At 37.6% G+C, this 72089-nt stretch overlaps 4 protein-coding genes and 1 pseudogene across 4 annotated transcripts; 3 read left to right on the top strand and 2 right to left on the bottom strand.

Annotated features, from left to right (window-relative positions):
* Nucleotides 1-20070: 20070 nt before the first annotated feature.
* On the bottom strand, nt 20071-24002 carry LOC113281152 (signal recognition particle subunit SRP68-like). Its single transcript, XM_026529809.1, has 13 exons — nt 23835-24002; nt 23684-23750; nt 23452-23562; nt 22729-22924; nt 22538-22623; nt 22214-22409; nt 21978-22089; nt 21781-21902; nt 21476-21682; nt 21176-21285; nt 20876-21005; nt 20618-20767; nt 20071-20523 (listed from the first exon to the last, which is right to left on the bottom strand). Exons 1-13 carry the CDS (start codon nt 23914-23916, stop codon nt 20302-20304), a joined length of 1791 nt encoding a protein of 596 aa, XP_026385594.1. The 5' UTR covers nt 23917-24002; the 3' UTR covers nt 20071-20301.
* A 208-nt stretch (nt 24003-24210) lies between these two features.
* Nucleotides 24211-28091, top strand: LOC113281151 (ras-related protein RABE1c-like). The gene is made up of 8 exons (XM_026529808.1): nt 24211-24366; nt 26162-26234; nt 26354-26454; nt 26561-26626; nt 26907-27004; nt 27338-27400; nt 27489-27581; nt 27696-28091. The coding sequence occupies exons 1-8, from the start codon at nt 24294-24296 to the stop codon at nt 27765-27767; spliced, it is 639 nt and encodes a 212-aa protein (XP_026385593.1). The 5' UTR covers nt 24211-24293; the 3' UTR covers nt 27768-28091.
* Nucleotides 28092-28475: 384 nt separating this feature from the next.
* On the top strand, nt 28476-30790 carry LOC113277327. Its single transcript, XM_026526458.1, has 2 exons — nt 28476-28577; nt 28737-30790. Exon 2 carries the CDS (start codon nt 28747-28749, stop codon nt 30676-30678), a length of 1932 nt encoding a protein of 643 aa, XP_026382243.1. The 5' UTR covers nt 28476-28577; nt 28737-28746; the 3' UTR covers nt 30679-30790.
* A 4383-nt stretch (nt 30791-35173) lies between these two features.
* On the top strand, nt 35174-37877 carry LOC113278840 (annotated as a pseudogene).
* A 4-nt stretch (nt 37878-37881) lies between these two features.
* LOC113281149 (probable sucrose-phosphate synthase 4) lies at nt 37882-44134 on the bottom strand. The gene is made up of 13 exons (XM_026529807.1): nt 43573-44134; nt 43170-43259; nt 42827-43068; nt 40911-41670; nt 40521-40652; nt 40257-40388; nt 39990-40166; nt 39845-39898; nt 39695-39757; nt 39190-39586; nt 38673-39118; nt 38431-38558; nt 37882-38333 (listed from the first exon to the last, which is right to left on the bottom strand). The coding sequence occupies exons 1-13, from the start codon at nt 43846-43848 to the stop codon at nt 38054-38056; spliced, it is 3177 nt and encodes a 1058-aa protein (XP_026385592.1). The 5' UTR covers nt 43849-44134; the 3' UTR covers nt 37882-38053.
* Between the last annotated feature and the right edge of the window lie 27955 nt (nt 44135-72089).

The following is a 72089-nucleotide window of genomic DNA, read 5'->3' as shown; positions in this document are numbered from 1 at the left end:
TCCGAGTTGTTCAACTGTAAGTCTCTCAAGCCAAGATCCGTCTACACACCATAGACTAGTTGATACTATGCATCTTCTTAGCATTTAAATCCCCACCCCAAAGAAATTTTCTCTTAAATTTATCAAAAAATTTCAACAAACTCTTAGACAAATTCAACATAGACATAACATGATTAGAAACATTGTCAAGCACGGATTTTATAAAAACACTCCTGCCATCTATGTTTAAGGATTTCGATTTCCAACCAACCATTTTGTCACTCAAATTTCCTATAACTCACAAAACATTTTCCGAAATTGTACCCATTGTAAGGAATGCCTAGATATTTACGTGGAGACTTAGACACCTGAATATTAAGAGCTCTATCCATATCCATAGAAAATATTCTACTGAGATTGCTAGAAAAAAATAAAGTGGGCTTAACATCATTGATAGTCTTCCCAGACCATCCGACTTGACTTATCGAGTATCAACCTCAGATTGCAGGCATTCTAATAGTTGACCTAAAGGAAAATTATTCTATCATTTGTATAGAGAGAATGAGTTATCATAGGAATACCCTTCGCAATAGTAGCCTGCAGACATTTGGAATCAATACCTTGTTGCACTAATCTAGAGAGGGCTTCAAGAAATAAAATGAAAATGAATAGAAATAGCGAATCTCCTTGTCGAACCCCATTATATGGATATGTAAAAGGCATACTAGGAGTACCACTAATCATGATTTCAAAGAAAACAGTACAAATGCACATAATCCAATTCAGAATTCTAGTTAAGAAAATAGTATACGCAAGAATATTAGTTATTAATGGCTAACCGATCGTATCATATGCCTTATCAGAATCCAAATTAAGTGTCTTCCAACCTTTGGTTCTCTTCTTAGAATAAAAAGAGTGAATAATTTCATTACAAATAATAATAGAATAAAAAATAGACCTACATGCAATGAAGGCATGTTGAGACTTTAACATAGTTTTACTCATTAAAATCAAATTCTTTTTGTAAAACCAAATGATAATGGATTTGCATCTCATGTTTTGGCAATATGCTCCTCTTACACTGCTCTTTATTCATACAAAATATTAGTGAAAACACGGGGGTATAAAAACCACACCCAATATTTTGTTCGGCAATCTGTATGGACTAAACTCCAATATAATTCCGAGAGCACCAACTTAAAAGTGATACTTAATCAAGAAAGATATCAAAGAGATTTATCTCTTTCTCAATACAATCAGTAAATCAACTAGATAAAAATCCGTGAGACTGATTGATATGAGAATAAGTCGGATGGTGCCAAATACCAATGGACGAGTGTCAATCAAATTATATCCAACAATCAAGGTCGGATTTATCAACTGATTGAACTACGCACAACCTGTGATATTTCAATTATATAAATAAATATAATGCGGAAAACAAATAACACAGACACCAGAAATTTTGTTAACGAGGAAATCGTAAATGCAGAAAACCCCGGGACCTAGTCCAGATTGAACACCACACTATATTAAGCCGCTACAGACACTAGCCAACTACAAGTTAACTTAGGACTTGAATGTAGTTAAGCCCTAACCAAGTATCACACCGGTTAAGGTACAGTCGCGTTCCTTACGCCTCTTGAATCCCAGCAGGTCTCTGCCCACGTGATTTCCTTAGCTGATCTCACCCACAACTAAGAGTTGTCACGACCCAAAGTAGAAGACTTATAAACAAATCTGTCTCCCACAGATATGTCTATTCTGGTTTTGTTTCCGTCTTTAACTAAATAAAGGTGAACAGGAAACTCAACTAATAATCTGGTCTTATACTCCCAAAGAGCAGCCTAGAAATATTAGTCACCTCACAATAACCTAACTGATTAACATAAGAAGTTATTGCGGAATCACAAGAGTATGAGACGAAGAACTGTTGTGATTACTTTTGATATCTTACCTACCGGAGATGATTCTCGAGTAAATCTTAGAGAAGATAAAACTCAATAAGATAGAACTAGTAAGATCAGAATATGAAACTATGGAGAAAATAGTTGGATCTGGCTTCATAAATCCCAAATGAAGTCTTCAAGTCGTTAACCTAAGAATGGTTTTGGAAAAACCTAGGTTAAAGGAGAATGAACTCTAGTTTACAACAAGGACACACGGGCGTGTCGGGATTAGGTTTCCCAGCTGTTAGAGTTCTCCCTTATATAGTCTTTCAAATCAGGTTTGCTTATAATCAAAGCTAAGAAAGCTTAGTAACAAAGCAATTGATATTCACCGTTAGATGAACTCATGATTTAAGATTCAAGCTAAGTCTACTTAGAAACTAAGAAGTCAATCTCCACCGCTAGATGGTATTAGCTTGATACACACAAATGAAATATACTTATATTTAGATATGGATGAACCGTGCCCAAACATGTATACCTTGTTGGCTCAATAATAGTTAACCGAAATTATCTATAACACTTATAACTTAGCCATATTCATCTAACACTTCTAGATCAAATATGATGATCAATCAATTAGGATAGATAATCAATATGAATCTAAATGTGTTTCAAGATAGGTGTTCAAATATTCTTCATCTCATAGAAATATATATATATGAACCATTTGAAACAAAATCGTTTTGGTTTGTAATTGTACAAAGTACTTATACAAGAGCCAATTCATGAACATAATTCCATGGTTTGTAAAACTAGTTCACATACCTTATTCCGTTAAAGTTCCAAAGACTTTAGTTCGCAAACGAACCTGAGTTCATCGGTATGAAAATCCATACTTACCGATTTTAGAACTTGACCAGTGTGTTCGCAAACTGAGTACGCGAACACCAGTCATTTCGCAAACAGGGTACACGAACAACAGTTCCGGACTTGGCCTTGTCTAGCCGTTCGCAAACAGGATACGGGAACAATAGCTCCGGACCTTTTCATAGGTAAACCCGTTCACAAATATATTTCACAAACAAGAGTTCCGGACCTGAATTAGAACTTCACATTGCACATACAAAGTATACATACGGTGATATATCCAGGCATTGGTAGCCGTTATAAACTCTCATTTAATCATTGAAACATCCTTAGAAGACGACAATAATAATCTTACACATACCACTAGCTTCAAGTAATTTTCAAGTGATTAATCAATCAATTCGAAACTTCCCAAGTTAACATCAAATGGCTGTCTCACACAAATCATGTAAGATGTTCAAGGTAATTTTCACATGATCATCTTTGACTTAATATTTAGTTTCCAACAAATAAGTTGTCTCCAACTAAACTCGTCAAGTATACGATGAACTTAGCTAGATCTAAAAGCTTCCAACACATATTTCGAGAAATAGATAAACGAGATAAACTCGGTTCGGAATATCAAATGTGTATAATGTAAAAGATATAGATATATGACTAAGTCTCTTTAGAAGATATAATAGAATAGACTTCTTAGTGATAGATAAGTTTGTTTCTCCACATACCTTTTGTTGATGAAGTTCCTCCAAGATCTTCAGTAGATCTTCTTCTTCAATTGGTGAACGTCGTGAAGTCTAAAGCTCAACTACACACTTTTATCTTAATCCGAGACATAGCTATAAGTAGAGTAGAAATCAAGTATATAGTTTTGATCAACTAAACTTGACAAACAAGCTTGAGATAGCACCACTTGCGAGTTCGACCGAGCAGTGCTCTAACAATCTCCCCCTTTGTCAATTTTAGTGACAAATCTATCAATACATATGAATTACAAAATAAATAAACTTTGTAACTTCTGATCCATCATGCTTGATTTCCTTGGCTCTTCAACTTCCTTGAATTCTTCGTTACTTCAAGTTCTCCATCTATTCTGAATGTGTTCAACTCAGCATCATTGTTGTTGAAGATCTGTATCAATAACAATACGAAAACAAAAGTTCTCAATCATTGTTATTCAATGTCATAGTATTATTATATAGAATCAAAGCCAATTATGTAGTGTGAACTACTAAATAATTCTCTCACTTTTTGTCAATATAAATTGGCAAAGGTACGAAAACTATGGGATCATAATGAATTCTCAAAAGATAATTCATGACTAAAAGAGAACATATCAACTTTGTTTCGATGATTTCACATAGTTGAAAATTGGTGTATTCATCAAGGAATTTATTAAGATACAAGTTAACTCGTACAAAATTCCACAACCGCTCTCCCCACAAAGATATGACAATCAAGCACAAGTTCATTTAAGAACTCTCCCCCATTTGATATCATTCCCAAGAAAACAACATGAACGACCTTACTTTTACGAGAAAAGAAGGATTTCTTTGGACATTAACAAATCAGATGGATTTGTATCCAGTAAACTCGAATAAATTAACCACAAGAAGATCTTATTGATTAATTTAGCCAGAAATAAATCAACATAAGAAAACTTACGGAGCACATACAGTACTTTCACATAAAAGTGGATCAGGGAAAGATCAATACTGCGGAATTTTCTCAACAAGTTCATTCTATCTTTTACCAATATTTGCATAAAGACATAATAGACTTAACTTTTGAGAGATAAACACAGTTCACGAACGTAAACACATAAATATCTCATAAGACGTTTGCAATATATAAAACCAATAAGATTAAATACTGCAAGATCATCTTCCAAGTAACTTATAATAATCACACCCAATATTTCGTTCGGCAATCTATATGGACTAAACTCCAATATAATTCCAAGAGCGCCAACTTAAAAGTGAGACTCAATCAAGAAAGATATCAAAAAGCTTTATCTCTTTCTCAATACAATCAGTAAATCAACTAGATAGAAACTCGTGAGACTGATTGTTATGAGAATAACTTGGATGGTACCAAAGACCAATGGCCGAGTGTCAATCAAATTCTATCTAACAATCAAGGTCGGATTTATCAACCGACTGAACTATGCATAACCTGTGATATTTCAATTATACAAATATAATGCGGAAAATAACTAACACAGACACCAGAAATTTTGTTAACGAGGAAACCGCAAATGCAGAAAACCCCCAAGACCTAGTTCAGATTTGAACACCACACTGTATTAAGCCGCTACAGACTCTATCCTACTACAAGTTAACTTCAGATTGGAATGTAGTTGATCCCTAACCAAGTCTCATACCGATTAAGGTGCAGTCGCGTTCCTTACGCCTCTTGAATCTCAGCAGGACTCTGCGCACGTGATTCCCTTAGATGATCTCACCCACAACTAAGAGTTGCTACGACCCAAAGTAGAAGACTTATGAACAAATCTGTCTCCCACAGATATGTCTATTCTGGTTTCGTTTTCGTGTTCAGATAAATCAAGGAGAACATGAAACTCAACTAATAATTTGGTCTTATACTCCTGAGAGCAACCTAGAAATATTAGTCACGTCAAAATAACCTAAATGATTAACAGAAGAAGTTATTGTGGAATCACAAGAGTCTGAGATGAAGAACTATTGTGATTACTTTTTATATATTACATATCGGAGATGATTCTCGAGTAAATCTTAGAGAATATAAAACTCAATATGATAGAACTGGTAAGATCAGAATACGCAACTACAGAGAAAATAGTTGGGTCTTGCTTCACGAATCTCAAATGAAGTCTTCAAGTCGTTAACCTAATAATAGTTTTGGAGAAACCTAGATTAAAGTAGAATCGAATCTAGTTTACAATTAGGACACACGAGCGTGTCGGGATTAGGTTTCCCAGCTGCTAGAGTTCTCACTTATATAGTCTTTCAAATCAGGGTTGCTTACAATCAAACCTAAGAAATCTTAGTAACAAAGCAATTGCTATTCACCATTAGATGAACTCCTGATTTAAGATTCAAGCTAAGTCTGCTTAAAAACTAAGCAATCAATCTCCACCGCTAGATGATATTAGCCTGATACACACAAATGAAATATACCTATATTTAGATATGGATGAACCGTACCCAAACGTGTATACCTTGTTGGCTCAGTAATAGTTAACCGAAATTAGACATATTAACATTTATAACTTAGCCATATTCATCTAAGACTTCTAGATCAAATATGATGATCAATCAATCATGATAGATAATCAATATGAATCTAAATGTTTTCCAAGAGAGTTGTTCAAATGTTCATCATCTCATAGAAATATATATATGAACAATTTGAAACAAAATCGGTTTGGTTTTTAATTGTACAAAGTACTCATACAAGAACCAATTCATGAACATAATGCCACAGTTTGTAAAACTAGTTCACTTACCTTATTATGTTAAAGTTCCTGAGACTTCCGTTTGCAAACGAACCTGAGTTCATGAGTATGAAAATCCCATACTTACCAATTTTAGAACTTGTCCACTGTGTTCGCAAACTGAGTACGCGAACAACAGTTTCAGACTTTGGCTTTGTCCAGCCGTTCGCAAACAGGGTACACGAACAACAGTTCCGGACTTTTCCTTGTCTATCCGTTCGGAAACTGGGTACCGAACAATAGCTCCGGACCTTTTCACAGGTAACCCGTTCGCAAACATAGTTCGCAAACAAGAGTTCCGTACCTGAACTAGAACTTCACGGTGCACATAAAAAGTATATATACTATGATATATCCATGCATTGCTAGTCGTTATAAACTCCCATTTAATCATTGAAACATCCTCAGAAGACGACAATGGTAATCTTACACATACCACTAGCTTCAAGTAATTTTCAAGTGATTAATCAATCAATACGAAAATTCCCAAGTTACCATCAAATGACTGTCTCACACAAATCATGTAACATGTTCAAGAAATTTTCACATGATCATCTTTGACTTAATATTTGGTTTCCAGCAAATAGATTGTCTTCAACTAAACTTGTCAAGTATACGATGAACTTAGCTAAAGCTAAAAGCTTCCAACACATATTTCGATAAATATATAAACGAGATAAACTCGGTTCGAAATATCAAATGTGTATAATTTAAAAGTATATATATGTATACGACTTAGTCTCTTTAGAAGATATAATAGAATATACTTCTGAGTGATAGATAAGTTTCAGTCTCCACATACCTTTTGTTGATGAAGTTCCTCCAAACTCTTCAGTAGATCTTCTTCTTCAATTGGTGAATGCCGTAAAGTCTAAAGCTCAACTAAACACTTCTATCCTAATCCGAGACATAGCTATAAGTAGACTAGAAATCAAGTATATAGTTTTGATCAACTAAACTTGACAAATTAACAACGCTTGCGAGTTCGACCGAGCAGTGCTCTAACAATTAGTCCATCTCAAGATACCAAAATTTACCCATCTACTAATACTAATATGAAACGATTGATATTCAAAGTTGTAGATGTTGGATATTTTCATAAATGTTTGCTGCTAAGAAATGGGGGTCTAGGGGTGGAGCTCCCTTGGCTGTGTCAAACCTCCCAGGCAGAGTGCGAGACAACGTCTATAAGAAATTTTGAGAAGATTAGGGTTTACCTTCGATTGCAATTTTAATAATGTTTTTAAAATATGAAATCTGTGTGCAAGCAAAAATACATAAAATATCAAATCTGTAGTAAGAAATTCTTCCTTGCTTGAATTAGTACACAGTTATGTTACTGATCTTAAAAATCATATGACTCTTGGTGGAAACAGATACTATGTCACTTTTATTGATGATTGTACTAGGTATGCTTATGCCTACTTGATGAAATCTAAGGATGATATTTTTTGATATTGTTAAAATACACAAAGCAGAAGTAGAGACACAATTAGGACAGAAAATTAGAATATGCGTTTTGATCATGGTGGTGAATATTATCCTAACGAATTTAAATTCTTTTATCAAGAGCATGGTTTAATTCATCAATTTACTGCACCTTATACACCTCAACAAAATGGTATTGCTGAAAAGCAAAATAGAACTTCAAGTGAGATGATTAATCCTATGTGTATTAGCTATAATTTGCCTAATTCTTTATGGGGTGAAGCTATGTTATCTGCAAGCAATATTTTGAATAGTGTTCCTTTGAAAAAGAAGAATATTTCTCCTTATGAATCGTGGTTTACATTTGAGAAGACTTAATGTCTGGGGATGTTAAATCTCGATCCTAAAACACTCAAGTTAGGAAATAGGGCTTATAAATGTGCCTTTGTAGGTTACAATCTTAACAATATCACTTACAATTTTTTAATCCTTGGAAATTTTGAGATTATAGAATCTGAAGATGTTGAATTTTTTGAGAACTTAAAAAGGAATAGTTCCCAAATTCAACCCATAGAACACCCATTGTTACCCAGTCTAGAATCTGTGGAGACTAATGATAATGATGAACATTCTGCTCCCACTTAAGACATAGAAGATAATTCAATACATATTAAACATACCGAACCTAGAAGGAGTAAGATAACAAGAATAGAGAAAGACCATGGTCCAGATTTTATAACATATCTTATAGAAGGTATTAAGAATGAAATTCTTAGTATAACTAAGTATGTTATGCATGTCGATGATGATCCTAAAACTTACGCTGAGGCTATGAGTTCCAGAAATACAAATTTCTGGAAAAAATCCATCACTGATGAAAAGAATTCACTTTTATCTAACGGTATTTGGATACATTGTGATTACCTTCAGGCTCCAAGCCTATTGGATGTAAATGGATATTCAAGAGAAAGTTGAATACTGATAGTTCCACTGAAAAGTTTAAAGCCAGATAATTGCTAAGGTTTATAAGCAAAGATATGGAATTGATTACCACATATACTCCCGTTGCTCCCATCTATTCATTGTTTAATTGCACTTGCATCTATTCACAAGTTTATTATATATCAAATTGATGTCACAACTGCTTTTCAAAATAGTGATTTAGAAGAAGAGATATATATGGAACAACCTGAAGGTTTCATATTACTAGGTCAAGAAAAGAAGGTTCGTAAGTTGGTAAAATCCCTCTATGGCTTGAAGCAAGCTCCCATGAAATGGCATGAGAAGTTTGACAAAGTAACTTTGTCATATGGTTTTGTTGTTAATGATGCTGATAAATATATAGTAAGCATGATAATTCTGGATATGTAATTATCTGCTTGTATGTTGATGATATGCTTATTTTTGGATCTGACATATCTCGTGTAGAAGCACAAAGAAGTTTTTTAGTTTTAACTTTAATATATAGGACTTAAGAGAGGTTAGAGTGATCTTAATTAGGAATTAAAATCCTAAGATAAGGGGATGAGTTGGCTTTAAACCAATCTCGTTACATTGAGAATTTCTCAAGAAGTATGGTCATTTTGATGACATCCCGGCCATCACTCCTTTAGACCCTAATATAAAGTTAATGAAAAAAATTGGTCACGCTCATGAGCAACTTGAGTATTCCAGTATTTTAGAAGTCTTATTTATGTTATGAACTGCACAAGACTGGACATAGCTTAAGCCGTGGGAATATTATGTCGCTTCTCAACCCAGGAGTTGAACACTGAATAGTAGTTTCAAGAGTGTTGGCTTATTTGAAGGGAACCATTGATTATGGTTTGTATTACCAAGGCTATCCCACCGTATTAGAAGGATATATTTATGCTAACTGGAATAATGTAGAATCCAAATCCAAGTCTACTAGTGGATGGATATTTACGTTAGAAGGTGCTGTTGTGTCTTGGAATTCTATGAAGCAAACCTGTATGTATGATTCAACAATGTTGACATAATTGATATCACTTATGGATGCATGTAAAGAGGCCGAATGAGTTAGAAATTTACTTGTTGAGATCCCACTTTGAAGAAGCCAACTCTAGCAGTCTTGATTAATTGTGATAACCAGGCTACGATTTTCAATGTCACCAACAAGACATATAATGGGAAGTCAATACATGCAAGTCTTAGACATCAAAGTATAAGATAATTGCTCAAGAGATGAGTAGTTACAGTTAACTTTATTGAATCAAAGAAGAACTTGGCATACCCATTTACAAAGAGTCTACCAAAAACAATATTTTCAATAAAATGTGGGGAAATGAGACTAAGGTTTGTGAAAGAAAATTGATCACCCATAGCAGATACGCAACCTTGTTTTTAAAAAGATAAACAAGGTTTAATGTGGTACCAACAAGTTATGGAAGTGCACTAAATTACAACTTCCCATTTCAAATTAGTGCAGTGGTTCTGCGAGAAAAAAAAATGGATGTAAATCCTTAAATGAGTCTATAGTCATCACTGGTGTATCACAGAAGAACCTTAGAGACTTACTTATATGAGTGTGGAAATCAGGATATTTCCTAAGAGAAAATATTGTTCTCTAAAGAAGACTCATGAATCCAGGATAAACACATAACCATTAACGTGCTGAGCTGTAGAACACACAATCTCCAAAATCAGTATGTGTGGAGGTTCCGGTTTTATCACATGAGGTACTCGGTTCAAGATTGGTCTCACCACAGAACCTCGATAAGGATTTGAAGTTCTTACACTAAGTAAATGTTTAGATCCAAAAGATGCATATGATTGAAATCTACGATGATGTTTTTTTTCCCAACCGAGCATGACCTATGTTGGCTTGATCCCGCGCGGGTGCGTAGGCAGTCACTTTAGTGATGCAGCCGCTCAGGCTTAAAAGTTTTTTACTATGTGTTTTGTGTTTTTAATTTTGGAAAATAGGGGGAGAATGTTGGATATTTTCATAAATGTACCCCCACCACCTAGCTGTGTTCGACCTGCACGAGGGTCTAGGGGGCAGCGTCTCGTAGACATTTTTTTTGGTTTTGAATTTGCAAAACCTAATTTGGTTTTCCAGAAAATTATACAAACATGTCTCTTTCATAAGGTGTCACTTACATGAGATTCCATTAATGGATGTCTTTTGAAGGCATTTGTTGGAGATGAAGAGACATCTCCAATAAATATGAAACCCTCTATAAATTGCGAAGACTTTCCCCCATTTCAACATATCAAAATCTCTGAATTTTTTTTTCTTCTATGCTTCATCAGAATCTAATAACCATGTGTTCTTGGTTGGGTTAAGAGAGTACAACTCTTGAATCCAACAACTTTATTAGAGCTTCATTGAATCCTGAAACTATTATTTCATTGACCGATTGTACCTGCCAACTATTTGGGAAGGGTTTGCTGAAAAGAATCGGAAGGCCTTGAAATCGGTGTGACAACATTCTTTTTTGTTCTCTGATTTTTCATCATCTGGTACCCAGTTTCCAAACATATTATAAGAACAATTTTCTTACTTAATCGCTAAAGAGTTTGGTGCTAGCAAGTTTCAAACTCACGTCACTGGTATCATCACCCAGTGACTTTACCACTGTACTACAGTGACACCGGCTAATATAAGAAATAAAATATTTAAGTTTAATCTTCATTCCAATTTTTTTGAAAAATTATATCAAAATTATGAGCTAGTGCGAAAATAATCATGCCAATTGATCCGGAAAAAGTTTTGCTCATGTGGTGTTCGAGCATTTTTGATTTAGCAGCATTATAAACTAATCATTTAGAACATTATTGGTTATCATAATATTTATAAAAATAATTGTTAAATGAAAAGCTTACAAATTAACTAGATTAATTAAATATTGTTCATATCTTAAAGTGGTTGGTTTATTATGGTGTTGATTAAAATGTTTGAACAACGCATGAGCAGATTTTTCTCCCATCAATCCTTTCTCAAGCTCGAATTAGGTTCAAACAAGTTGCCAAGTAGTATAAGGAAAGAAACACAAAATGGGAGAACAAGAGAAGAAAAATGTGGGACTGGTTGTTTGACGAAAATGTACCCTTCTGTTTTTTGCTTTTGACCATATTTTTTTGATGCTAAAGATTAAAAGATTTATTAACTTAAAACAGGTGCATTCTCTGACAATAATTGGCTTTCAATAATGCCAGGAGGACTATCAAGCCATACTCAAGTAATACCAATTCTTCTGCTGAACTTAGCTAGTTTATCAACAAATTTATTGCAAATCCTAGGAATGAAATTACACTCGCAATATAGGATTGTTTTTAAACTATTAATAGCGTCAAGTAGGATGTCTTCATTCCCCCATGCAACCGTTGGGACGATTTGTTGATATATCTTTCAATTCTCTTTGAATCTGTTTCAAAGACTATATAGTTAGAAAATAACTTTTTTCTCCAGTTTACTGCATCAAGAAACGCTAAACATTTTGCTTATTCAAAATTCTTTATTCCTGGATAGCACTTAGATTGGCATCCCCTTTACTTTCCTACAAAATCATGCAAAACAAGTGCAATCTCTGTTGGTCCAGTATCAGGGAAATAAGAAGCATCACCATTGATAGTACAATAAGGATACACAAGGGGTTTCCAATGTGGTGTTAATCTCATATCATGTCGTAAATTAGAATCATCAACCATTTTAGTGCCAAGGCTTTCAATATAGCTAGCGAAATTTAATGCCTTCTTAATTGTTATTTTTGGATTCGCCTTTCTGTTCTGGAAATTAACTTCACATCTTCCATATCGTCCATGAAATTATCATGGCAGTGTTTATAGGGCTGTCAATGGATGCTAACGTAACGGAAATATGACTCTGCCACTGCCGTTGCCATTAAAAGTTAGCGGATGTCCGTTATCCGTTAATTTCCGGCGAAAATAGGAAATTCAAAAACGTTACCGTTGCGTTGGACTTACCGGATAACGGATATTTTTCCGCTACCATCCGGTATGTCACATGACAACCACAAAACATGCTAAAACAACAGAACAAATACACATAACAACTTTTAAATCCAAGAAAACAGGTTCTAAATCCATGCCACACAAAAAAAAGAAGACATACAGATGTTCATGCCACACAAGAAAATAAGTTCAGAATCTTCAGATGTTCTAGCAAAAGAAAAAACCATGTTTTTTGCAAAAAAAGACATCTCCATCTCCATTTGCTTCAACAACTGCAAATCCATTCCTCCTTCATCTCCAGATTCTCTACTGCCAAGTGCAAACTGCATCTGCCAATGCATTCAACCTTACTCCTGAACTTCTGCATTTTGAAAGTAAAATCAAAAGTGTTATACATTTTAAGCTGGCAATGTCATTGTCAGTGCAATAAGCCAATAAATTGCAAATAAAAGATTAAGATGTACCAGTAACACAACTATCACTGTCACTGAGAGTGAGATCTGGCAGCCAATTACCCAAACAAAGCAATGCTTCAACAAGATCTGGAGCTAATGAACTTCTGTGAGATGTGAAAGCCCTGCCACCAATACTAAACATAGATTCTGAAGCTACACTTGTCACTGGAACTTCCAATACACTCTCTTGCAATCCTTGAGAGAGTTGGGTACTTTGGAGCATGATTCTTCCACCAACTTAAGATATCAAACCTCATTTCTTCAGTGGTTGTGCCTTTAGGAAGAACTGGTTCTGCTAAGTAAGTCTCCAATTCTGACTTCTGAACCTCAAAGACATTGTTTTCCATAATAAAGTCATCATAACCAAATTCATATGATGATGTTGTAGCTGCAGAGATCTCCATTCCAGCTGAACTCATTCCACTATCTTAATAATCTGGAACTGTGGTGTTTGTTTCATAAGCACAGTAAAGAGCATTGAGTGCAAGCTCAAATTTTTTATAGTGACTTTGATAGTGATTGACACCATATACTCTCTTCATAACAAACTCCACCCATCTAGCTTTGGACCTAGGATCTAAAACAACTCCAATTCCCATCAAAGTGTTACTTTCTTTCCAGTAGCTATCAAATTTCATCCTCATATTCTTGGGTATGTCTCTGATATACTCATGCTCACTTGATTCCCAGATCTTAATGCATCTATTAACTTCTTGCACTCCATTATAATACAAATTTGTTGTGGGATACTTAATCCCAACAAATTTGGTTGAAATGACATCAAACAATTCAAAACATTCACATATATTTATTCCTTGTTGCCAATCCTTAGAAGATGGTAGTATCTTGAAGTCATTATCCAATTCAGCTAGCCTAACAAAATCTTGTCTCAAAAAAATTGCATCCTTTAGCATCTTAAAGGTGGAGTTCCACATGGTATCCACATCTAAACCCACAGACCTTGAAGCAGGAAGCTTAACTTGGGAAATTGCACATTCAAATCTCTCTTTTCTAGCCTGACTTGACTTGACATATTTTACACACTCTCTAACTGCATCTATAAAAGGAGCAGCTACTCTCATTCCCCACCCAACAATCAAGTGCAATATATGATTACAACACCTCGTTTGGAACATATCCCCATTAAGAACTAAACAGTCTTTGCTATCAAGCCATTTCTTCAGATGTTCTATCATAACATTGTTGGACCTAGTATTGTCAGCAGCTACATCAAAAAGCTTATTGTCTATGTTCCATTCTAGACAAACTGATTTTACTACAGATGCTAGAACCTCTCCAGAGTGTGGTGATGACACTAAAGTATATGCTAGTGTTTTCTTAATCAGTTTCCACTCCTCATCTATGTAATGCAGTGTCACACAACAATAACCATCCTTTGTATGCTTACATGACCACATATCTGTTGTTAAACTACATTTAGATGTAATATTCTCAAATTGTTCTTGTAATTCCATTTTGAACTCAGTTGCTAGTTTCATGATGTATTCCCTAACTGTATTCCAAGTGTAAAGCTTAGCAGCAGGATTCAGAGACTTAACAAACTCTCTAAAATAAGGATGCTCAACTATAGTGATTGGGTAACCATGTTTAGCAATCATTTTGGCAACTAATCTCCTAGTAACAACAGGATCAAACTTCCAATTTGCTAACTTGGTTTGAGCATTACCTGTTTTGACAGAAGTAATCTTCCTTTGTCCTTTCTTATTCCCAGGCTTTTCTTTGCAGATTCTCGCATGATAATGCAAGCGGCTTGTTCCTTGGTTACTGGGAGCAGGTATTCTCTTGTGACAATGTTTGCATTCAGCTATCAGTATCCCAACCTCCTTCTTTTTTACAACTTTCTTTCCAATTTTCCTGTCAATATCAACCTATACATCAGACCTTACTGACCGCAGTTTTTTCTTCTCTTCAGCTATAACGGGGTCTTCATCTACTTCTACATATCTTGTTCTTCTTTTTCTTCTCGATGACGAATTGCAGGTCTAACAGAAGCAGGTGTTGAATTAATTCCAGAACCTTGAACTTGGTTGGATGCAGCAGCAGCATGTAAATGTGATGCAACTGAAAATGAGAAATTCTGTGAAGACACAACATGGTTTGATGCTCCTCTTTCGCTTTGGGACATGATTAATTTCACAAATATGAAATTGTGAACCCTAATTTCAGAAACCCTAAATTGAAAATTGAGTTTTGAAGATTGAAATTAAACTCAAAGGAATTGAAGAAGAGAACCCTAGTTTCTAATCAGTAATCACCCTCAGAAGATGATGATTTCTAAGGCAGGGAAGACGATGATTGATTCAACAACCCTAGTTTTCTCTCTTTTTCTCTCTGAGTCTCTGTTGTGCCGATAAAACTGAAGTGAAGAATGAGATAAACCAAACGTAATAACCCTCGGTATAAGAATTTACACGTGCAGTACGCACGTTTCCGGATTACTGAACTTAACCTAACGGAAATACACGGTTCCACTACCGTTACGTTAAGAAGGAATTATCCGTTAGCTTATCGGTATCAGATATCCGTTTACCGCTATGTCGGATGGTAGCAGTAACGGCTAACGGATTGTCGGTATCGGATGTCGGCTAATCGGTATCCATTGACAGCCTAAGTGTTTAGCCAACCTGTTTGAATGACCTGTTGTTGATCATGTAAAACCAAACTTTCAAAAACTTCTGCGATATCATCATGTCTTCCCGATAAAACACTATATCCACCAGGAACTTGTACCCAAACAACTCTTGAGAAAGGACATGAAAAAAGAACATGCATTGTGCTTTCATCAGATTGAAAACAAAACGGGCATGACTGATTAATGTATCTGCATGCTCTGGCAAGTCTTTCCTTTGTCGGTAGTATATAAGTTAGACATTTCCAGAAAAAGTGTTTAACACTCGGCCACGTTTGAATACTCCAGAATTTCCTCCAACTTACATTAGTATTTCGAATTTTAGGAGAGACCTGCATATTACCCAAGCTGATCTCATGCAACTTATTATAAGTTGATTTAAGAGAGAAAATCCCATTTCTAGTTAGTTAAGCTCCAGATAAGCTTATCTTCAGCTGCCACAGAAATTCTCATATTTATGATCAGCTAAGTTGTTTCCGAATCAAAAAGATATCGAATCAGCTCTGCATTCTATTTCTTTCTATCCTGAGTAAAGAGCTCTTGAAACCAGATATACTTGTCATTGTCAGCTACACCCTGTCTTGGAACTGGTGGATTATTCATGCCTACAATCCAAACCAAAGCCTTTTTCCATTAGCAAGTACCAGGTAGGCTAGAGATTATCTCATAAATGGATAACATAGTTTTTACACCGGCCTGTCAAGCCTTGCACAACCCACACTATGGTAGGCACATACTTGACGCTACCTGCGCCGCTTTTGTGTTTATTTTTGGGACCATGTGGAGAAACACCGTTTAAATGGAATTACGAATTCTCGAATATTAACACGGATATACTTACACCCTACCCATGTTGCAGAAGCTACGGGGGGTTTCCCCTTCACAATCCTTCCAACTGCAGCGCTACAGGGGGATTCCCCCCCTTCACACTCTGCAGGGTTGCATTTACGTGTTCACTTATTGAGGAACAAAGGAAAATAACAAGGGAAAACGAGGGTCGTTTAGTCTACGTACCGAAATCCTACCTCTTTCACGTGGATCGCCGCTCTCCATGTTTGTCTGTCCAACGCCTGCTCCTGCGATAAGTTTCGGTTGTTCATGTCCCGCTTTACGGACTCGTCCCATGTCGGTTTCGGTCGGCCTCTTCGTTTCATCCTTCCTTCGGCGCGCCTAATGCGACCTATTCAAACTGGTGCATCAGGCGGTCTTCGCTGGAGATGCCCAAACCAGCGCAGCCGGTGCTGGGTGAGCATCTCCTCGATTGGTGCTACCATAAGCTTCTTACGTACGTACTCATTACTGATCCGATCATACCTCGTATGCCCGCATGTCCACCTCAGCATCCGTATCTCTGTACTACGCAACTTCAAGGTGTCCCGACTATTCGTCGCCCAACATTCCCCACCATACAACATCGATTATTATCTCCTTTCCGACCAACTAATTATTTTATTTCCTTTCCCTACTCTCAATCGACTATTATCTTTTATGCAAGGAATCTTTTTCTGTATCCCATTCGATATCTAAGAGCAATTTTTCTTAATACCGGCATGAAATAAACATGTGCACCAAAAGTACTTGGCTCTCATTGCTTTTACCCGCTGTTCATCTGGATTAGTGCAAATTCTCGGTGCAACCCTGACTAAGAGAGCTTGGTTTAGGACTTTCTGATTTGGGAATCCTTGGCCACCCAAATTTTCGTGTAAACCTAGAAATTTCCACTATGCAGCCTAGTTAGTAAGTTCACGAATCATTCGCGAATCATTCACGAATTTTTCCGTATCACGAATTTTACCGTCTTATTCGCGTACGTTTGCAACTCCGAACCCAAATCACGTATTATGTGGCATTCCCGGATTATTCGCGAATCGTTCACGAATTTTACGTATCCCGAATGATACGTCCGCTTAATTCGTCATAAATTCTTTAGCTTTTACTTTTCAAAGACTCCATTTTTGGGCTTTACTGCCTCCCGAACATACACGACCGAATATTAGACGTGTTGTAATTTTTATGAAACAAAAACAACTGAAGAGATTTGAAGGTGAAGGTGAGAGAAATCTCAAACTCACTAACCAAGCATCTAAACCACCATACGACGTCCTCTTGGATAACTAATGTTGTATATATTATTAATATCATCATATTGAGTTTATTTTTTCCTTAAATAACTCACACATATGCATAAAAATTGGTCTATGACCTTATAAATACAAATTATTTGTTATATATAGATACCGAATTTTCAGAGCCGAACTCACATTTATAAATCGAATTATACACGTACGTATGCCGTTCCGAATTAATGACGAATCACGTCCCGTTAACCGAATTTTGGACCGAATCTGGATTTTACAAAACCGTATAATACTCGTACGTTTGTCGTTCCGTACGTTTGCCGAATCCCGAATTGCTAACTAGGCTATGCAGTATACGTCTCTTTTTTTCTTCAAATCTGCAAGGGCATTTTGGTCTTCTGGGAACCAGAGAAACTAATTCATGAAGGGTAAAACGGTCATTCTGAATATTTGATCCGTTAGAGCATCCACAGTGGGCGATCAAACCCATTTATTTGGTCGAGGAACGAGACACAGTGGTACGGACTAAAGACTAAAATCTGGACCAAAACCCAAATTTCAGACTATATTTGGTCTGGGACCAAGACCAAAACCAAATTTGGTCGAGCGGAGATTAAAAGTTCGTCGGGAGTGGGGCGTAAGTATAAAATGCGCCTGACGAAAGTTTTTGAATTAAAAAAAGAAAAAAAAATGAGGCGGACATTATATGTCCGCTCTTTGAAATTTTTTTTTTTTATTAAAATAGAGAAAATGGGGCGGACATACTAGAGTCCGCCCCTTGAAAAGTTGTTTTCAAAATTTTTTTAAAAAGAATTGGGCGGACATATTTAGTTCGTCCCATGAAAAAATGTTTTATAAAAAAAAGAGGGACGAACATATAGTATTCGCCTGATAAAAGTTATGTGGGACGGATATTTGAATTACGCTCGATCAAATTTTAGTCGGGTACCGTTGCTTGTTGCCACGGACTAAACCTAAAATTTGATCTTTTTTTTGGTATTTGGTCTTTGGTTTTGATCGCACCATTGCGTGCAGTTGCCCTTAGGGTCGTGTACCAGTGTACAGAGAGCAAGTACTAAAGCCCCACCAACTTTCTCATGTGAAGTACTCTCTCTGTCAGTCTGTTGTTGTTTATGTGCTGACAAAGAGCCTGTCATTTGTTGAGAGCATCATTAGTCTAGTGTTCTTTTGTCTTTTGACCACCACCATACCATTGTCTATACATTGATCATCATCATCTAGGCCTTCTTTAAAATATGCACCACCACCACCCTGGACCAGGGTCCATTGTTTGTTTATTGCAATGTTCACAGTACACACCGCCACCACCATCACCAACGCAGCACATAAATTAGCTTTGTCTTAGAGAGAGACATACCTAACCTCATCTTAATAACTATATATAAAGTCAATTAGGGTGTTAGATTAGACATCGCAAACTAGTATACAATTTAGTAGACAGAAAAATGTGTGCAAGTATAAAAACAGGGAAATTAGTGGAAAATATAAATTATATAGCACGTGTATGACAATAATATTTTGTACATAAATCCAATTAATTAAGGGATAATGGGGAGAAAAATCCTTGACATGTTACCCTTGAACTATATTTAAATTCGGTGTGTCGCCATTTTTTAGTTAGTACCTAAATCTAAATGAGAACTACTTGGAAGTGAACCTTTTTTTTTTTTTTTGTGTGTGCGTGCGCATGAGCTTCTATTTCCACAATATAGCGCTTCTAACTGGCAGTGGCAGGTGCTGCGAAAAATAACTGGCTTGATTCAATCTGAGGAGTGCAAGTATACAACCATGACAAGAGATATCATTAACTTAATGATCACAAGGAATTTAAGGATACACTTTTTTTTTTCAAGATGCTAATAAAAATTGAAAGTTGTACGAGACAAGTAGTGAGGCTAATGATGCTAATGTTTTAAATAAGTTATTTTACTTTCTTACTTTTAATGGCAAAGTTGTTGTGGTGTTCTGAGCTACACAGACCACAAAGGCGTTCGATATTTAAGAATCACCTAAAATAAGATGGGATAACTTTTTACTTGTGTTCTTACCACTAGAAAATGTTGCGAGTCCCTGCAGCACTTCTTGTTTTCTTTGTTGTTCTTCCGACTCTAAGACCCCCAGTCACCAGGTACAGGAAAACTAAACTTTAAAATCAGCAACACTCAGCAGTAAAGCATTATAATTTTCTTGTAAAGAGCTATGAAAGCTGAACTCTAAAAAATTGTTCAGGAAAGCTTAACTCTAAAAAAATTGAGAACGTAAGAATTCGTTAGAAAGAAAATGTTGATTAGTACGCAGTAACAAAATACCTTTTTAAATTTGAAACCAATTTGTATAAACTTTTTTCAGCAATTACTGTTATTTGTTACTCTGTTAATACCCTAAAACTCATTGATCTGAACACAGATAAACCCTTCAGAGGTAAGCTTTTCAACTCACAGTTTGTAGAAAACTTAAAAATCCTCCTCTTCTAGAAAATGATAATACTGAAACAAAATCATCTACTGAGGAGGAGGTTTCATCCCCAAAACCTACTGATGAGACCCTTCTTTTCCTTCTTCATCCTGCTCTCAAGAGATGGGAACTCGATGGAGTTAAACGCGATATCCAGGACAATTGGATTCCGTGGAACTGCCTGGAAAACTGGAGGGAAGGGTTCGATATGTGGAACTCCTTTGGTGTTAGGATCAGCAACTGATGATTCGTAAACATCAAGTTTCTCGAGAAGGAATATCTTAGCCTACAAGTTCGATAGTGAAAGGTAAGACACAAATAAGATTTAAGATAAAATCTTGGTAAGATCTGAACTGACCAAATAACTGTGGATTTTTTACCTTGTTGCCACCTTCAGCCAGCGATATGTTAGAGACTCCTTTTGTGAGTTTCTCTGGAGCCTTCTCCTCCTCCATAATTCCAGCAGCGTGCTCTATGCAAATGTTCGATCTGCTGTTGTTGTACAATACTTCCAGATCTTGGATTATGTCCTGTGAAATGGACTAGAAAGTTAGCACCAAACTGAAGGAAGCACTTTCGAAAATCGTAACATGAATAGGAAACTATAAGGAAGTTCAGCTAGAGTATATAGTGCTAACCTTATCAAAGCTACTCATAGATTTCAGTTTCTGGAGGGTGCTTTCAGCAAGGGATCGAGCACGGCTGTACAAAACATATGCTTCTGCCCTCTTTCCAGCCAAGCTATAAGACTTTGCCAAGTAGAAGCACCTGCAAACATACATAACCATTTCCAATCAAATAAAGTTGACACCTCGAAATGAACTCCAAGTGTCAATGTTAATAAAGTCATTCAATCCAAACATAGTTCAATTATGCAACTATTATTCACAAAAAAATATGGCTACTGAAGCATTGAAATACACGAGAAGAAAACAAACCTCTCTGCCCGAAACACCTGATTTTTCAGTTCAAATTCCTCAGCAAATGCCACTTCTTCTGGAGTGCTATCTCTCCTAGAGGTTACTAAGTCAGACAGATCACTAGTATTCTGCAAATAGAAAAGCAACGAAAGAGAATAACATTATAAGCGATCACCATGCTATACCATATTTGATATTTAGGGTTATTTACAACTAACTACAGCGTTATAACCAAATTTTATCACTATTAAAACATATAGGAGTCGATGCAAACATTGGAAGGACAACTTTCATCAAGGATTAGTAGACCCCACCTACCTGTATTAAAAGATCGTATAAGCGAACAAGTCCCTCAGGCTTTGTGGCTTTTTCAACCTTGTCATCACGATTTCTTGAAAATTTGCTTTTTGCAATGGTAACCAGCAGTTGATTTCGCTCAATCGTTCGTTGTCCCAAGACAGCGGAAACAGCTTTGTCTAAGCCACTTAAATCGTCCTTTACATTTTCTGTATCACCAGCATTAACCTAAAAGCAGTAAAACGTTAGAAAAAGGATGCACGAGAAGTCAATGAAATCCTTACAATGCAGATGCATGCTACAGATCTGGAAAAAAAAGGTTATACCAAGTCCTTGCGGATGCAGCCCCTAGCTTCATGATATGCAGCAAAAATTTTGTCATACATGACTACTTTTTTCTCAGCAGGCACTGCTGCAGAACCATGCAAATCTTTCTCCAGCTCCTGGGCTGATCAAATTTCTCTTGTTAGGAAACATCATCTAAGCAGAGAATACAGTTGCATATAATCCAACTATCACTAACCTTTTAAAATCGAGACTCGAGTCTTCGCATTTGCAACTGGAAATCTATGACCGAGCCAATTAAACTCTGTCATGGACGCTGCCTGTTGGGACCTTGCCTCATCCATAACAGCCTGCAGACCATGAAACGTGAAATACACAAAACATATGTTTATTCGCATTGAAGTATAAAGCTAGTAGGAAGTGACGTAACACCCAGTGACAAGCGTAGTTTATTGTTATCAAAACTAGTATTACCTCGAGCTTAGCTTTGAAGAGGTCCAATGCAGGCCCTTCCATCTGGCCCATATCTGCAAGTTCAGAAGTCTTTATGTTTGATTTACCAGCCTTGATTGAGCAGTAATTGATGTTGGGATCCAGCTCTTGAACACGCTCACGGCATAAGACTTGATTTTCTATGTCACCGTACTTGCCAAGTTGTTCATAAACAGCCCTGTCATTCTTATATAAGTTAGCTAACAACACTTTGTAGCAAACCCAAAGGTGAAAAGAAGTTGATGTCTAGTCTGAGAAAGGAAATATATATATACACACACACGCATGAGAGAGAGAGAGATGCACCTGGCACTCTTGAAACTCATTAATGCTGTTTCCCAATTCTGTTCGAGTTCAAAGAGAAGAGTGCCCTTCATAAAAGAAGCATAGGCCTGCAGTTCCCAACCACAAGAGGTGAAATTACCACAGGTGCAATAAAATAACGGCACAAAAAACAGGTAGAATTAAAGGTAAAAGCAAGGAGTTAAAGAATGCACCTCAGCTTCTAGTGATGTCCTGGAATCTCCTTTGACGGCACACAACTGCGCAAAAAGTGAAGCCCATTTGACTGCCTTTCTCAATCGACCAATCAAATAGATACGTTGGCATGGAACAGGCCCATTAGGCAACTGCCTTTTCTCCATGGCATGACTCCAAGCCCTTTCTGCTGTATATAGAAGTACATGGAGGTACCTAATTCAATTCCAAAACCACAACACCATTAGAATCACAAGTGCACCAGTCACATAAACTCACATCACTCGAGCAAACCACAAAACTGCGTAACATGGGAAACAAGCCATATCTAACACATTCAAAACCACAATTTCACAAATGTTTCAACCAAGATTTTATCGCCAAATATGACGCAAGCTATAGATAGCCTTGAAAGCAAAGGTAACCCATATAACTAGTAGCGTTGACTAGTAAGTTGGTAAACATACCGCATACAGCCTTATGCAGTTAAAACCAAAATTTAGGAATTGTAAACATATATGACAAAGGCAGCCAGCTCCAGTATTCAACAATATACTGTCTACTGTTATCTCCTTCTTTTTTCTTTTTTCTTTTTTTTTTTGATCGAAATGTATACTGTTATCTAGTGATACTAAACTTAAGTTTTAATGTCAATGGAACTCAACTACTCGTATTTCTTAGACAAAAAAATGAAAGAAAGTTCACATTAATACACAATGTGACTGGATCATGAATGTACATACCTAACTTCAGTAACAGTAGTCTCAGTTATAGCCCTCTTATTGTATTTCCCTTGCCCATGAGTAAACTTCAACGACTTATACAATCTCCTCAACCGCGCTGTACAGTATCTCCTACATTCAACAAAACACCAACCGGCTAAATTCCACCAACTTAAAACTCAAATCTTAATCAAAATTCACAATCACAAACTTCATCAACCAATCCACACTCAGATTTTAAATTTGAGCATACCGATAACGAGTGTAATCTCCATGGCGTAATCCATGTTGCATCTGAGCAGATTTTAATAGTTGCAGTACTGTGCAATAGATTCACAGATTCCAATCAATCACAGATATTATCAAATTAATGTTAAATTGATGAAATAGAGAGAAAAACGAACCATTAATCGAGAATTTAGGGTTCATCTGATCAGTCTTTTTGTCATCGATTTCCATCGAGATTGCTTCATTTTCCTTCGCCATTGTTAAAGACTCAGAATCGTCCTGGTTTTCCCCCTTCTTCTCCTTGATTTAGGTTACAGAAATATTTAGTCTCGGCTGTATAATGATACACGTTACGTTACGTTATTATTCGCAAAAGTATTACTGGACACGTGTGTTTCGTTACACTCCGTTTATAATAAGGACAACGAATCAGACTTGGATTCTGAAATTTCAATCTGAATGGAGGTCTGAATCTAACTCCCCACTTATTCTGGTACTATCTCCGCCTTAATTCTCTCTTTCTTCTTCTTCTTTTGTAATTTCTGTTCTTGATTTCATTATTATGCAGAAAAAAGATAGAGAAACGGATCTTAGACGGATCTTTTCTCGGGTTACCGTATTTTTGCTCATCTTTGATGGCTACTCCACCTGCAAGGGCTAGAGCTGATTATGATTACCTTATAAAACTTCTCCTAATCGGTGATAGCGGTAAGAACATCGTCACTTTTCTTTTTTTTTTCTTTTGCTAGTCAAATTTGTTTTGATCTAATTTGGTAATCTGTTGTTTTACTTGATGAAATTTCTTTATTGTATCATAGTTTTTATGAATGGATATGAATTACACAAACTTAGGCTTGAGCCAGAAAGAACAGTAGCATTTTTTTTTTTTGCTCGGTAAAAAGAAATTTTATAAAAGGAGAAAAACAGAAACAGAAGAACAGAAAACAAGATTCAAACCACACCAACCTCACGCGACAACACTATGGAGGTTGGAAAGGTTTTTCTTTCCAATTTACAACAATGTCATCTGAACAGAAACCTAAGAAGCAAGGTTCAGTAGAAGCCCAATAAAAAGTTTGTAACTTAATGGACGTTATAAGATCAGCAACATCCTTCGATTTATCTGTGAAAGTTCTTGCACTGTGCTCGTTCCAAACAGACCAAAGAATGCTAGTAGGTAATCGCTTCCAAATTTCTTTTCCTTTTGTAGAGAGGTCCAGACAATTCCAATTGGAAATCAGCTCCTTGACTGTGCTGTGAATAACTCTTGGATTTCCTGCACAATCTAAAAAGAAATCCCATATTTGTAAAGCAAAGGGACACTCAAGGAAAATGTGGTTAGAACTCTCAGGAGATTATTTGCAAAAAATACAAAGGTTAGCAATAAGAGAGCCATTAGAGGTTACAAGTGCAGAACCTCTCTTTTGAAGGTTATCCAAAGTAGGCAATCTTTCTAAGACAGCTTGCCAAAGGAAGAAAGCATGCTTTTGAGGCCAATCTTTAGACCAAACCTTGTTCTTAGGGAAATCATTGTCGATTCTGCTAGTCGAAACTTGCAAGTCGTAGGCAGATTTCACGGTGAAGTCGCCAGACTTTGTGCCAGTCCAAACTAAAACGTCATCAACATCACAGTTTAAAGACACAAGTTCCAAAAGAGGTAAAATGACAGTTAACTCAGTTATTTCGGTGTCATAAAGACGCCTATGAGAAATACCAAGATTCCAGTTAGTCCCATTTCCGTCTATAGTGCAAGCATGCATCATTAACATATTTTTAGTTGTAGAGATTCTAAAAAGGTTGGGACACAACGAGGCTAAAGTGCCTTGAGCGCACCATTTGTCTTCCCAAAGGCGCATGTTTAGACATGGTTTGGTCAGGCCCTAGCTTAAAACTGTATTAGGCAAATAACACGACCTAAAATTCGAACGGCTTATTGAAAATATTGATGTTGTTTAGGTGGTACCAAAATATTTTGTTGATTTCGTTATAATGCAATTTCTCTTTTCAGTTTGACTGATTTTACTCTTGCATTGTGCTGATTTCTTAGATACGGATTAAAAATGAAAAACATGTGTATCAGGAGAGTAGGTATGCTTTTGTAAGTTCATGCATAAATATGCAAATTAGTTTCTGCAATTTTGTGTCATCGGGGATGTTTTAACTGTTGTTGTCTATGAAATTGAATTAGATGACTCTTAATGGGTAATGAAACATTTTCTTTTCATTTTTACCATAAGTTGTTATGCTCGATTCTTATGTCGTGTCATTAGATAATAGATAGGTGAGTTTCATCCTTCCGTTAGGCGTAATGACGTTTGATCAACTTTCAGCTGAACACCTTTTATTACTGTTTTTCTGTGATTTTCTTCTTTACTGTGAACCAAGTAAATCCTTGCAGACACTTATTTTTGAACTAACTTTGTGATGTTTAACCTTTGTATATTGGATTACCACCACTCTATGATATGTATTTTGACTATTTGGTTCCTTACTACTCTTGCAGGGGTGGGTAAAAGTTGCCTTCTTTTGCGATTTTCTGATGGATCTTTTACAACCAGTTTTATTACTACTATTGGGTGCGATACTTTTAGATTTCCATTGTTCTAAAGAGCTTTTCATTCTCTTATTTTACAAGAACATATTTGTTTTACAGTTAGATCCGACTTACAAGGCTCACTCTTGTCTTCATCTGCAGGATTGACTTTAAGATAAGAAATATTGAGCTAGACAGCAAGCGTATCAAACTACAAATATGGGACACTGCTGGACAGGAACGGTTCAGAACTATCACAACAGGTAGATGTTTGCTATTTCGGCTTTGACACACTATTACCCCCTTTACTTTAATGTACAAATTCAAGTGTTTAACACCTTCACCTAAGGAGTTATCTTTCCTGTGCAGCTTACTACCGTGGAGCCATGGGCATTTTGTTGGTGTATGATGTTACCGATGAATCATCCTTTAATAGTACTTGCCCTATTCCTCCTTTCACTGATAGTTATAGTCTGATAGCTAGATTCACTTTTCAGAATTCACAATGATATTCATGTAGCCATCCACCTGTGGGCCATGGGATCTGTACCTTTTGGATTCATTTCCCTCAGTATGGTACATTTTTCTGGATCCAAGAGGTGGTTGCTCATCTTACTTCAGCACAATGAAGTTATATCATAATGTTGTAGAGTCTGTAGACTTTATTTCCTATCTTTGCTATCAGTTTCCGCGATGCTTATTGTTACATTAACAGATATCAGAAACTGGATCAGAAACATTGAACAGCATGCCTCTGACAATGTCAACAAGGTTCTCGTTGGAAATAAAGCTGATATGGATGAAAGTAAGAGGGTATGATTCGAAAGTCATTTAGTTGTTTAGAATTACCTTATTTTTTCTGTTCATTTACCATAATGGTCTGTTCCCTATCATGTTTCTTGACTGGAGATGAGAGTTTATTCCGAGTTAAAACCATAAGTCTGGTTTTATATTGTTGTTGTCATTCCCTCTCTGTAGCACTTTCAGATTTTATGGCAAGCGACTATTAGCAGCCTTCATGGCCGCTTATTTTTAAGCCTTTTAGAGCTGATATAACTGCCATTTTCATTTGATCAATTCAACTTAGTTTGCTGTTGTCAATTCTAACACTTCCTGTTTTCCTGTTTTCCTTTTTTCTTTTTCTAGGCAGTGCCTACCGCCAAGGGTCAAGCACTTGCTGACGAGTATGGAATCAAATTCTTTGAGACTGTAAGCAAAAATCTCCCTGAGGCTGAATCTTTTTCGATTATAACTGGAGATTTCATATACTGAACTTTCTTTCTTTTGTGTGCCACAGAGTGCAAAAACAAATCTAAATGTGGAGCAGGTTTTCTTTTCCATAGCGAGGGATATAAAAGAAAGGCTTACTGAAACTGACACAAGACCCGAGGTATCGAAACTGGTCCAAACCGAATACTTTCTTTTCGATAAAACACTCGATTACTATCTTCTCAAACTCCATTTCATGTCTAATTTTCTTTGGTTGGTTTGGATGTGGTTGCAGCCTTCAACAGTTAGGATTAACCCAACAGACCAGCCTGAAACCGCACCAAAATCAGCTTGCTGTGGTTCTTAAGAGAATTCATAATTTGCCGTCAAAGTGATAGCGCGCTAGTGGTGTGTGCTGGAGAAGGCAGCAAACCAATCTTGTTGGATCTAAACAACTATTGGTTACATTAATCGGTGAAGGAAGGCAGCAGGCGCAGTTTGCTTGTATTTTTTTTCTTCTTACTTTTTGGGTTCTGTGTTTTTCATTCACTATTCTTCTGTGTTTTTTTGTGTGAAAGGTAGTAGCATATGTTTCCTTCACTTTATTGATGAATTCACTATATATATTGTTGTCATCTCTTCCCTTATACTGTACGTAAAAAAGAAAATGATATATGTCGTTCTGTTCTAATAACTTGCAATCTTAGTTACGCTCAGAGTATTGCTAATGTAACTTAGCCGTGACCATATTGTCAATATCCAGTTGGCGAAATACTCGTACAGCTTCTCTTAGCCTTAAGTTTTCGAAATAACAGTGTTTTGGAAAACAGTCAAAACCAGCTTTGTTTTAAACTAACGGTGTTCTGCGCAACAAAAAGTCAGAATCGTGTTCTGAAAAAGCTGACGCCTGCCAGAGCCCAGTAGTAAAGAAGAAAACGACTGTAAGTTCATAAACAGACGGGATGGACAGCTATTAGAAGTTATAACGGAAATATACGGGAAATAGAACACTCCTATATGCCGTTATAACGTCCTTTTAACTTGTACAGACTCTCTAGTTGCTTCCAACAGCTAAAGGAACTGAGAGGAGACTTGCATACAGAGAGAGACAGAGATCTTCTGAGATTCTCCATTTTTATTCTCTCCAGCCCTCAAGAAGGAAGGAAACAAAGCAAGGGTAAATACATTTCTCTTAATTTTTGTATCTTGGTATTCTGCTCTGCATTTCTCTGTTTATTGCTTTTATACTATCCTTTTAGTTCTTTCTGTTGTGCACATGAGTAGTTTTTTGAGCTGTTTTGGATTAATCTAGGGTTTGGATCTGTTTTGTTTGAAGGTTCACAGCCATGAATCTGCTTCATCAAATAAAACAAGAAACACAAGTAGAACTAGAGACCCCTCCAGGGTTCAAAACAAGGTTATTTGGTCTTAAGAACTGTCAATCTTATGCTGGGTTACAAGAGAATATAGTAGTGCAGCCAAAACTAGAAAAAGGGGTGAAGTTGGATCTGGGCAAGGTAGATAGAAATGAAACAACTGGGTGCTCTGAGGAGAACATAAATGAAGCAGTCACAAAACCCAACGGAAATGGACAAGATTTCGGTGCTAGAGCTAAGACAAATACAACGATCTATGAGTATCCTGATCCGGAGTTCTTCGACTTTGAGATGGATAAGAGAGAGGAGTGTTTTGCAGTTGGTCAGTTGTGGTCTGTTTATGACGATTTCGATGGCATGCCACGACTCTATGCTCGGATTGACAAAGTTGGTCTATTTGTTTATTCTCAGACCCAGAAAGCTTCTTTGCCTAGTTTCAAGGTGTATATCACTTGGTTAGATGCTTCACCCGACTGCGTAGATGATATTGTTTGGAACAAGAAGGGATTACCCATTGCTTGTGGTAAATTCAAACACGGGGCGGCTGGTACACTTGATGATATTGGTGTTTTCTCTCATCAGGTTGTCTGGAGAAAAGGCAATACTTCAAAAACTTGCATCATATATCCTAGAAAAGGTGAAACATGGGCACTCTTCAAGAACTGGAATATTAATTGGAGCTCTGATCCGAATAACCATAGAAACTTTGATTATGAATATGTAGAAGTCCTGTCAGACTATAACGAGCAATCGGGAATTCATGTAGCATATTTGGTTAAGAATAAAGGGTTTGTAAGCCTCTTCAAGCCAAGTGGAGTGGCTTCATTTTATATACCACCAAGTGAACTTCTCAGATTTTCACATAAAGTTCCTTCATTTGAAACGTCTGGTATGGAACGAGATGATGTCCCTGAAGGTTATTATGAACTTGATCCTGCTTCCCTGCCTGCCAATCACGTCGGAGTATCTGATTCCCTGACGGTAAAATCTCAAGCAGAGAAGATGACTGGTGTGCCGAAAAAGAGGAAACAACCTGACAAAAACACCTTGGGCGGAGGAAATGCAAGAAGTGGCACATGGCTGACAACTAAATGCAACATGAAGAAACTGAGGGAACAAAAACTGGGTAACTGTGTTGAGCAGTCTTTAAGTAGATCAGATGGTGTGAAGCACAAGACCGGGAGTTTGGTCCCGCAAATTCCATTTTCGCATTCCCTTATGGATGATTGGGAAGTTCCAGACACTGAATTTTATTACTTTGATATCGACAAATCTCATGATAGATTCCAGGCTGGTCAGATATGGGCTTTATATTGCGAATTGGATGGCTTGCCAAAGTACTATGCTCAGATTACGAAGGTCGAATTACTACCGGAATTCAAACTGAATGTAAGATGGCTTGAAGCCTGTACCCCACCAATGGGTGTGCTCCAATGGCATGACAAGAAAATTCCAATATGCACTGGAGTTTTTTCTAGTGGTGAGACAGCGGAGTTTGACGATACTGCTTCGTTCTCCCATCTTTCAGTTGGAGCAGTATGTGAGAAGGAAAACAAGTATGAAATCTACCCAAGGGAAGGGGAGGTGTGGGCAATATACAAGAAATTCAGTTTAAAATGGTCTTCTGACGACCTGCAAACATGCCAATATGACATAGGTGAAGTTGTGGAGCGGAAGGGTGCTACAATCAAAGTGTTGGTTTTGGAAAAAGTTTCTGGTTTCGAGACGGTTTTTAAGGGTAAGCCGGGGTGTGAATTGGTACTGGAGATACCAGACAGTCAACTGCTTAGATTCTCCCATCAAATTCCTGCATTCCAGTTGACAGATGAAAGAGACGGAAAGCTTCAAGGATGTTGGGAGTTAGATCCCAAAGCAATGCCGGTTTGTCTATTCCATCTCTAAATACTAGTTACTAATGTTGGCAATGTGACTGCATATATTTATAAGCAGTATATGTAACATACTAGGTATCACCCCGCCTACGGCCGGGGCTCAACCTTTTTTCGATTTTTGTTGTTGTTGTTTGGGGCGATTCTAGTGTTTTCTGGTCGTGTCAAATTAGTCGGGGCCTACAGCCCCGACCGTGGTCCCCTACGGAAATTCTAGTATTTTGTTGGTCGTGTCAAATTAGCCGGGACCTACAGCCCCGACCGTGGTCCCCTAAGCAAATTCCAGTATTTTGTTGGTCGTGTCAAATTAGCCAGGACCTATGGCCCCGACCGTAGCCCCCTAGGAAAATTCCTTTATTTTGTTGGTCTGGGCAAATTAGTCGGAGCCCTACACAGATTTTGGTATTTTGTTGGTCGGGCCAAATTAGTCCGGGGCTTGCATCCCGTCCAGGCAAGTTCCGGCATATATATATATATATATGCTTAATAATCTCATATTTGGTATTTGGTAGTATTAGAAGATGTTTAAAATCCATCCGCAACCGTTCATTTGCGGATGGGTGTCCGGACCGTTCGTTAATGGGTTGATGCGGATGGAATTTTTAAAATCCAACGGATAAAGGATCGGTCACGGATGCAACCTTGAAAATCCGTTGGTCCGTATCCGTTAAATTAAGGACATTTATATAGTTCTAGAAAATGTTATGGATCATTTAGGAATTTTTAAGATGTTTGCTTGGGGTGACGTACATCGCATTTTTATATTTGCATATATATATAAGATATATAGGTTTTATAAGGAGTCATTTGTGTTAGCTTTATTTTCTTTACTATAAATTTTAACTAAAACAAATCCATTGGATTATCCGCATCCAATCCTTCCATCCGTGCATCCATTGGATGCAAATCCGTTGGATATGGATTGGATGCGGATGCCAAATTTGAAATCCGTAGTGCAATGGATTGGATGCGGATAAGGTGAAAACTGGTCCATACCGGCCCATGCTCACCCCGACATGCATACAGAGTTGGTAAACCTGCTTGCTAAAATAACATCTACTTATCAAGTCAATAACTTCATTCCTCGAGTCGGTATTGGTGCATGCGGAGGACGACACGTTAATCATATTTAATGTTAGCAAAGGAGATTCAATAAGCTAAGGTTCACGACAAACTTAGAGTATTACTACCCCATTACGGCAGTATCCTGTGTTAGATTTACCTCAGTTATATTTTTCGTCTAAGATATGTATTAGAATTCTATTTACATAATGATTTCTAAATTAACTACGTTTATAATATAGAAAACACGAAAAGAAAAAGAAAAGGAAAAAAATATAAATTTTAGGAAGTTAGGAATATAGGAAATCAGTAAATCAAATCTTAATTAGGGGATTACATTTGACTCTTGATTTTCTAATCCACGGCCCCGGCTGCTATGGCCCGACTGACTAAACACGACCCAATCATTACATGTTGACTAAATTTTAATGCGGGGACTATATTTGACTCTACATTTTCTAATCCACGGTCGGGGTCGTAGGTTACCCTATATTAACCGTTAAAGAATGACGCTCTTCTGTTCTATAAATACATCTACTTAGTGTCAGTCTATATTAACGGAAACTTAGTCAAATTAGAAAATACGACGCTGCAGTTAAATTAAGAAATCTAAGGATCCGACGCCGTTAAATAATCTTTAGAATCATATTTTTATTAGGAAGCCAAGAGATCGGACGGACGTCTATATAGGACATATAACCGATCAATCTCCATCGTGGGATGACGAAATCGATGATCGGATTTGTAAGGCTACACACCACTTCTTTTTATAATATAGATGTGTGGATGTATGATAAATTCTTGGAAAAAGGAAAAAATTTACATTTTTATTTGATGGGGGAATAAGGCCCAATTGGTTTCCGTTCATGCTTCCCGCCCGGTTCCACCCATATATAATATATAAGGCCGTTGGCCCCTTTGCCTGTTTCCAGCGATTGGGGATTTTAGTTTTCTCCATCTAAAAAGATTTTGAACCATGGGGAAATTAAGGGGAGACCCCAAAAAAATAATATTCTCATTCCCAGGCCCACAATTAATTTTGTATACCGTGACACTCATAATTATTTCTCTGACACCCAAAATTATCCAAAATTATTAAGAATTAATACATAACTCGTTATGCATACTATTTTTCAGGCATAACTCGTTATGCAGCCTAATTTTTCAGGGGTATAATTGGCAACGCAACTTGGATATAACATATTTAAAAATCCGCGCCTTGGAATTTTACAAATTTTATATTGTTGGAAATCTTTTTAAGAGAGCTACACAAAGAGTACAAACAACAATATCAAATTTTTGTTTTTCACGAAAAAATCGGAGGTGATCCTCATTTTAGGCTAAATTTTCGAAAACTTGATACATAATCATTATGCAGTCACCAAAAAAGATGCATAACACCTTCCGCAGACGCATAACGAATTATGCAACCATTTTCTCCATTGTATAACAAATTATGCCACTGCCTAATTTGCATAACAAAGTTATGCATCTATAACAAGTTATGTAGTCATTGTATTAGTGTGTAACTACATAAAAAAATTGATGCATAATGCATTATGCATCCATTTTCTCGATGCATAAAAGATTGTGCAACAATTTTCTCAATGCATAATGCATTATGCAGACATACTTTCGGATGCATAACAGGTTATGCATCCATTTTCGCGTCTGTATAACATGTTATGCAGATATTATTATAGGTGCATGACAAGTTATGCGGTCTTTGTTTTTGTTATGCAGATATTATTATAGGTGCGTAACAAGTTATGCTCTCTTTATTTTTATTGGTTTCAATAGTCACAAAAAAGTTACTACATAACATGTTATGCAACCATTTTTTAAATTGCATAACAAGTTATGCAACAAATTTTGTATATGCATAACAGGTTATGCAACCATTTTCAAATCTGCATAACGAGTAATGCATCAATCAAGTCTTAGCTTCCTTGTTCAGGTCATGGCAGCAGCAACACCTCTGATTCAATCGACTATTCATACAGCATGCATCCTCTTCCCTCCACTTCCTTGCTTATTCTCTGACTAGCTAACCAACAACAATATCTCATCTATTCTCGACTAGTGCAGCCAACAAACATCTCCACTTCGAATTCAAATCATCCAACAAACAGTCCATCTCCGAGTTCAAAGACTATAACACCTTTTAAAATCAACATATGTAAGCCAAGTGCGGCGGGGACCACCTCCATCATCGCAGCCACTACCATCGTCGCTGTCATTGTCGTCGCCGCCACCATTGACATGTCGTTATGGCTTCATGGCAGAGATTATCTACCAATAGCAGTCGCCACTACTAGAGTAAAAACCATTGGATTGAATACACCTATAAGGAAGTGGCACAATAAGTGTATCCCGTCACTTTGTGTTGTGTAGTTCTGCATCTAGCTCTCATCTTTTTATTGAATGCCCATTCAGTAAGGTCTTTTGGTTTGGTCTAGGTATACCTTGCCCTACCTTTAGAAATAATTCTTTAGGATGAAAATCATGGAGTGACTAAGATGAAATACTTATTGTCTGGGCAATTTGGATGTGTATGAATAAAGTGGTTTTTGAAAATTTGAAACCCAATCCTACAGATGATCAGTGCAGATGGTCTGACTACAGACGGTCAAATACGGGATTAGTGCTACAGATTTTGGAAGAAACGATTTCGCTTTTAAGTTTTTGACACTGAAAATCCACATATGTGTCCGGTTCACTACCAGATTCTCTTTATGTTCATCACAGCAGTTTCTTGCTTGAAACCCCCATCAACCACTATATTCTTCAATATCAACAACCCATGGCAGTAACAGCTCCATTAACCTTCTCAGACCCTATAATCAACAAAACCCATTTGTTATTTCATCACATAACTTCAATTTCTCCTTCTTTGTTCTATGTTGCAGCTCAACTTCATGTCTTCATTGTAAACTCTAACACAACCACCGTAAATCCATTTTTCCATCTACGAATTCAAACCCCCCTTCCTATAATTCAATTTTTATACCTTCAGTAAACCCTAACCTTCTATATAATGACCTAATTTAACCCATCAGAACACACTCCTCAATCGTCAACAACATCAGCGATTCAACTTCCAAATCCCACATCGATTTTCAACAGTAAAACCACTTCAAATAATATTTTTACTGGGAAGAAGAAGGTCCAGAAACAACATCAACAAATCTAGAAGCAGATATCAATGAAGCAGATAATAATCTTTTTCCTCTTCTTCTCAATACAGCGGCAGCCATGGAAAAAAAAGAAATCTCGGGAAAACATGATTTTTATATATTTTGGGTTTGAGAATAATTTTCTTTCAGAATTTGGGTGCGCGCCTGTAGTTTTGGAAGCGTGGGTTTCACAGTAGAAACATCAGGAAGAATGGGTCTCCCTGTAGTTTTCACATTATAGAATCATGACACTAGACAATCTTCGTTACCATGAAGAATTTCATCACCATAACATCATCATCGTCACCGCCTCTTTCTATACTTGTCCACCGAACAGATGTCCGTGCCATCGCAAACGGGTACGCAGCACAATTACAGTTCTGTTGTACCCAGAATCCCATATCTCATTCTCTTGCCCAATCAGTTCATGCGAACATAATCACCTCTGGTTTCAAGCCACGAGGCCACATTCTCAATCGTCTGATCGATATTTATTGCAAATCAAATAACACTGTGTATGCGCGTTATTTGTTCGATAAAATTCCTAAACCAGATATTGTCTCAAGAACAACTCTAATATCGGCTTACTCTGAGTTAGGAAATGTAAACTTTGCTAAGTATATATTTGATGAAGCCCCTTTAAGTATTCGTGATACGGTTTCTTATAATGCAATGATTACTGGGTTTTCACATAATAATGGCCGTTATAATGCAGTCAAACTTTTTAATGAGATGAGAAAATATGGGTTTAAACCGGATAATCTAACGTTTGCTAGTCTTCTAAGTGCGGCAGCGCTTGTAGCTCATGATGAAAGAGAGTGTAAACAGCTACATTGTAATGTAGTCAAAGCGGGAGCAGATTTATTCGTTTCAGTTTTAAATGCATTAATTTCTCTTTATGTGAAATGTGGATTTTCGTTGTTATCTCCAATGAGTGATGCTAGGAAATTGTTTGATCAAATGGAGAAGAGAGATGAACTGTCGTGGATGAATATGATCACTGGTTATGTTAGGAATGGAGAGATTGAATCTGCAAGGGAGCTTTTTGATGGGATGAATGAAAATTTACAGGTTGCATATAATGCGATGATTTCAGGTTATGTTCAACATGGTTTCATGTTAAAGGCTTTAGAGATGTTTAAAAGGATGCATTTGGAGGGTATCGAGCTCGATGAGTTTACTTATACAAGTGTAAGTGGTTGTGCAAATTCTGGACTCTTTCTTATTGGTAAGCAAGTCCATGGTTCTATTCTGCGGACAGGATGGAGGCCAGCATCTAAACTTGCACTACTTGTGAACAATGCTGTGGTTACATTATACTGTAAATGTGGGAAAGTCGACCAGGCTCGTCAAATTTTTGATAGTATGTTGGACAAGGACCATGTCTCGTGGAATGCAATTTTATCGGGGTTATGTTAGCGTTGGACGAATTGATGGTGCTAAAAATGTGTTCAATGCTATGCCAGAAAAGGATCTCCTAACATGGATGGTGATGATTTCGGGATTTGCACAGAATGGGTATGGAGAAGATGCGCTGAAGCTGTTCGACCGAATGAGAACCGAGGGCCTTGCGCCATGTGATTACTTGTTCGCAGGTGTGCATACATTTGTGTGTTTGGGGGGTTAAAACTTTTCACTAGAATACATAGAGGAACGACGACAGGCTTTTAAAAAAATGAACCAAGACCATATAAGAAATAGTAAAGGTTATAGCTGAGCCCATCCCTTTGTGATTAATAGAAAATGCAATATCATTGAATCTGGAGCTATAGAATTGAACCCAAAGGACATATAGATTTAACTTGTAAGAGATACATGTATACGCTCACGATATAGTCCTTATGTATACGTATCCTTTTCGTTTGCAGGTGCAATAACCGCATGTGCATCTCTTGGAGCATTGGAACATGGGTGGCAGCTCCATGCTCAGCTTATTCAGTTAGGGTTCAATTCAAGCCTCTCAGCAGGAAATGCATTGATAACAATGTATGCAAGATGTGGGGTTGTTGAAGCAGCCCATGTAGTATTTCGTACGATGCCTTACATTGACTCTGTTTCTTGGAATTCCATGATAACAGCTCTTGGACAACATGGTCACGGACTTCAGGCACTAAAAGTCTTCGATCTGATGTTGCAAGAGAATATTAAACCAGACCATATTACTTTCTTAATCGTTCTCACTGCTTGTAGCCATTCAGGTCTGGTCAAAGAAGGGTGCGAGTATTTTGAATCAATGGATAATGTCTACGGAATAACCCCTGATGAAGATCATTATGCCCGTTTCATTGATTTACTTTGTCGAGCTGGGAAAATCTCAAAAGCTAATGATTTGATTCAAAACTTGCCTTTCAAACCAGGGGCACCTATATGGGAGACACTTCTTAATGGTTGTCGGATTCATGGTAACATGGAAGTGGGTATTCAAGCTGCAGATCAGCTCTTTCAGTTGACACCTCAGCATGATGGGACATACATTCTGCTGGCTAATATGTATGCTGACGCCGGACGGAGGGAAGATATGGCAAAAGTAAGGATGATGATGAGGGAACGAGGGGTCAAGAAGGAACCTGGCTGTAGTTGGTTGGAGGTGGCAAACAAAGTTCATGTCTTCTTGGTAGATGACACAAGCCACCCACAGGTGCACGAAGTCTATACTTATCTTAGAGAACTGGGAGTTAAGATGAGGAAATTGGGTTATGTCCCTGATACCAAGTATGTGTTACACGATATGGAATCTGAGCAGAAGGAATATGCTTTGTCTACTCATAGTGAGAGACTTGCAGTAGGGTTTGGGCTTCTAAAGTTGCCTCGTGGAGCTACTGTCAGAGTTCTGAAGAACTTGAGGATGTGTGGGGAATGTCACACTGCCTTCAAGTTCATATCAAGGTTGGTTGAGAGAGAAATTGTTGTAAGAGATGGTAGGCGGTTTCACCACTTCAGGAACGGTGAATGTTCTTGTGGTAACTACTGGTGAAGAATATTAAGAATCAAATTTGGTGTTTGGCAACTTTTGAGAATATTAAAAATTTACATATTTATTTGATGAGTGAATTATGTTGTATTGTTGTTAACGAACTTTTGAGCTCGCTAGTATCACCACCTGACGATTTTTCCGCCATACTAGAGAGGCATGCTTCTACTGATCCGCATTTACTTTGTCACAAGAAGAGCATCCAACACAAGAGAGATATCCTGTTCACTGAAACCTTGTTTTACGCAGAAGATATTGGGGCTTGCAGGTGGAACTACATCTTCCCTTTTGTAACTTGATTCACCACGCACAAACATCTCGCTTCCACATTCTACAGAGCCTTCAAGAATTATGGTTTTGTGGAGTCCAACAAGTAAGTCTTCATGATCAGTGTCTCCTTTCTCTCCCACAAACACTATCATTTTGGAGAGCTCAATTGCCCACCTAACAGATAAGTACCTATAACAACAATTGAGAAAGCAAATGAAATTCTTGTCAGAGTGTAAAATTTATTTTTCCTAGTTAACCGTGTTTCAGTATGAGCATAGGGACTAACCTTAGTGCCTGAGCTCTCGATGCAAACAACGGGACGATGTTCAAGCGATTTCCAGCATGTGTATAAACAGGACTGCACCTGAAACCTCTCATTCTCAACTTATGCCTTAGGTCGTCCACTTTCCGTGTCTGCACAATGAGAATATATACAACATTCAGTACTGTGATTATATTCTGCAGTCTGCAGACTCTGCACAATCATAAAGCTAACCAAGGGAGCTTAGGTGTGAGCGAATTTCTGACCTTGGCTCCTGGTTTGACTAAGTAAGCATGGGATCGAGAATTGCTTGCTGCATCATACTCTGTCACATCATCTTCAGATGCGCCGTCTTCCCTGGCAAGCCTAATAATGGTAGAACGCACGTTATCTCCGGGCCACCTGTACTCTACATGGGCTGCATAATCCAAGTCAGCTACTAAATCTCTCCATGGGTAATACATTTCGCTGCCACTGCTACAAATCAAGGCATCAAAATCACTAGGTTCAACTTGGCAAGATCTTAATGCCTCAATGGTCTCCGGCAATGTAGAACCAGTGGATATTACCATACCAGCTAACCCTGTTCCAGATACCGTTGTTACCATTTTGATTATCTTTGTAAAGTTCTCTGACGGTGTTCCATCTGCATTATAACAATCCACAGCGATGACACATAGCCTCTGCCTTCTTCCAGGGGAATAGCTGACACCTGCATTGCCAATAGGAACCCATTACCATCTGACATCTGACTTACAGTCACCATTGAGGTTAGCACTATACCTGGTATTTGCTGGTCAGTACGAAGGCGACGCTTGATTAATGCATCAATGATCTCTTTTTGCCGAGTAGCAGCATCTACAAGTTCACCATTATTAATCTTGAGATCTCCGTCAATGGAGAATCTTAGCGAGAGATCTTCAACGTCTCTTAGAGAATCACTCATTGGTTCTTCAGCACTAGGCACAATTTCAAGACGTGTTGTGGGGTGTCGGTTACGGCAGTGTTCAACGTGCGATAGATAGTTGCGACAGTGCTCTGGCCATGAGAAACGATGAATGTTTTTTAGACCATTTTTGCGGCAGTCGGACCAGAGGGTTTTGTTTGCAACAAGCTTTAAGAGAGCATCAGCTATTGCTTTCTGGTCATGTGGATCAACTAGAAGCCCATTGTTCAGCGCCTGGTAAGAGCCGGAAAAAAAAGTAAGTGCAAAAGTTCATAGCAAGCTCCAATGTCACCATTTGGTATCCTTAGTTCAACTGCAGTTTGTAGAGCACGAAAGTTTTACCTTGTGAATATCCACGGGCCCTCCATTTTTAGTTGCAACAACAGGTAAACCATATGCAGCTGCCTGCAAAATATTGCAGTAGAAGTAGTTAGATCAACACTCCTACTAAGAATAAAAGAACAAGATAAATTAGAGCAATCAATTTTGTACCTCTATTAGAGTTAGGCCGAACGGCTCTACCAGCGCAGGATTAATAAAAACTCCCTGTATAGACAATACATCAAAAACCCCATTAGTAATATTTACAGTGGCAATTGATTTGATACTCTGGAGATTTTAGAAAAGAAATGGGTACCTTAGTCTTTGCAGCCAAACGGTATATCTCGGGTACGTCAGATTGCTTGTGATGCTTAGGATATGCAACCTGACCATACAGATCGTACTTGTCGATGAGCTTCAAAACTGTTGTAAGTTCAGTTGAGCTGCTGTTCGACATCTCTTCTATGTCATCTCTATTTCCGAGGATTAGAGTCTGCAAATGAATATGTACTTGCTATTATTAGCCTTGATCAACCTTTTACACATGTATGATATGTAACAGTGTCAGAAATGCGCTTCATACCAAGTTTGCGAGCTCCCTTAGAGGTTGACACTCGCCAAACGCCTTGAGTAAAGTAGTGACATTTTTCTTTGGGTCTGGACGTGACAAGGCTAGTATCATGGGTTTGTGAGGGTTGGTGAAAAATCGCATTACCTGCATTGCCATGATAAATCATAAATGGGAAATCACAGATAGGATTCCTACCGGTAACAGTGAAGTTCAAATGAATCACAGTAGAAGTGATCTTATGTACAGTTGTGGGATTGTCTGAGAATTCAGAAGTACCTCGACCCAAATGGGAGGGAGATGTCCTTTGTTTTGAGTTGTTCTGTCAGAGCCAATCAAGGAGGTTAGGTCCCCATCTAAGGAAGAATCTTGCTGTGTCACATAACTGAAGTCCATCCCTGGTGGTATCACCTGATTCAAAGTACCCAAATTTCAAGTGTCTACTAACTAACAGGAATAATGGAAGTACATGCTATCTATGTCGTGTGAGGCGCTAGGAGAGGCGCCTAACGCCTAGGCGTGCTAATGCGCCCAGAAAATATTATCTCCCTTTTCTGGCGCCTAGGCTAGCGCCTAGCTCGCCTTTCACAACATTGCATGCTAGGATTTACTAAGAAAGTGAAATTTTGTTTGGTCGTCGAAAAGAGGGGGGTGTTATTGTTTGCTTACCACCATTCTAGGCATGTGTCTACCAAGGCAACTAACACCTCGCCGTCTTCTGACTCTAAGTTTCCTCTCAAGCTTTGGATCAAAACCATCATACAATCCCCATTGTTCTTCAATCTCTTGTCTAGTACTCGTAACCACCATTTCAGCAGCATCCAGCCCCATTTCCTCACCTTCAATCCTTCTCATAATTTTGTACGTTGAGTTTATATCTTCCCTGCTTAATCTCCCTTGTTTCAATAATTGCTCGAATTTGTTCCTACCCAATGAATGTCCAGTAAGCACCATCGGAACATTTAATGCACCTGACAGTTGCGCGGCCACCGCTCCTGCATCTGCATAATGTCCGTGTATGACATACGGCCATACCGGTTTCCCTCCTTCCATTTCATCCCCTATTGCCCTTGCCATGTTCACTACGTGTGACAATGCACAGTCTACAAATTCCGGGATGTGAGGCCACAATGACTCTTTGGGTATATACGTGTTTCTAGGACCGCAAGGGAGTCGGATTATGTAAGCTCCGCAACTATCACCTTCACTTTGGCCATCCGCGTCATCGGGAGAAGTTAACATTTCAATGGGCTCAGCATAGCTCGAATCAACTTCAGATGATGCAATCTGGCGAGTCAATAAATCAACTCGGTAGACCCCTTTGGTATTGGCTAGAGCCTTGGCTAACTCTACGACATATTTCACCTGCCCGCCTGTGTCTGAATCTCTTCCCAACTCCATATTTTCCCCACGCACCAGACCATGTAAGCTAACCAGAAAAAGAAAAAATAAATAAATTTAAACAAAAATCTCACAAGCTTGATATTAAAATAAATAAAAACAAAAATCTGAAGCTTAATATTACGGAAAATGGCTCATTTGTCCAAATATTTTTAAAACATGGCTCAAATGGACGAGTAAAAATTAGTATGGGTGAAATGAACACAAAAAAAAATAGCAAGTATGAAACTGGATTCATCCTGACTTAAACTTAAAAAATAGCAAGGATGAAACTGGATACATCCTGATGTAAATTAAAAATAAAAAAAAATATTTGAAAATGGGTAGGATGACACTGTTTACATCCTGGCTATTTTTACATTTTTATCCATTTAAACAATATCAAAATCTAAATGTCCTTTTCACACAGGAATTGTTGATTTTGATCTTTTTAATCAATTTTGTGTTAATATTATTTATAGAAAAGAATAAAATCAAGTAATATTTTTTTCTTTTAACAACTATATATCTAAGGGGCTTAATAATATTTTTTTCATTTTTGTTTTAGCAACTACATTTGTCGAGCAACGTACTGTTCTATTTGATGTTAGAAAACCCGTTACACGGATTACAAAAATTCATGAATTTAGCCGCCAATCTGTATTAATTCTTCATAAATAGAGGGAATTTATAGCATTCCAAATAAATATCAGGACCCTATAAAATTTGACCCTTATGCCGGACATGCTTGTTCAAGTGGATTTCATTTTTTTTGATGACCAAAGATTTTATTAACAACCAGCAACAGTACAATATAATGCCATGCCGACTTAGAACACATGTAAAAAATAAATTAAGATGAAATTTTACCAAATAAACTTTTACCTTGCTTCTTTTTTGAAGCATTTACCTTGCTAAATTATCATACAAACTCTTTAGTCGATAAATTTAGATAATGGCATTTTCGTAAATATTTGAAACAGAACAATTAGTCTGCTTTGATTTCACAACCCTAAATTTACTGATTATTGCATGGAGGTCCTTTCATTTTCGTGTAAATCCTCCAGAAGTCATGCTATTATCACCAAAACTAGAAAAGAGAAGTAATTGAAGTTGCCAGCTATAGTGTGAGATTCCCTTTCAGGTTTGCTAAACGGGTTCATAGAAAAAATGCTGCTTATATTACGAATTATGCATATACATACCTGATCAATATTATGTATAGTCGCTTGGATTTGCTGTTGTCATCGGTCCAAATTTGGAGATCAGAGTTGATCCGGAAAAGCTTTTCAGGCTTGAATGATTCTGATCGATAGTTGCTTTCTCCTTTCTCCTTCTCTTTCGTCTCTCCCTCAGACAGTTCTGATAAATCCTCGGATGCATCAATGCGAACTTGCTCGCGCTCAAGGCGGCGAATCGCTAAACTTTGTGCCGCTTCCCATGCAATCTATTATTATGTCACATATATATATATATTAGACCGTGTAAAATATACTGTATTTTCTACTTGGTCGTCGTTATTATTCAAGTATAATGATGATTAAATACCTGTTTTTTACTGCGAGCAAGATGCCATATACGCCAGCACATATTCTCCAGTCTGTTATTGCGTTCACGCGTATTCCTTGTTGCTATTACCTGTAGCAGGCAGGCATTACCACTTGTGAGAGTCACGCTTATCTCTCTGCATAAGCTAGCATCTCACGGGGTATCACATTCGTTTTTAACTTTACACATATATATTCACTTCAATATTCACCGGAAGGAGGTACTCAGAAAATGCGCCTCAGTCCAAATAATACACCGAAAAAGAAAAAGAGAGACAGAAAGGGGCTTGCTAAAAATCATAGTTTGACTCCCTGCTGTAAAGTTTGTTAACCTCGTAAAACTTTGATCGCCTTTTTAATAAAAAAAAACAAAAACAGAACACAAATGGCTGCAAAATGATTACCTTAATCCATGTTCTGTGGAGATCAGATTCGTCAAAACTGTTAACAACTTCCTCAACAAAATATTTAGTCGGACTGAAAGCCTTCCCGGCGGATACCGCCGTTTCCTTGTTATTGTTATCATCAACTTCCAAAGCAGCAGAAAATATAACGTCTCCTTTCAAGTTTCTGTTCTTCGCTTCTATTTTACTGGTGATGCTTGAACCTTGCTTTTGAAGTTTACTTCCTGCATCAAGAATCGCCTCCAAATATCCATTTATCCACTCGTTTCTCGCCATTGATCTTCTTCAAGTTTCGCGCTCGTGGATGCAAGAAACAAAGAAAGAAACTGAATCCGATACTTAAAAATGACTCATTTTTCGGTTTTCAAAAGTGAAGGGAAACCAGTGAGTTATAAAGGCAGTGAAGATGATGATGATGATGATGGTTGTAACCAACTTAAGGAAAGAAAAGATACGTAGTGGTTCTTATTTATGTGAATGCAGCATAAAAAAGATGACGAGCATGTTGCATCATCGCTCAATATATTCGGGTATTAAGTTCCAAGGAATCAATATGGAGGGGCAGCATGGGGAGGAGGTCTTATAAAAGAAACAAATATCTCTAAGGAATATCCAAATTCATCTAAACACTCAAATCAACTAAACAAGACTCAATTGCCTGCCTCTCTTATCTTTCTATCTTTTGAGAATAAGAGCCACTTGTTGCTTTTTCATTCAGGACCACGTTATTGGGTATCACCCATTTTTGTCTGATTTATCTTTGCAACCGAAATTCGATTCACAAAAATATATTCCTGTGGTACTTTGTCTAGATAACTAAATCTTAGTTTGGAATACTCTTTTGATATTGTGAACCGTTCATTGTGGTGCGTCGGCAAAATGGTTTTGGGTCCAAGGAAATTTTCACATGCCCAAAACATCCGGGTGATATCTAAATTAAATGGGGTATCCAAAAATTTAAGTGGATTTGGATAAGGGTGTTAAGACGGGATAAAGTTATGAAAATACACCTGTCAATCCTAATTAAATTAATCTAGTTTTTGTCAAACTCATTTCATTTCATTCTCCTAGTGTTAATCTAGGAGAAATCTTCTCCCTCTTTATCGTTTTCTTCTCATTTTCTATCATTTTTTTCGTTTGAAAAACTCGTCGTAACCGTGGATTCGAAAATATTATCGCTGATTAATCTCTAAGGATGCCGAAGTGTATCAAACAAACTGCTAGAAACCCTGAACGTTCTGCTAGTGAAATTGGAAAGGCAGTGCAAGAACACAAATGGAAAAAAAAAAGAATCTGTTGGTGAAGAATATGTTAGAATATTTCTTTACATAGAAATTTCCTATGGGCCCATGTAATAATTTTTGTTAATTAAGAATATTGTTAAATATTTCGGTTACTATTCTAGGTGATTAATTCCTATTAGCTCTTTCTTGATGGATGGTCGAGATTCATTGCTAACTCTAATCTTAGGAACTTTTGTTCTCCTTCTACCTATAAAAGGGACTCAATAGCCATTAGTATTGGTTTGAGAATTTTATTATTCATTACACAAAAGGTCAAGAAGGAGAAACCAAGATATTCCATTGTATTTTGTTTTACGGGTGTGCTTGCGGACTTGGAGGATTTCTTGGATTCAATCAATGGCTTCATCAGGTATTATATTTTGACACAACTATGCGTATTGTGATTATCATGTTGTTCGAAGATCCAACTTTCATGCTGCGAGCCGCACAAGCTATTTGATATCGGTATGGCTTATTGTGGAAGCCAAAATGGGTTTATTGTGGAAACCCACATGGCTTATTGTGGAAGCCAAAACGGGTTTATTGTGGAAACCCGTGGGTTTATTGAGGAAACCCACATGGCTTATTGTGGAAGCCAAAATGGGTTTATTGTGGAAACCCGTTGGTTTATTGAGGAAACCCGCATGACTTATTATGGAAGCCCAAATACGGTTTATTCCGGTTTATTATGGAAACCCACAAGGATTATTATGGAAGGCCCGTAAATTAAGCCCGAGAAAGAAGATTCTAGAAGTTTCCAGAAGTCTTGTTGCCCAAGTTGCTTGCACATGCAGTTTATACCAGAATTAGGGTTACATATACACTATAAATACACGTATCCTAAACCCTAAAAAGGTTATGGAATTTTAGGTTAGCTAACCCAGGGAAAATTATTGTATCCTACAATCAATAAACTATTTCTCTGTTCCTCCGTGGATGTAGGCACAACTTGCCGAACCACGTTAAATCCGTCTCTTTGTTCATCTTTTCAATCGTTTTCTAGCCCTAATTCTCAATAATCATCATCAAATCATCGTGTTTAGTGCCTAGAATTTATTTTGGGTACAAACATTGGCGCCGACTAAGGGGAACCGAGCAAAAGATCGTGCTCCCCTTTTGAGAGAAGTTTTCTTTCCAAGTGTTTTAGGGTTTCAAAGAAGCAAAAAAGATGTTCACAACTTTTCAGAAAAGTTGCAGAAAACCCTAAATGTTGTTAAAGGTCTTTTAACAAAGAAAGTTGCGATCCAGAAGCTGCAGGAAGTTCACAACGTTTCCGGAAACGTAGCAGAAAGATCCAGAAAGTTGCGATTAAAAGTTACAGAAAGTTTCTAAAACATCAGCCGTTAAGTTGCAGAAACCTTACAACTTCTTAGTTTAAAGATGCAGAAAGCTTTCAGAAAAGTTGTAATAGAGAAAGTTGCGAACAGAGTTGCAAAATGTTTATAACTTTTCTGGAGAAAAGTTGCAGAAAGTTTCATAAAAGTGTCCAGCGTTGCAGAAACGTCGAAACAGTTGAAGAAACCGTTGCACGAGTTGAATAAAGCGTGGCGAAAGCAGAAGCGTTGCGGAAAAAGCGTGCAAAAGCAGTAGTGTTGCGGAAAAAGCGTGGCGAAAGCAGTAGCAGCAAGTGTTGCGGAAACCTAATGTTCATCTAGCCTCACGTACAACTCCTGATGAAGCGAACCTTCACCATCAGATTCACAGGATCGAGTCCATCGGATCTGTCTAGCCTCGATCAAGCTTTAGATTCAACGTACCGGATCAACGGAGCCATAGGATCTAGTCCATAGGATCTGTCCAGCCTCGATCCAGCTTCAGATTCAACGTACCGGATCAACATAGCTCATCCATTCTAGGGATGACACGTGTTTCGGTCCAAATCAGTCCAACTGGGTCAGACAACTCAGCGACCAATCAGCGTCTGACACCTCAGCGACCGCCATGCCACATCACAGCTTTTGGTCCAGTCAGTATGTTAGGTGCCATGTCAGCAGTATCAGTCCACTCATTGACTGCCATGTCAGCATTCGGATCCAGTCAGGATAGTGCCTTGGCAGTTCAAGAAAAAGAAGAAAAAATGTTCAGAGGGGGGAATCGAGCTCATGACCTGTAGGTTCCAACTTCCATCCTTCAACCATCTGTGCTACCACTTGTTTTGTGCAACAAGACATGACTCAGTAAGGTTATTTAGCGTGCGCTTCATTCAAATCTTGTTTCGCCAATAACTTCTTCGCTTTAAGTCCGAATTGAGTGATTTTTGGCTCGTTTGAACCGTCTTTCGATTCCCTACAGCATTCTAGCAAAAATTTCTATATTCGAGAAACTTTTGCATGCACTTGGGGCAGCAGTATGACCGAGTTCGAGGTTCCTGGATAGCAACATGATCGAATTCGAAGTTCTTTTGATTTATTGCTCGAGTTTCGTCAGCAACATAATCAATTGAAGATAAACAAATAAAGCAAAGTTTTCATGTAGGGCGACAGGGTCCGGAACCGAGGGACACGCCACACCAAGACAACATTTTGAGGGCGATTCCAAGAGGAAAAATCACGATGAACCCAGAAATAAGATGGCAACGAATAAGATATCATAAGCCCAGATCCATCTAGCAAGTGAGGATCAAATATTATAGATCTAGTTCATGCTTCACATGGGGGCGTCTTTGCTATTTGGAAATATTTGTACAAATATTGGGGGCGGCTAAAGTGAAGCCTAGCATGCAATCAAAACCAACATGGTTAAGGAAGTCAAACAATAGGAAACATCATTTTCAATATCACTAGAAGTAATGGGGGAGACTAAGGTGGAAGAAACGAACACCTGGGGAGGTAAGTCTTCCCCGATTACATTATAAATCAAGTTTATAGTCAAAATTAAGAACACTTTTTGCATGTATTTATTAAAGAAATACGTGCAATGTCTTTCTATAAAAGAGAAAGACAAAGACGAAGTATTTTGGCTATCAAGGGAATAATTGCAATGTCTTTCTAATAAAGAGAAAGACAGACGAAGTATTTGATTATAAAGGAAATTATTGCAATGTCTTTCTAATAAAGAGAAAGAGAAAAGGAAAGTTTTTCAATAAAAGATGAAGCTAAAAATGGAGCGAAGGGGGCGAAAAGAAAATATTAAAGATTGCATGTATTTATTAAAGAAATACGTGCAATATCTTTCTATAAAAGAGGAAGACAAAGAAGAAGTATTTCGATTGTTAAGGAAATAGCTGCAATGGCTTTCTAATAAAGAGAAAACGAAAAGGAAGATGTTTCAATAAAATATGAAACAAAAGGAGAAAAATGAAAAGCGTTTAGAAAAGTAGGTAGACCGAAAGAAAGGAAATGTATGACGAAAAGCTAGAGACAGTCAACCTGTACACCAGATATTGTCGTACATTTATTATTCGCAGACACACGAGCATTGAGTCGACAAATTCCAAGCCAGTACGAGAACAAATGGGTAACCAATGTGCCTAGAAAGTTAGGGGACCAACCTGCATTCGAAGTGAGGTATGTTCTCGAAGTTGAAGTTGGTTTATTATTTAATCCTGATAATTTTTCTATTAAAGAGATAAATTGAAGTGTTTTTCTATCAAAGAGAAAAACCAAGGAAACACTTCATTCACCATAAGGGTGGGAGATGAGATTAGATAAGATTTACAAGACCAACACTTAGGTCATATGTTAGCTAATGGAAGAGCAAGAGAACATAACATGCCGATCTGTTTGACATTTGGGTAATTACTGTATGGAGTTTTAAGTACATTGTTGGTACTTTGAACATGTTTGGTGATTTGAGATGGTTAAGTCCATTTTTGTTACTTTGAATTATCAAGCCGAGCTCGGGGCGAGGCCACTGATAGGTGTCTAAAACACCTTAATATTTATCTAATGTTTATGCTTTATTTGCTAAGTTTTCTTGTAAATTATGTATCTTATGTTTGTTTTTGAGTATTTAGGTACTTTGGAGTCATTTGGAACAAAAGAAGAAGAAACATGGCAAAAGTATCATTCCAAGTGCAACTGCTATTGGAGGCGAACTATTTCTCATTATTTGCTTTTATTTCTTCATCTCTGTCTGAAAAGCATGTCGGCTTTAGTGATGCAAATTATCTGTCTGAAAAGCACGACAACTTTAGTGATGAATTGAAGTTGAAGAAAAGAAGTGAATTTGAGGAATAAGGAAGAGACGAATGCTGTTGGTGGAAATATTTGAGAGAAGAAAAGAGCGTTCACTTAGAGCAAGGAGCGCAGAATCGTTGTTGCACAGGCAAGCGCTGTCGGAAGCACAATGGAGAAAAAGGAGTTGTCATTCCTTGATGGCTCAAATCAACTTTTAGGGTGCCTAGAGTTATTTGGGTATCCCTTATCTACTCTCCCTGGGTGGATGTAACCATTGCCATTCCAACACAAAACCTAAAAACCAGAATTTCTCTTCTCATTATTTCTGTGTCTGAAATTGAGAAAAGAGAGGAATTAGCAAGGCGGCTGGCAGAGAGGAGAAGAGATGAATCTGTTTGTGATGAAATCAATGAAGTTCAGAATTAATCTAGGAGGAATTAGTTGGTGTTGTTGTTGATTCATAACTGCATATCGAGAACTCAGAGATGAAGAGAAGACTACAATGAAGAATTTGTGTGATTTAACACAGAGAAAGAGAATCTGTTGCTGTTCAGATTAGATTTGAGTCTGTTGATTGAGTGAACCCAAAGAAGATGGTGCTGTTCATGGAAGAAATTGGAGTTAGGATTTGCAACAAGAAGAAGAAATATTATGAATGATGTGTTGTTAATTGAATCTGAGGAGATGCTTGGAGCTGTAGATGATGGCAGTGATGAGAAATTGGCAAACTAGGGTTTAAGTTGAGATGGGTTTCTGCTGTTATATATGAAGAATGAATGAGAAGGAGGAAGTGAAGGTGAATTCGACATGGGTTTGTGGTTAAGCAGGTGCCATTGATTTTCAAGAATTCAGGGCTACCAAAGAAGCTAGTGATGATTGTCATGGTATTTGAAGCTCACTGTGATGAAGTATGAAGAATGAGTTTGGTTGAATGGAACTGCAGACGGAGAAACAAGGATTTCAGAGCATGTGGGTACTGAGATTTGGTGTCTGAGATGGATGGGAATGAAGTGCAGTAAGAGGTGTTGCAGGTGGTATACTTCTGGTGGTGAAGGAAAGCTACAGATGGGTGTAGATGGTGGTTGTCAAGAACATGAATGTAGATTCAATCATAGAAGGTGCTGCTGATGCTGCTAATGGGTTGTGCAGGGACAACATGGCTGGAAGTGAAGCACAATGATGGTGCAACACAACTTAAGGCTTGTGCAAGACTATGGCATGACAAGTCAGACCAGTTAGACTCTGACTCAGCTGAGTTATTTGATTCAGTCTCTGACTCGGTCTGACTTTGACCGAGTTGACCCATTTGACCGGTGACCGGGTGGACTTTGCCGGTCACCTGAGATACTTCTCCTGCCACTTTTTCGGCCAACTTCCGGCGGTGGGCCCAGTTTTCCGGCGACATATTTTTGGGATAATTTCTACATGGGTTTTTCTCACAATTGGGCTTGGTGGGTTTTTATCTAATGGACTTTGAAGACTTGGACCTAATGTTTTGGAGAAAGCGGAGCTATATGTAGGATCAGAATCTCGCAGCAATAATGCCTCAGCAAAATTATCAACAACACAACACAACAGTGTCGCATAACAATTTCAGAAATGACATAATAAACGACGTCAGCTAAATCATAAGAAAAATGTGATAGTCCTGCGAAAATTAAAGAGTTTGCGAGATTAACATTTGTAAGGTTGCGAGAATGTCGCAGGCCATATCCGAAAATAAAGGACAGATTAACTGACATCCACTATGTAATTCCCTATAAATAGCCGATTCAGTTGTAAAGGAAAGGGAGAGATCTTTTTTGAGTGAGAAGCAAGTAAATAGGAGAGAGAAAATCTAGAGCAGTGGTTATTCTTGATTCCTTTATCTTTTCTTGTAAGATTGTTCAAAGATTCATCAATAAAATTAAGATTGTTAATCCAAAAATGAGTTGAATGTTAATGAAATCTTGTGAGGGGTGTAGTGTTGGAATTCCTGCAACTACATAATGGCGCTAGAAACAGGGAGGCTGAAGATTGAAAGTTGAAGATTGTTGTTGAGATTGTTCAAATCAAAAAAGTGATTAAACAAATCAGTGAACCAGTTAAAAGAAAAATGATTAGAGTCAATGAAGATGACAAAAGATTGGAGTGTAATATGATAACAAAAACAATGGTTAATGAATTCCATGAAAACATCAAAGGAAGGATACATAAACGAAATTTTGAAGGAAGGAAGGTTATGGCGGTAGAAAAGACATCATCCTTGAAAGATTGGGAAAAGCAAAAAATCACATTCATGGCGGCAGAAATACCAAAAGAAAATTTGAACCACACATCTCCATTGGTTATTACAGTGCCTATTACGCGAAAAGAGAAGGGGACAACAACAAAATCCACGGAAGGATGGATATTGAACAGAACTTTAGTCGATACAGGAAGTTCAATGGATATAATATTTTATCATGCGTTCAGGGAAATGGGATTTAAAGATGAAGAAATGTCCAGTTCAACATATCTTGTTCATGACTTTGGAAAATCCACAACAAAACCTAAAGGAGAAATAGTGGTACGAATTCCACTAGGAGAGATCGAAACACACGTGACACTATGCGTGATGGATATGGAATCTCCATATAATATGTTGCTAGGAAGACCATGGATGCATGCAATAAAAGTTGTAGTATCAACGTTGCATCAATGTATTAAATTCCCACACCAAATGGAATAGGTGAAATCAGAGGAGATGTTGACAATGCGAAATTATGTCATCAAATTGAAGTAAAGCATTATGAAGGACGAGCAAAAAAGAAACAATTTCGCAGAAAGTTGGCAAAGGAGGCAAAGAAAGAAGAAGAATTTAGAGTGTACACGATAAGGGCAAAAAAGGCAGGGAATACCCAGCGAAATTTCGGAAGAAGGAGAAGGACCTGTGAAAACAATAAAAGAACCAACACCAATGGGAGAACCCAAGTCCAGTTACACTGCCGCAGAACCAACAAAAGAAGTAAACGTTGGGACTATAGAAGAACCTCTAATATTGAGAATTGGAACCAAGATGGATGTAGAAGAAGAAGAAGAAAGAACTGTTAACCTTTTGCGAGAATATAAAGACATTTTCGCAGGGAGCATGGATGAGATACCGGGAATAGATCCATCAATTGCATGTCACAAGTGGAGATTAACAAGAATGTGAGACCATTTAAACAAAGAATAAGAAAAATCGCAACAGCTACCATTCCCAAATAGAAGAAGAACTACAGAAAATGCTTGATGCAGGAATTATAAGAGAAGCTAAATACCCAGAGTGGATAGCGAACATGGTCATTGTTCCAAAGAAAAACAAAGGAATAAGGATTTGCATAGATTTCACTGATTTAAACAAAGCTGCCCTAAAGATAGCTTTCCGTTACCAGATATTCCTCAAATGGTGGAATCAGCAGCGGGAAATGATAGGGTATCGTCTTTAGATGGGTACAAAGGATATAACCAGATCCCTCTCGCTGAAGAAGATCAAGAGCATACTGCTTTTTTCGCCCCTAGAGGTTTATATTGTTACACGAAAATGCCATTTGGTTTGCGAAATGCGGGAGCAACATACCAAAGAATGGTAGAGAAGGTGTTCGCGAAATGGATACACAAAACATTAGAAGTATACGTGGACGACATGTTAGTAAAGAGTAAAGAAGCCAAAGACCATGTACAGGACCTGAGGGAGATTTTTGAACAAATGCGGCAGTATAACATTAAACTGAATCCTGAGAAGTGTACATTGGAGTTGCATCGGGAAAATTTTTAGGCTACATTGTATCAAAGGAAGGAATACAGGTTGATCCAGAAAAAGTGCAAGCAGTTCGTGACATGCCAACACCAGCAACAATAAAAGATGTACAAAGTTGAATGGACTTTTAGCTTCGCTAGGGAGATTCATTTCGCGATCATCAGACAAATGCAATATTTTTTCGATATACTCAAGAAGGGTGCGAAATTCAAATGGACTGATGAATGCGAAAAAGCTTTTCAAGGGATCAAAGAACATCTTATGAATACACTATTTTACAAAAAGCAGAATCAGGAGAAGAATTATTAATCTATCTTGCGACGACGTCGCATGCATTAAGTGCGTGTTATTGCGAATAGACGCAGGAGTGGAGAAACCCATCTATTACATTAGCAAAACTTTTAATACTGCCGAGAAGAATTAAACTCAAAGATTGAGAAGCTAATCTTAGCATTAGTTTATGCATCATTTAAGCTCCGCATATATTTTCAAGCGCACAAATAAAGGTATTAACAAAAGTACCAATTGAATCAGTGATGAAGAATTCAAAAAGATCAGGAAGAGTGGAGAGATGGAATGCACAAGTAGGCCACTTTGATATTAAATATGAAATTTTGTCTTCACCAAAATCACAAGTTGTTGCAGATTTCTTGGCAGAATTTCCTTTAGAAGAAGATGAAGCGGTAGAAGAAATGATGGATATAGAAGAAGAACACGGAGATCCAAAAGACTTATTAACAGAACCAAATAGATGGGAGATATTGGTAGATGGATCATCAAATGGAGAAGGCAATGGAGTTGGAATTGTTTTAATTTCGCCAGAAGGAGAAGATGGCTTTTTCATTCAGATTGGAATTCGCATCCACTAATAACGAAACGGAATATGAAGCTGTGATACATGCCTTAAAGTTCGCAATAGAAATGAAACTAGAAAATGCCAGGATCACTAGTGATTCGCAGCTAGTTATTCGCCAAATAAAGGGAGAGTACACTACAAATGAACCATCCTTGAAGAAATACAAGAAGCTCGTTGAAGAATTGTCAGCGAAAATCCCAAAAATAAAATGGAGGCACATTTCAAGGAAGGATAACAGACTCGCAGACGCTTTTGCTTTCATCTCAAGCATGATGACAGATCCAACTGCGAGATGCATAAAAATACAACACTTCTGTCACCATCAATCAATAAAGAAGAAGAAGAAGTGAACGTGATGATAATAGACGGTGAAGAAGAAGAACAAACGAACAATATCGCAGATTGGAGAACAGAACTTCATGCATATTTGGCGAAAGGAGAAACACCAAGAAATAGATTGGAAGCACACAAGTTAAAAAGCCGCGCAACAAATTATGAATTAAGAGATGGGGCTATACCGAAAATCCTTTAATGGACCATCACTCAGATGTTTGACACGAGAAGAAGGAGAAAAGGTGCTAAAAATGTTACATAGTGGGGATGCTGGCAATCATAGGGGGAAGATCTTTGGCACATAGAGCAAAAATGCAAGGCTATTACTGGCCATACATGCACGAAGATGCAAAACAAATATCAAGACGTTGCGAAGATTGTCAGCGGCATGGAAAGAAAATACATGCACCTGGAGCACCATTGTCATCTTCAACCAGTGTGTGGCCTTTTGGAAAGTGGGGCTTAGATATTGTGGGGCCATTTTTACCATCTGGACAAAGAAGATACTTAATAGTCGCAACAGATTATTTCACAAAATGGACAGAAGTGAAGGTAAGTACATATTCGCGACAAAGATATCTTTACATTCATATTCGAAAATATCATTTGCAGATTCGGAATTCCTGCGCAGTTGGTATCTGATAATGGGAAACAGTTTGAAGGACAGAACATAGAAATGTTACTTAATGCATTTAAGATAAAATGTGGAAAGTCTACTCCTTTGTATCCACAAGCTAATGGGCAGGTAGAGGCAACAAACAAAACAATTGCAGATATATTAAAGAAGAAATTAGAAGGACATCATAGAGCATGGTGCGAACAAGTACATAATGCAGTATGGGCTTATAATACAACTAGAAGAGAAGCTACTGGAATGTCACCTTTTTGTTTAACATACGGAGTTGAAGCGGTGTTACCAACAGAAGTTGTTATTCCGACAACAAAGAGAGAAGCTTGGGAGAAAAATCTTAGTGCGGGTTTGATCTTAAGCAAACTTGATGAATTAGAAGAAAAAAGAGAAAGATTTACAACATATGGAGAATTATCAGCGAAGATTAGCCCGAGAATATAATAAACGTGTCAAAGTACGCGAATTCCAACCAGGAGATTTAGTTCTGCGAGAGACACCAATATATCAGCGAGAAAATGGTGGAAATTAGCGAAAAAATGGGATGGACCTTACATCATTAAGGAGATAGTTGGAACAGGAGCTTATAAATTAATGGATCCAGAAGGTAGAGATGTTGGTCATAGACTTGACAGACCATGGAACAGATTGTACTTAAAAAGATATTATCCGTAAGAAGCTTTGAGAAGTTATGGATTCTGAAAGAATAGTTGCGAGATTATTCATATCAAAACAAGATCATGATGTGCGAAACTTTCGCAGAGATAATCATAGAACAATGACATAAAAGAAAGGGGCGAACCTTTATGGCGTACACCCTAGTTCGCGAATAAAATTTCGCAAGAGGCAAATGTAAGACCTAAAGTACGTCATATAAGGGGGTACCTGTTGCATGGCTCAGGGAAAGGCTACACCGCCACCGGAACCTGAGTCATGGAGATTTGGGGTCAATAAAGCCCATCCGGGAGAGGCACCTTGGATTCTCAGCTTAAGCATATGACTTAGGTTGGGCGACTAAGGTAATAAGGACTCTCCCAAGGAGTGCAGAATCTGATCAAGGCGCCGAGGTACACGGTTGAGTCAAGAGTGCCAGGGGCGTCTGGAGCGTACCTTGCCATTCTTGACAAGTCTTGGCTTATACTGCACTCGGCCCGAAGAAAACCCCACTTAGGGTGCAGTCTCGTAACCATAAACCCTATAGGTAAAAGGGATAAGAGGCTGCGAAAAAAACTGGTTGTTGTTAAGACTGGATGGGAGGAGCTAACCTTGTATGGTAGAAGTACGCCTCCTTGAAGGGGCAACCAAGGGGGAGATAAGCGCGGCACCCTCCATTAGGGAGCTGATAAGTGTCTTAAGACGCAAATGTCATGAGGCTTTTTACTCGCAAGGGTATTAAGGCTTGTCATATTTGTGAAACAATACTGAAGAGGCAATAATACTAGAGAAAAAGATAATACGAGATCAATGGGTTTTTGCATGAAAGTGCGAAGACGTCCTGCGATTTCGTCGCAAGACGACAATGTAATGGGGATTTATTTTCGAAAGAATATTTAAGCCTATTATATTGTCGCAACATTCCTGAAGAGGCGATAATACAAAAGAAAAAGTTAAGGCAAGATCAATGGGTTTTGCATGAAAGTGCAAGGACGTCCTGTGATTTTGTCGCAATGACAAGAGGTGGCATAATAATACCTTTAATTAGGAAGGCAAAATAAGACCATATGACAAAACAAAATATTTATAAGTATTCATAACAGATCATTTCTCGCAAGAAAGATAATGAGAGGCAAGTATGGGAATCAGTAAACAAGAGGCATTATCTTTCTCGCCAGCAAAATACTAAAAGAGAAAATTAATTCCAAAGTTGGTTGAAGAATATTATTCGCAAGAAATAATAAAGATGAACAATTCAAGAAGATAGAACTAGATAAGAAGCTCATGCTTCAGTATTAATTCCAGTAGAAGGAGATAATGGACGCTCTTCGCCAATGTTCTCATTATCGCCAACCTCTTCTTCATTTCGATTCTGATCTTCACCAACAATAATTCCTTTGAGAGGGACTTCTTTTTCCCGCCACCTTGATTTTCGCAAGCAATTATTTCTTCAGAAGAGATTTCTTTTTCATTTTCATCTTGATTAGCACCAGCAGTTGCTTCCTTAGAAGGGATCTCTTCTCCATCTTCCAAAAGACTATTTTCTCCACCACTTTCATAATCATTATCACTGTCAGCAGGACGAGGAATTTCATCATCATCTACTTCCAAAGGTTCGATTGATGTAGAAGGAAGAGATTTGGACAATAAAATATCATTCACAAGAACTTCAGCCCGGAGATGAACTTGACAAAGAAGTGCTCTCTGATGATTCCTATCTTGGATATCCTTAAAGTAAGCAAGATAATCAAGTCTTCTTTCTACTCGGTCGCGAGAACCAGTAAGGACAGAGACGAGTATTGCATTTTCTTTGCGAATTTTGGCATATTTAGCCTCCAAAACAGAAATGGAGGAATGAAGATTTTTCTCAGAGTATGCAAAAAATAGAATACAAAATTTCAGTAAGATGAAGAACTCAAAAAGGTATTACAAAGAAAAGATATTTAAGGCAGACAAACTGTTATGACTACCTTCCTTTTGTGAAATAAGGTGTTAAATCAAGGTCAGACAACTATTTTCCCAACGGTCCATCACATTATCAAATTTATCACCAACTAAACCTTTAAGTCGAGACTGAAGATTTTTCTCTTTTGAAATAAGAAAAGCATTTTTCTTCGCAAGTGAAGAATAAGATTCTTCTAATTTGGAATATTGTTCTTTAAGCTGGTTCGCCTTTACACTTAAAGCTATTCTACCTTGAATGAGTGTATCTTTTTCAGCGATAGATGACTCTGTTACTTCTTTAAGTTCATTTCTCAAAGAGCGAAGAGATTGTTCTTGGTCATCACATACTTTCTGAAGGATGCTAAGTTGTTGCGAAGATATCGCCATCTTGTTTAAACAAGTTCGTTTCTTTTGAGATAGAGTTTTATTCTCATCTGATAAAGATTTCATCCCTAGATTAGCTTTAGTTAAAGAATAAGAGAGGCGAGATATTTCATTACTTAATAAATCTTGCCTCCGAACTAATTGAGTATTTTCATTGGTGAGATTATTTATATGATCAACAGAGTATGAGAGGTTATATAATTGGTTATATTGATCCATCAAAATATGTCTATCAACACAGGCTTCTTCAACAACAGATTCAAATTGATATCTCTCCATTATTCGTTTCTGGTTTAAGGCTTAACATGCGAAAGAAGGATTTCAAGGATAATTAAATATGGAAAGGATAAAATCATTAGAAAGGCAAATTGAAGACACAGATAAGGAAATCATACCTCTCAGTTCATCATTCTTCTTGCGAAGATTGTCGCGATCCAGCGAAGCATTTTGGAGCTTTTGATTTTCGAGACGAAGAGCATTACACTCTTTTTCCAAAGTTGTTTGTGAACCAGCTCTGTCAGAGCCAAAATACTTACTCAGAATTTCGCAAATACCAAAATTGACAGGATCAATGGGAGACTTCTTGCCATCATCCAGGACCCCAGACAAAACTTTGAAAGCAATATCTATTCCTTCCATGATTTCTTTCGAAAAAGGAAGAGGCTTAGGTAGGGAACTGGAAATGATAGAAGGTTGAGAAACATTATCAATAGGAGGAGAAGGAGTTTCATTCACAGAAGGATTAATAAGGGGGGTTCAATCATTGAAAGGTCAGTTGAAGAAATGAAATCTGAGGCAGCCTTTTCGCGAATTGGAGATAATGGTTTAACTTGCGAAGATGTCGCAGGAGATTTAGAAGAGATAAGTAAGTGGAATGGAACAGAGGTTTCAACGGTTTTAAGGTGGCGATATTTCTTGAGAGGTTTGTTGGCATCCTTATTACCCTGCGAATTACAATCCAGATAAGAAACAGAGGCAACAATATTGTTATTAGAAAAGAGTAATGTTTCTTACCACCTTCTGATTCGCAGATTTTCTTTTGTTTACAACAATCTTATGCTGCGATATGGGAATATTAGGGTTCTGAACCGTAAATTTGGTGTTAGAGGCGTTTTTGCTGAAATAACAACAGTATGGGAATCACATAAGAAACATCATCAAATAAAGCAGTAAGCAAGATCAATTTCAGCAAAACCCATAAGAAAGAAAAAGAAAACTAACCTCGATGAATCCATGGAAAACACCAGTAGGAAGATTAATTCGGAAGAAAGTTACGAAAAGTGAAGATCTACAGTGGGAACAATATGGAGATGAAGAAGAAATTAAAAAGATTAAAAGAAGAAGAAAGAAGAAAAAGTTGCAATGGCAGAATTTATGGAAGAACAATAGAGTTGCAGAGATGAGAGAATAAAAAGAGAAGAGAAAGTAAAAAGAAAATGGAAAGAAGAGTAAGAAGAATATATAGAGAAGATTTTTTTTACTCGAAGAGATAAACACCATTAATACGAAAATACGTGAGCGGTTAAAAAGCAGCGGTTACAGAAGACGTGTCAAGAAATAGATGGAAGAAAGGATACGTGTGATAAAAGCAGAATATGAAGAGATGAACAACTGCGGCATTTCTCACATCGTTCTCTACTTCGCAGAGAAGATATGAGAAGAGGCAAGATGTAGGATCAGAATCTCGCAGCAATAATGCCTCAGCGAAATTATCAACAACACAACACAACAGTGTCGCAGAACAATTTCAGAAATGACATGATAAACGACGTCAGCTAAATCATAAGAAAAATGTGATGGTCCTGCGAAAATTAGAGAGTTTGCGAGATTAACATTTGTAAGGTTGCGAGAATGTCGCAGGACATATCCGAAAATAAAGGACAAATTAGCTGTCATCCACTATGTAATTTCCTATAAATAGCCGATTCAGTTGTAAAGGAAAGGGAGAGATCTTCTTTGAGTGAGAAGCAAGTAAATTGAAGAGAGAAAATCTAAAGCAGTGGTTATTAATGATTCCTTTATCTTTTCTTGTAAGATTGTTCAAAGATTCATCAATAAAATTAAGATTGTTAATCCAAAAATGAGTTGAATGTTAATGAAATATTGTGAGGGGTGTAGTGTTGGAATTCCTGCAACTATACTATAAAAGAGAAGTCTTTCTACAACTTTGAGACGACGTATTATTCTTGGATCTAAGGAGAGAGCCGCTTTTGTTTACGCTACTAGGGTTTGCTTTGCTTTCATCTTCTTTATTTGAATATTGATTATGATGAACTCCATAGCTATGAGTAGCTAATTTATTCATTATTGGTTAAGGATGTAGTCCTATTTCTAAAACTTGTGCTTGATTAATGCATTAGTTTTCTCTCTTGATTATCGTTCAAATCTCTACTGTTTTTAATAATCACATGATTGATGTATTGTGATAGGATTTAGGTGTTTGTTTAGTTAAGTGGCCAATTAATTGAACTTGCATCCTTTTCCATAGCTATTTTAGGGTTTTTCATCAAGCGATAATCCCGAATACAAGTAGCATGATATGATTACGGTTTGTAGTGATACACTCTCGTCATCATATGTAGAGTTTGACCATTATCCGAGTTGTCATGCGCAATGTGTGACAATTGCATTGATTAGCCTATTTCCAAAACTTAATGCTCCTAGGAATTGAACTTAATTAGCGCAAGGCGTTAGGTTATTCTTTAAGTAGAATTCACATACGCAGCTCTAATGTGTGTGTTGATGAACTTAGGAAATTAATGGAATATCTTGCTCTCTTGATACTCTAGGCTTTTGATAATAAAAGAGATTAAGTTGTAATTCTAATCATGTATGCAAGCACTCGTTTAAGATTGAAGATGAATTCCTTGACCAATACTTTCTCTCATTGATTATTTCCCAAATTTACTTTGCTTTTGATTTACTTTTATTGTTTACATAAAAATCAGAAATCCCCCAACTGGTTACTATAGGAAATTGAATACATTATAACTACAATTGCCTCTCTGTGGAAACGAACTCTTTCTTATCATATACTTTAGGAAAGTGAAATTATTTTTGACGCATACGACAACGATCAAATTTTGGCGCCGTTGCCGGGGAAGCATATGTAAGTTTTTAGTTTCTTATCATCATTTCTGCTTCAGTATTTGATTTTTGTTTCTTGTTTCGTTTTTCTTACTTGTTTGTGAGTTCAGGTACCTAATCCCTGACTTTTAAAGATTGGAACTATCCAAGGTGCAGGATAGATACTCGAAGAGGCACAATACTCCAACCAAATCAAGACACGACGGAAGAACAAGAGTTAGAAGTGGAAGAAGAGTTACAACTAGAAGAAGAACAAGAGGTTCCGGTTGAACAAGAACCACCTTTTGAAGAAGAAGAAGCAATGGGTGATGCAAATCGTACACTCAAGGACTTGCTTCTCACAAGCTGGATACACATCAATGGTGTATTCAAACAAACTCTACTTTTGAGATCAAGCCTGGGTTGCTTAGAGAATTACCAAAGTTACATGGCATGGTGAATGAAGACCCAAACAATCATCTTATGGACTTCCACACCATTGTCAAGGCCATGCTTCCAGCGGATACTGATGTGGATGGTACAATGTTGAAAGTTTTCCGATTCTCTTTGGCGGATAGTGCTAAGGATTGGTTGTATTATTTGCCCTCCGGAAGTGTCACAACATGGAATGGGTTGAAGAAACTCTTTTTTAGAGAGATATTTTCCAGCATCAAAGGCTACTCAAATTCGCAAGGAGATTTGCGGGATGAAGCAAAATGTGGGAGAATCTTTATATGAATGTTGGGAAGGATACAAGAGATTGGTGGCAAGCTGTCCTCACCACCAATTCAGTGACGCTATGATAATCCAATATTTCTATGAAGGACTACAAACAAGTGATAGGAATCTTCTTGACGCTGCGGGTGGTGGTGCAGTAGTGAACAAAACGGTGGCACAAGCTAGAGAGTTGATTGAGAACATGTCAGCGAACTCGCAACAATTTTCAAGTCGTGGATCAGATGTGCTTCTTAGGAGAGTAAATGAAGTGAGCGAGGTCGAGGAACTTCGTCAACAAATGGGTAACATGACAACAATGATGCAACAAGTTGCAGCCCCGGTGATACCAAGTTCTCTTCAAGGGTATGGAGACGCCAATGAACAAGCTAATGCGGTCTTTCCAAATCAACAAAGACGGTATGATCCCTACTCCAACACTTACAATCCGGGATGGAGAGATCACCCTAATTTTATCTATGCCAACAAGCAAGGAGTTGTTCAGCAACCTACTTTCAATCGTCCGAGTGGATTTCAACCATAACAACAATAATTTCAGCAACAACAATTTCCACAACAACCTCAAAATCAGGGGTCAAGTATGGAAGAGTTGCTGAAATATTTTATACAAAGAACGGAGAGTACGGTGAAGGAGTTGCAAACTCAAGTTGGTTCTATGGCTATTGAGTTGAACCAGTTGAAGGCACAAAATGGTGGGAAACTCCCTTCTCAACCTATCAACCCAAAAGAGGGTGTCAATGCAATTACTTTGAGAAGTGGTACACAACTTGTGCAACCCGAAGTTACTGATTCGGCAAGGTGGAAACACCAAAGGAACCTGTTTTGGAGGAGAAAAATGAGGATTCTCCCCAAACTTATGAGGTACCTATTTCTAACTCTAAAACTCTGGTTTCTACTTATGTTCCTCCTATACCTTTTCCTCATAGATTTGCAAACTCCAAGAAGGCGGAACTAGAAAAGGAGATTTTAGACGTTCTCAAGAAGATCCATGTGAACATACCACTCATAGATGCAATCAAGCAAGTTCCAAAGTATGCAAGGGTGTTGAAGGACTTGTGTACCAATAAGCAAAGGCTCAAAGGTAATGAAGTGCTAAGTGTGGGGGAGAATGCTTCGGCAATCTTACAACACAAACTCCCACTTAAGTGCAAGGATCCCGGTAGCTTTGAAATTCCCGTCACAATTGGTAACACCACATTTAACAAAGCTATGTTGGACTTAGGTGCATCCGTTAATGTTATGCATGCATCTATGTATAACTTACTCGATCTTGGTCCTCTTAAAAAGGCTGGAATTGTATTGCAATTAGACGATCGCTCTAATGTTTACCCAATGGGTATTGTTGAGGATGTTCTTGTGCAGGTTAATCAACTTGTATTTCCAGATGACTTTTGCGTGTTAGAGATGGATGAAGGTTCACCAGACTCATCTTTTCCATTGCTACCTGGGCGTCTCTTCATGAAAACGACGAAAACCATTATTGATGTGGACAAGGGAACGCTAACTATAATGTTTTATGGAGAAATAATACGTTTCAACATTTTCGAGACGATGAGATATCCTAGTGATGTCCACTCTTGTTTCTCCATTGATGTGATGGATACATTGGCACAAAAAATGTTTGAGTTGAATGGTGTTGATACTTTGGAAACCGTGCTCACTACACCCGTTGATGATGGTTTGGAGTATGATGATGAGATTAAAGAAACCATTGGTTCTCTTGACTCATTACCGGAAAAATCAGCAATTAAAAAAATTTCATATGCTTCTTTACCTTGCAATGATGAAAAGCTTGTGCCTTCTATTGTTAAATCTCTAAAGTTAGAATTGAAACCTCTTCCAAGTCACTTAAAGTACTTGTACTTGGGTGATAACGAAGAATTACCTGTGATTGTTTCTAATGAGATTAATGAATTACAGGAGCAAAAACTTCTAAGGGTGCTAAGGATGTACAAGACTGCCATAGGATGGACAATTGCCGATATCAAGGGTATAATCCCTGCCGTTTGTATGCACAAGATACGTTTGGAGCATGATGCAAAGCCTACAAGGGAAGCACAACGTCGTTTGAACCCTCCCATGATGGAAGTTGTGAAAAAGGAGATACTCAAGCTTTTGGATGTGGATGTTATCTACCCCATATCCGATAACAAGTGGGTAAGCCCGGTACAAGTAGTACCAAAGAAATCAGGTGTGACGGTGGTGGAGAATGATAAGAATGAACTTTTCCCAACTCGTGTGCAAACCGTTGGAGGGTTTGTATTAATTATAGAAAATTGAATGCCACCACTAGGAAGGATCACTTTCCATTACCTTTTATTGATCAAATGCTTGAACGTTTAGCTGGACATTCTTACTATTGCTTCCTTGATGGCTATTCAGATTACAATCAAATTGTGATAGCGTCGGAGGATCAAGAGAAAACTACTTTCACTTGTCCTTTCGGTACTTTTGCTTATAGAAAGATGCCTTTTGGCTTATGCAATGCTCCAGCTACCTTCCAAAGGTGTATGATATATATTTTTTCAGAATATGTTGAAAACATAATCGAAGTCTTCATGGATGACTTTAGTGTCGTTGGTGATTCATTTGACCTTTGCTTCCACAATTTATCATTAATCCTTGAACGATATGTTGGAACAAATCTTGTGCTAAATTGGGAGAAGTGCCATTTCATGGTAACTCATGGCATAGTTTTAGGCCATATAATATCTTCTAAAGGCTTGGAAGTCGATAAATCTAAGATAGACCTTATTCGTGCTCTAAACCCTCCCACTACGGTGAGGGAGATACGCTCTTTTCTTGGTCATGCAGGTTCTTATCGTAGATTCATCAAGGACTTTTCCAAGATAGCATCACCACTTTGCAATTTATTGCAAAAAGATGTGGTTTTTAACTTTGATGAAAAGTGTGTGGCGGCATTCAATCATTTGAAAGAACTTTTGATTTCAGCCCCTATCATTAAACCACCGGATTGGAGCAAGCCTTTTGAGCTCATGTGCGATACAAGTGATTCTGCGGTTGGTGCGGTGTTTGGGCAGTGTGTGGGGAAGATACCTCATGCCATTTATTATGTTTCTATGACACTCAATGAAGCCCAAAAAAAACTACACAACCACTGAAAAAGAGTTGTTAGCTATTGTTTTTGCTTTGGAAAAGTTTCGCTCTTATCTAATTGGTACAAAAGTTGTTGTCTTTTCTGATCATGCAGCACTTAGGTACTTGCTAATGAAGAAAGAGGCGAAACCGAGGCTTATACGATGGATTTTTCTCTTGCAAGAATTTGATATAGAGATCAAAGACAAGAAAGGAATTGAGAGCACCGTTGCGGATCATTTGAGCCGTCTTGCTGTGGACAAGGAAGCTATCCCATTGCGTGAAAGTTTCCCGGATGAGCAACTATTCTCAATTGCCTTTGGAGAACCATGGTACGCTGATATTGTTAATTTCTTAGTTTCTAAACAAATCCCAAAGAACTTGTCTCGTGCTGAGAGGGACAAACTTAAGAAGTTAGGAAACCAATATATATGGGATGATCCATACTTATGGAAACATTGTAGTGACCAAGTAATAAGAAGGTGCGTTCCCGAATCAGAATTTAATTCTATCTTGTCTTTTTGCCACTCATATGCTTGTGGAGGACACTTTGGGAGCAAGAGAACCGCTCTCAAGGTACTAGAATGTGGTTTCTTTTGGCCAACTTTGTTTAAGGATGCGCATGCATTTTGTATCACATGTGATAGGTGCCAAAGAACGGGCAATCTAGGTGCCCAAAATCAAATGCCACAAACTATTATTCAATTTGTTGAGGTTGTTGATGTATGGGGAATTGATTTTATGGGCCCTTTTGTCAATTCTAGTGGGAATTATTATATCTTGCTTGTTGTGGATTATGTCTCGAAATAGGTGGAAGTTAAAGCCACCCCAACTAATGATTCTAAAGTTGTTTCAGATTTTGTGCAAGCAAATATTTTTGCAAGGTTTGGAATTCCAAGGGCTCTAATTAGCGATGGAGGTTCACACTTCAAAAACAGGTTCTTGCAAAACTTGTTAAGGAAATACAATGTGTCGCATAGGATTGCAACACCCTATCACCCACAAACAAATGGACAAGCCGAGGTTTCCAACCGGGAGGTGAAATCCATTCTTGAGAAGACGGTGAATCCAACAAGGAAAGATTGGAGTTTGAGACTCAATGATGCTTTGTGGGCGTATAGAACCGCATACAAGACACCTATTGGGATGTCTCCCTTTAGGCTTGTGTATGGTAAACCTTGTCACTTACCCGTGGAAATTGAGCATAAGGCGTTTTGGGATATTAAGCAATGTAATATGGAGTTGGATGGTGCTGGAAATCAAAGGAAGTTGCAACTCCAAGAGTTAGAGGAGATTCGCAATGATGCATTTGAAAGCTCACGAATTTACAAGGAAAAGACGAAGGTGTTTCATGATAGTATGATTACAAAGAAACAATTTTGCATTGGGCAGAAAGTGCTTTTGTTTAATTCTCATTTGAAATTATTTCCGGGTAAATTAAGGTCACGTTGGATTGGACCTTTTATTGTGACTAATGTGTTTTCTCATGGTGCAGTGGAAATTCGTAGTTTAGCTACAAGAAATGAACTTAAAGTAAATGGGCACCGGTTGAAACCATATTATGAGAACTTCTCTTCGGAAATCGTGGAAGGAGTTAACCTTGTGGAAGTACTCCCTCTGGAGGAGCCTTAGCATGCAAGGAGATAGTCGGGCTGACGACTTTAAACCAAGTGATAAATGGGAGGCAACACATCAGTTTTGTATCTTTATCTTTTTATTTTAAGCATTTTATCTTTGTTTTTGCATATCACTTGCGGAATTTCCCATCTTGAACTTTACTTTGAATGACTAAATTTTACATTGAGGACAATGTAAAGCTTAAGTGTGGGGGAGCATTTATATGTTTGTATAGTTAGTTGATTTGATGCCTTTAATGAAAAAATTAGAAAAAGAAGGAAAAAAGATAAAAAAGATGATAAACTCCAAAGTCTAGCAACTTGTGTCTTGCACTAATGGAAACATCGTGGTTGTAAGAGTTGATGAATCCATTAGTAGAGTCTATTCATATGAAAACGAACAAAATATAAGAATAAATAATATGTTAGTTGTCACCATATCTCGGAGTTGTCACCATATCACGTTCTATTTTTATTTTCCATATTTATCTATTGTTTCTCTAAGTGAATTGGTGGAGAACGAACATCGAATTGTTATCACTGCTAGGATGAAATAGAGTGATTAAATTACTACAAAAAAAAAAGAGACCGACCAATTGACCAAAAGGAATAAATATGACACTTGGATAAAGCAATATGTGTGTGTTCTCCCTGTCTCCGTCGCCTAAGCAAGCGTGGAGTGCAGGATCCAAGGGAACTATCATGTAATCTGCTGACAAGAAACATGCGCTTGGATCCACAAGATCCAATCATGATGTCAAAAACAAAATAAAAAAAAAGGAAAAAAAATATTATTATTGTGTTGAATAAAATCGATCATTGGTTCCCTTGTATATGCCAGTGAATTGATCTAGAATTAAGTTTGTCGACCGCTGGTTCCCTTGTATTTGCCAGTTGTGTTGATATTAGAATTCAGACCAGTAGCTCAATCCAATAGGACTTTTAGGTTTGTTTTGGAAGTGACTCAGACAGATATGGGAAACACCGTTCACCTTAGTCAACAATCCGCCACCATCTATTTTCTATATTCATCTTCTTAATCTTTTCATGTGATTGTGGTTGATTAGATTCCGAGTATTGTGGTTGTGTTCAACTTTCCGAATGAAGCTTTATCACTAATTTATAAATTAGATTTGAAAGTGGGTACTTCCTCCTGTAATCATTGATAGTATGCCAAGTACAAAAATTTTACTGTCATTTTTAGACTTTTCACAGGTAGTTGGAATTTGGAGTAAAAGGTTTTGTAGGTACACCTCTTGTAAACCTTCACGAGACTATAACTCGTCCACTAGGGACACCTAGAGGTTCAAAGGCATGTTATTCATGCTAAGAGTAACCGTATCCTCAGCGACACAGAGTTGTATGTATGTTTTAGAATTTTTTTTGTTTGATTTGCTCGAGGACTAGCAAAGTCTAAGTGTGGGGGAATTTGATAGGTTTCTAAAACACCTTAATATTTATCTAATGTTTATGCTTTCTTTGCTAAGTTTTCTTGTAGATTATGTATCTTATGTTTGTTTTTGAGTATTTAGGTACTTTGGAGTCATTTGGAACAAAAGAAGAAGAAACATGGCAAAAGTATCATTCCAAGTGCAACTGCTGTTGGAGGCGAACTATTTCTCATTATTTGCTTTTATTTCTTCATCTCTGTCTGAGAAGCATGTCGTCTTTAGTGATGCAAATTATTTGTCTGAAAAACACGACAACTTTAGTGATGAATTGAAATTGAAGAGAATAAGTGAATTTGAGGAATAAGGAAGAGACAAATGTTGTTGGTGGAAATATTTGAGAGAAAAAAAGAGCGTTCACTTAGAGCAAGGAGGGAAGAATCGTCGTTGCACAGGCAAGCGCTATCAGAAGCACAATGGAGAAAAAGGAGTTGTCATTCCTTGATGGCTCATATCAACTTTTAGGGTGCCTAGAGTTATTTGGGTATCCCTTATCTACTCTCCCTGGGTGGTTGTAACCAATGCCATTCCAACACAAAACATAAAAATCAGAATTTCTCTTCTCATTATATCTGTGTCTGAAATTGAGAAAAAAGAGGAATTAGCAAGGCGGCTGGCAGAGAGGAGAAAAGATGGATCTGTTTGTGATGAAATCAATGAAGTTCACAATTAATCTGGGAGGAATTAGATGGTGTTGCTGTTGATTCATAACTGCATATCGAGAATTCAGAGATGAAGAGAAGACTACAGTGAAGAATTTGTGTGATTTAACACATAGAAAGAGAATCTGTTGCTGTTCAGATTAGATTTGAGTCTGTTGATTGAGTGAACCCAAAGAAGATGATGATGTTCATGGAAGAAATTGGAGTTAGGGTTTGCAGCAGGAAGAAGAAATATTATGAATGATGTGTTGTTAATTGAATATGAGGAGATGCTTGGAGCTGTAGATGATGGCAGTGATGAGAAATTAGCAAACTAGGGTTTAAGTTGAGATGGGTTTCTGCTGTTATATATGAAGAATGAATGAGAAGGAGGAAGTGAAGGTGAATTCGACATGGGTTTGTGGTTAAGCAGGTGCCATTGCTTTTCAAGAATTCAGGGCTACCAAAGAAGCTAGTGATGATTGTCATGGGTATTTGAAGCTCACTGTAATAAAGGATGAAGAATGAGTTTGGTTGAATGGAACCGCAGACGGAGAAACAAGGATTTCAGAGCATGTGGGTACTGAGATTTGGTGCCTGAGATGGATGGGAATGAAGTGCAGTAAGAGGTGTTGCAGGTGGTATACTTCTGGTGGTGAAGGAAAGCTACAGATGGGTGTAGATGGTGGTTGTCAAGAACATGAATGTAGATTCAATCACAGAAGGTGCTGCTGATGCTGCTAATGGGTTGTGCAGGGCCATCATGGATGGCAGTGAAGCACAATGATGGTGCAACACAACTTAAGGCTTGTGCAAGACTATGGCCTGACGAGTCAGACCAGTTAGACTCTGACTCAGCTGAGTTGTTTGATTCAGCCTCTGACTCGATCTGACTTTGACCGAGTTGACCCGTTTGACCGGTGACCAGGTGGACTTTGCCGGTCACCTGAGATACTTCTCCGGTCACTTTTTCGGCCAACTTTCGGCGGTGGGCCCAGTTTTCCGGCGACATATTTTTGGGATAATTTCTACATGGGTTTTTCTCACATTTGGTCTTGGTGGATTTTTATCTAATGGATTTTGAAGATTTGGACCTAATTTTGGAACAAAAGGATCTATAAAAGAGAAGTCTTTCTACAACTTTGAGACGACGTATTATTCTTGGAGCTAAGGAGAGAGCCGCTTTTGTTTACACTTCTAGGGTTTGCTTTGCTTTCATCTTCTTTATTTGACTATTGATTATGATGAACTCCATAGCTATGAGTAGCTAATTTATTCATTATTGGTTAAGGATGTAGTCATATTTCTAAAACTTGTGCTTGATTAATGCATTAGTTTTCTCTCTTGATTATCATTTAAATCTCTACTGTTTTTAATAATCACATGATTGATGTATTGTGATAGGATTTAGGTGTTTGTTTAGTCAAGTGGCCAATTAATTGAACTTGCATCCTTTTCCATAGCTATTTTAGGGTTTTTCATCAAGCGATAATCCCGAATACAAGTAGCATGATATGATTACGGTTTGTAGTGGTACACTCTCGTCATCATATATAGAGTTTGATCATTATCCGAGTTGTCATGCGCAATGTGTGACAATTGCATTGATTAGCCTATTTCCAAAACTTAATGCTCCTAGGAATTGAACTTAATTAGCGCAAGGCGTTAGGTTACTCTTTAGGTAGAATTCACATACGCAGCTCTAATGTGTGTGTTGATGAACTTAGGAAATTAATGGAATATCTTGCTCTCTTGATACTCTAGGCTTTTGATAATAAAAGAGATTAAATTGTAATTCTAATCATGTATGCAAGCACTCGTTTAAGATTGAAGATGAATTCCTTGACCAATACTTTCTCTCATTGATTATTTATCCAATTTACTTTGCTTTTGATTTACTTTTATTGTTTACATAAAAATCAGAAATCCCCAATTGGTTACTTTAGGAAATTGAATACATAATAACTACAATTGCCTCTCTGTAGAAACGAACTCTTTCTTATCATATACTTTAGGAAAGTGAAATTATTTTTGACGCATACGACAACGATCAGCCACACAACAAGCTGGCCAAGGCCACGAAAGGTTATTGGATAAGCAACATATGGCGAATTTGAACGAGCCGCGAAGGTTATTTCTTCTTTTGATTTTCTTAATCCACACAACAAACTGGCCAAGTCCACAAAAGGTTATCGGATAAGTAGCATATGGAGAATTTGAACGAGCCGCGAAGGTTAGTTCTTCTTTTGATTTTCTTAATCCATCAACAAGTTGTGAATTAAGAGGGGGCGATGTTTGTACCCTATTAAAATAGTGTACAAAGTAGTATACGTGCGAACCGCACAAGCTATTTGATATCGGTATGGCTTATTGTGGAAGCCAAAATGGGTTTATTGTGGAAACCCACATGGCTTATTGTGGAAGCCAAAACGGGTTTATTGTGGAAACCCGTGGGTTTATTGAGGAAACCCACATGGCTTATTGTGGAAGCCAAAATGGGTTTATTGTGGAAACCTGTGGGTTTATTGAGGAAACCCGCATGGCTGATTATGGAAGCCCAAATACGGTTTATTATGGAAATAGGTGGGTTATTATGGAAACCCACAAAGATTATTATGGAAGGCCCGTAAATTAAGTCCGAGAAGGAAGATTCTAGAAGTTTCCAGAAGTCTTGTTGCCCAAGTTGCTTGCACATGAAGTTTATACCAGAATTAGGGTTACAGATACACTATAAATACATGTATCCTAGACCCTAAAAAGGTTATGGAATTTTAGGTTAGCTAACCCAGGGAAAATTATTGTATCCTACAATCAATAAACTATTTCTCGGTTCCTCTGTGGATGTAGGCACAACTTGCCGAAACACGTTAAATCCGTCTCTTTGTTCATGTTTTCAATCGTTTTCTAGCCCTAATTCTCAATAATAATCATCAAATCATCGTGTTTAGTGCCTAGAATTTATTTTGGGTACAAACACCAACCACTATTATATAAAAATAAATCTTGTATTTGGCATCGAGAGACTGGTTTAGAACTCCATGATTTTCCATGATATTCTGTGTATAACTGTGTTGATATGAATCCATAATACATGATTGTGTTTCTTCTCTGTTTTGTAAAATCACATGATGCGATTATGTGTTTCTTTGGTGTTTGTAAGCAACAAAATATGCATGTATATTGCTTTGTCTGTTTGGATAAGAATACCATTATTTCAATGATTATTATTTAACATGGAATCGGTATTAATTAATGATGGTTTTGTTATGTACGAAAGATCATATGATTGATTTGTCTTGATTGAGAAAATAACATGATTCCATTTGATCTTGGATTAACATGATTTAACGTGATGATATGATGTGATTTGTTACTGATCAATAGCCTGTTTTTTGTTTTTCATTCATGCGTGAAGACAAAAAGTCTGTATAGTGTTTGTAACGTATGCGGCTAGGGTTGAACAGTTTTTTTTTTTTTTTTTTTTGAGTAAAAAAGGTTACATTAAAGAGAAAAATTGTACAAAGTTTACAACCTAGGAACAAATCTTAACATACATCACATGTTTAAGATTGTGTCCCAATTGAAAAGAATTGAATTTCCATAGAAATTGTCTTAAACATTAGTTTCTGAAAGCCACAGAATTAGCGTTTGTCTAGCAATTAAACAAATCTCCTCCACCCCCTTACTTCTGCACCCAAACACTCTAACATTCCTCTCCTTCCACACATGCCATATGATTGCATATATCAAAAGCTCCCATATTTTCCTACTCCTCCCTGTCAAGTTATTTAACTTCCAGGCTTCAAATTGATTCAACAATGTCTCTGGAACTACCCAACAAATTTTAAAATCTTTCATAAACCTAGACCAAACCTGAAAAGCATAATCACAGTGTAACAACATATGATCTGATGTCTCCAAAACAGTATTACAGAAGACATAGTTTTCACTCTGC

This window comes from Papaver somniferum, chromosome 5, assembly GCF_003573695.1.
Source record: "Papaver somniferum cultivar HN1 chromosome 5, ASM357369v1, whole genome shotgun sequence".
NCBI lineage: Eukaryota > Viridiplantae > Streptophyta > Magnoliopsida > Ranunculales > Papaveraceae > Papaver > Papaver somniferum.
The sequence above is the reverse complement of the archived record's forward strand: the minus strand, read 5'-3'. Positions and strand labels throughout refer to the sequence as shown.

Coding starts and splice junctions, on each gene's coding strand:
- LOC113281151 (XM_026529808.1), top strand. CDS start 24,294: ATGGCTACTCCACCTGCAAGGGCTAGAGCTGATTATGATTACCTTATA. Junction 26,235..26,353: donor AGTTTTATTACTACTATTGG/GTGCGATACTTT, acceptor CTTCATCTGCAG/GATTGACTTTAAGATAAGAA. Junction 26,627..26,906: donor CGATGAATCATCCTTTAATA/GTACTTGCCCTA, acceptor TTACATTAACAG/ATATCAGAAACTGGATCAGA.
- LOC113281149 (XM_026529807.1), bottom strand. CDS start 43,848: ATGGCGAGAAACGAGTGGATAAATGGATATTTGGAGGCGATTCTTGAT. Junction 40,653..40,910: donor GACACATGCCTAGAATGGTG/GTAAGCAAACAA, acceptor ACTTTGAATCAG/GTGATACCACCAGGGATGGA. Junction 40,167..40,256: donor TAAGGGAGCTCGCAAACTTG/GTATGAAGCGCA, acceptor ATTCATTTGCAG/ACTCTAATCCTCGGAAATAG.
- LOC113277327 (XM_026526458.1), top strand. CDS start 28,747: ATGAATCTGCTTCATCAAATAAAACAAGAAACACAAGTAGAACTAGAG.
- LOC113281152 (XM_026529809.1), bottom strand. CDS start 23,916: ATGGCGAAGGAAAATGAAGCAATCTCGATGGAAATCGATGACAAAAAG. Junction 22,410..22,537: donor ATGAGTTTCAAGAGTGCCAG/GTGCATCTCTCT, acceptor TAAGAATGACAG/GGCTGTTTATGAACAACTTG. Junction 21,903..21,977: donor TCGAGTCTCGATTTTAAAAG/GTTAGTGATAGT, acceptor AAATTTGATCAG/CCCAGGAGCTGGAGAAAGAT.